Raw genomic sequence first — 72,089 nt, 5'->3', positions numbered from 1 at the left:
TTGCCCTCGCACCAGGAGGAGCTTCAACTCCGACGAACTCTTCGTAAATATAGTGCTCTTTTCTCGGATCGGCCAGGACGCTGCAAGGTGTATAAGCATGACATTGAAATTGAAACCAAGGAAGCCATTGTGTCCAAAATTTATCCGGTAGCCTTAGCGCACAGAGAAGAAGTGCGAAAGCAACTGCAGCAGATGCTCGAATGGGACATAATCCGACCTTCGAAATCATGTCATCTGAATCCACTCCTAGTGGTACCGAAGAGTGATAAGACTCTGAGATTATGTGTAGACTTTAGATCTCTGAACAAGCACACTAAAGTGTTACAAACAAGACCAATGGATATACAAGAGATTCTGCAAAGATTCCATGGAGCAGAATACTTTGGACGCATTGATCTCAATAGCTCTTTCTGGCAACTGGAGTTGACGGATCGCTCGAAACCCTACACAGCTTTTCCTTTCGAGAATAAGCTGTACGAATTTCAAGTGATGCCTTTTGGTCTGTGTAACGGAACTCAATCCTTTACCAATGCCATGAATATCGTACTGGGAGACGTTGTACATGACTTCACCATCTGTTATGTCGATGACCTGCTAATATTTTCGAAATCCCTTCAGGAACATTTACAACATATTGACACGGTGCTATCCCTGATCAAAAAAGCTGGAATGACAGTGAAGTTAAGGAAATCGGAATTTTGCCTAAAACAAGTTCAATTCTTGGGGCATATCATTTCACCCACCGGCGTGGTAAAGGATAGAGCAAAAGTAGAGGCAATTATAGATTTACAGCCGCCTCGCACAATCAAACAAGTGAGAAGGTTTCTTGGAATATTGGGGTATCATAGATCCTACATTCGAAATTTCTCTCAGATGGCACAACCACTCTTTGAACTTTTACAGAAGAATCGGCGATGGAAGTGGACGACCACACATCAACAGAGTTTCGAGAACTTGAAGCAGGCGGTAGCGGAAGACGTTATGTTATACCATCCTAACTTCGAGGAGCCATTTTTCTTGCAATGCGACGCATCTCTATCCGGATTAGGGGGCTGTCTCTATCAGAAATATGGAGAAGAAAAACGAGTAATCCAGTACGCTAGCAGAAGCCTGCGAGGTGCTGAGAAGAACTATGCGATCAACGAGCTAGAATGCCTCGCAATCTTGTGGTGTGTTCAAAAATTTCGCATTTATCTTCTTGGTCGGCGCTTTACTGTGATTACTGACCACAAGAATCTGCAGTGGCTGCACCGTAGCAAGAATTGGAACAGCAGATTAACCCGCTGGAGTGTGCAACTACAAGATTATACCTTTGATGTGGAACATTGCAAGGGCAAGGATAATATCGTGGCTGATTCACTGTCACGCTATTATGAAGAAGGTCCTGCCAGCACACTCAGTGTGAACGCTGTTGAACAGCAAAGACTGATACTAGACGTCAACAAATCCGAACTAGCGAAAATGCAGAAAGAGGATCCCCAGTGGACATCCATCATAGAATTCCTCACAACGGGTAACGCTGAGGTAAACAATAGGACTCGGAATTGGAACCAAAGTTACCACCTTGTTGACCAAGTCTTGTGTCTCAGAAATTTCCATACTCCGGAAGTGTTGACAATCTGCCTTCCGCAGGCACTACGACAGAAAGCTTTACAGGATGTCCATGACAAGAACGGACACTTCGGATTTTACAAGTCCTGGAAGGCGCTCAGCAATCTATACTTTTGGAAGACCATGAGGCGGGACTTGAAGCAGTGGATAGCTGACTGCGAGGTTTGTGCCAGATCCAAAGTCGATCGTCATCCCCCACAACGAACACTAACCTCATACACCGCAGGGAGACCAAGAGATAGTTATTATGTGGACTTAGTCGGTCCCCTACCGAGAGCACCTACAGGAGAGAAGTACATTCTCACTGTGATGGATGGGTGTTCCAGATATCTAGTGGCAATTGCGTTAAGAAATAGTTCGACGAATTTAGTCCTCAGATACTTTAAACGATATATCTTTGCCATCATTGGAGAACCAAAGGCCATTCTCACTGATCAAGGACCACAATTTGCTTGCCAGAGATGGAAGGATGAAATGGAAGGTCACGGGATCAAGGTGTTGTACGCCCCACCTTACCATCCTAAGTCAAATCTAGTGGAACGAACTCATGCAGAGCTCCATCGACTTTTCAGAGTCTTCTGTGCTAAGAATCATACTACGTGGGCAATATATCTACCCACTATTGTGATTCTATTGAAACATACTGTGACCGAGTCACTGTCTTACTCGCCGGCAGAGTTATTCTTAGGCACATTACGAAGAAACCCGATTTTGGAGCATTTTGGCATCCCAAGAGAAGAGCGAGAAGCATGGCATGACAAATTGTTCTGTGCATCTCGCAAGAATATCATCCTGAAAAAGAGAAGAAATAACAGACTGGCTAGAAAAGGACCTGTTGTGCAGCCCGGGGATTTGGTGTTCCTGAAGGCGCACAAGTTAAGCACTGCAGCAGATCAAACCATTCGAAAATTTTTCGATCTTTACCAAGGTCCTTATTATGTAAAGGAAAGAAAAGGAGCAAATACCTTCTGTATTATAGAATGCAGCACGGGGAAAGAACTGGTTCCCCAACATATCGATAACTTGCGAGTATGGAAGTGTTCAGAGGAGAGGAAGGCACAGGGGATTAGCAACATTAAAGAGCATATTACGGCGGAAGTATCAAGTAGCCTACAGTAAAGCCAACATTTGAATTATTTGATTTGAACTTCGAAAATTTCTATTAGGGTTCGGATTTTTAGGAACTTACATTTTGATTTGGATTTTTTGTACCTTTAATGTAACATCGACTCTCTTAGGATGAAGCCGTGCAACAACTTCATTGCAGCACTTGCTCCATCTTAGGAGGGGGTATTTGTAACATTCGCTCCCATGAGCAATTATTCTTATTTATTTTTAATATATAACGTTCAAAATTATTTTATATTACAATACTTATTTTTGGCAGTCAAAGTTTCTTTTTTTAAAGTAAACATTCCTTTATCTAACCTCCGAGAACCGTTTGCCTTCCATCGATCACCCACTTTCACCGAAGAAGTGTCAGTAAGGTTCCCCCCTACTCTGGCTGAAGGAAGCACACCACCCAAGTTGAAAAACGTTTTTTTTAAAGAAAGCAGAAAACTGAACAATGGTCATCTACTCTACTACGCCATCCTTCACAACGGATTTTCTTTTAAAATAAACCAGCCACTATCACAGGGAGTTTCTAATTTTTAAATTTTCAAAGAAGAAAAAAAAGATTTGTGTTGGGAGTTAGTTGAAAAGCACTCAGGGAAGTTAGTTGGTGCAAGATCTTAGTGGTGCAAAGACCTACACAACTCAAGATTCCTACATTCCGTTCACATATTTTTTTTGTGTGTGTATAAAGAGAAATAATCAGAATGTGTGGCTAAGTGCATAATAGTGGTGCTTTGCTAGGATAACCCGCGTGACAAAATAAATGACAGTTACTCGCTCCAGAACCATTTATATGTATAAAATCTAGATTTACTTACGTACATAAAACTATATATATATATATCGTTCGCAATTTTTTTTAAAACATTTTTTTATTTGGTTAAACGACGTACTAAGCGGTAAAGTTACATTCCCGCTCCCATAGTGAGGATAAAATTCAAGATAAAAAAGAAAAGAAAAGAAAGCAAGACTAGATGACCAGTAGGAGATACCAGTATTGGGGAAAACCTTCCAAGAATCCTCATTTCGAGAGGAGGTAGCTTGAGGATCAGAAAAGACTCATCTGCCAGAAATGCAGCCGTTGGGTTATGAAGGAAGGACTTCCATGATTCACGGTGTAGTGTATAGCAGGAGCTACATCGCGTGCAGTGTAGTGTGGTGGCTTCGCAGCACTGAGGTGGACGATCCAATTACATTTATAGTGGACGATCCAAAGATGCAAGGCAACGGCGAAAAGGTAGGAGAAGTTTTAAACATTTTTCTCCCTTGTTACGATTCAAAGCCGGAGTACTTTGGCCGATCCCATCCTCTCATCTATAAACTCTGTGTAGCATCAGATCGGAATAATTATCAATATTCCAATTTTCTGTCGTTGGACGGAAGGAACGATTTATAAACTTTATATTTTTTTTAATTTACATACAATAGCCAGGATGAGTTTTCTACATTATTTTTATTTTATTATCATGACCATGCAAAATATAATTGGAATTTCTGCTGATTAATTAACGTTATGTAATATATTTAGAAATGGAATTATATCTTAGTGTAAAAAAAAAAAGTTAACAAACAACAAGGGTTTCAGATCTCAGTTCAGCATTTACAACATTTTTTTGTTGTTGTTGTTGTAACATAAATTTATCAATTATACTGGTATTCGTTTAATACTGGTAATGCAGTGTTGTAGAGATATCAATTTAAATCATTGAATAGGCATTATTTGCAAAGAGAAAAGTTCTTTTTTTTAAAGTATATGATTGTAAGCTTACTGTTCCTAAAATATGAGAAATGTGTCAACAATATATAGCCAGGTCATATAAACTATGAATACGAGTAGTGTTTAATGACAAGAACATGTAGTCAGAAGTTATGTCCAACCGTACGTAGTTCATATAGACCGAGTGATGGAGAGTAAATAAGAAAAATGAAATAAATATACGTATATATATTGCGGCATCAAACTATGAATTAACGTGACTCAAATTAGATTAGTTTAGATGAGGAATATTAGGCTTAGGCGTATCCCCGCAAAAGAAATATTTAGAAAGACAGATATTCCCCAGCCTAATTATCGTTACTAAGAAATATTTACAAGAAACGTATCTACAAATTCAAATGTCGACATTCCCTGGAGTACTTGGCCAAATACTCGTTTAACCTCCTTAATTACCACCATGAATATTTGTTTAAATATATATATATATTCTGTGTATATGTAAATGTGTATGAAAATACCGTATATTATTATTGTTATAGAAATAATTGATATCATTAAATGTCTTGACTTCAGGTGATTTATTTTTTTTAATGCTGAATATGTGTATAAATTTGCTTATATGATTATTATGTAAACCAATGCATAAACAATAAGGTTTCAGAAGTGCACGTCTGTCCTATCTTCCTTTCTATATTTTTTTCTGATTGTTCTAATCTTGCTAGCAAGTCAAAACCTATTTATTTTTCTAAATTCAAAATTACATAATTATCTCTCGTTAATTCACCCCTTTCTACTTTCATCAATTTCTTTTCATGGTTCTCCTTGATAAATATAATATGTGTTTCATGAGTACTTTTATATTCGCTAAAACGATTATTTTGCTATTGTGTTAAGTTAACAAATCATAAAAACAGAGAATTCATTTCAATTTTTCTATGTAACTGTTCTAAAGTGTCAAAATAATTTTGTTCTAGAAGTGCTCCGATTTTGTAGTATGTTATGAAGAGAATAACAAAAATAGTAAAACGATAAACAGGAGACCGAAATCCTTCAGATTTCGTGAATAGTACCCAATTTAGCATCAGTATAGAAGAATCTGGTTACTGAAATATCCTTATTTGAAGGAATTGAGAACATTTCTTTAATCCTTTTTTTTAAATCTATTATTATTTTTTTTAGAAATCCATGTCATTGTTATTTTGTTAACTAATTATGATTCTTTTAATTCATTTTTATACTCTTAAAAAAATAAATTTTATCACTGTTACCTAAATTTCATGTAACTGTTGTCATTTGATGCATTGCCCTTTTAACTTTCTACCCTCTCCAAACTTTGATAGATCATTTTTGTAATTGTTGCACTAACATAGTGAGAGACAAGCTGAGCTGACCGTTTTCAGGCTTAACAATCTAAATTATTATTCTTCATTTAATTTCTTTTTTTTCTAAATTTTATTCACTCAGCAATCGTTATTATTATTATTATTATTATTATTATTATTATTATTATTATTATTATTATTATTATTATTATTATTCACTTGCTGCATGTGGGATAGTCAGCACAGCCCGTCTCTTGAGTACCAAACTAGTATGTTATGTTTCTTTCAGCTTTGCAGTATGTGGATATTCTGCGAAATTAACCGGCGATTTCTATACCTAAACTTTCGTAATAACTACGCGCCTACTTTTTCCTAGCGCCCTGGTTACACCGTTTTGGGGAAAAAGTAGAGTAAATATTAGTTAATAGTATCACTTTTACTCTCTCTTTTATCTTTCGGTGAACAATAATCAATTTTAAACTTGGAGACCTGGAGTTCGAGTCCCGTGGCATTAACTTCAGCTCTCCATGAGCTACATGCATATCGGTATGATAACGCATCCATTCTCAGGAATCGAAAACAAATTTATCCCATCATAAATTTGATTCCCCTATAATAGTCTCCTTTTACAAGTTCTAAGTTCATTCTTCATCACAGAAGCCGCGCAGGTACATAAGGAAAACATCAAAAGAATTCCTATTCGCAAGAAACTTTGCAAAATGCTGTCGATGCAATACGGAACGATGGCATAAAAAAATTAGAGAAGTAGGAAGTTATTACAACATATCAGAATGAACATTAAGAAAATATTTGATACTAAACCCGTCATCAGTACCAACAGTAGACAAGCATTCAGTCCTTTCCAAAGAAGTAGTTAGAGGTAAGAGACTATGTGTTTACTCTGAGTAAAGTATTTTATGGCTTGACACCGAAAGAGCTTAGGCGTGTGGCATTTCGATATGCTGAAGAGATGAAAATAAAGAATAATTTTAACAAAGACGTAGGGTTAGCAGGAAAGGACTGGCTATATGAGTTCCTACGGTGACACCTTGATATTAGAGTGAGGCAGCCTGAGGGAACAAGTTTGGACAGGATTACCGGAAGTTAGGAAAAACGTTTGTTTAAAAAGACCTATTACATTAGTCAACAAGATTTTGGCACAGAAATGAAAATACGTAATTCTAATATAACTTTTCACGTAAAATTCGAATCCTCAATCAGTTTTTCTCCATCACCCTCAGTTTCCTCGTGAGAGAGGGATTTTAGGGGAATTTACCCTCAAATTTTCTTTTTTTCTTTTTCTTTTTTTTTTTTTTTTTTTTACAATTTTTGTACCTATAGCTCGGGTACCCTTAGGTATATAAACACACAAATTATATTGTATGTTAGCTTGATTTATTCTTAATACGCCCTCTAAGTTTCATAAGAATTGCATTATTCTTTCTAGAGAAATAAACATATTTATATAAAAATATGCTATGTGTACTGTTCATTTTACCATATTCATTAGTGGAAATAATATCACATATAGCTTCCACGAAAATTACAATATAAGCACGGTTTATACCTCATTGGACTTCCAATAAAACATATTTTCAATGATGTGTACACCATGTCGCCATTTTTGTGTGAGGGAATTTCTAGAGGGATTTTGTTGGAAATTCCCTCCGAAAGTAGTTTATAAGATTTTTTGTCTCAACTTGCTATTTGTATATAGTGATACAGAAACAGGAACTGCACTAAAACATAGTTTTATGTCTATTTAATAAAGAGATATAAACTATTGTGTCTATTTGTAGGTAATAAAGAATATAATATGCAAGACTTTTACCAAACACAAAAACCTAACTTTGACGTATTATTGTCGGCACATAGATGGATACTCGAATACAAGCACAAATACACGCATGCTTTCTGTGGAAAATAAGTCACCTTTTAATATTTTGATCTGAAAACAATGCATAAAAAAACTGATGACTCGCGTAGCCTGATGACTGTTAGTAGCGTTGAGTGACGTTCCAAGCTGGACGTGTTTTAAATGTGGTCGCGTGTAAGTTGATGTGTTTGTGTATGTGGAGTTCGAATAGATTGTGTTGTGTGGTGATGCACTGAGTTAGATTACGTTTGTGCTGCTTCATGATTGATGGAGTGTAGATTCGTGTGTGTATGTGTGTGTGATACCTTACAGGATACAAGGTGCCGACAAAGTGTGTAAATCACCCGAACAATTTCTGTTATGTGTGTGGGGAGCTGACATTTAAATCGCAACGTCGATGTTTTACTCCACTTGTGAGGAAGTGTTGTCAGTTATATTTTGGTTGCTTTGTAGGATACCGAGATAAGAATTGAGCTCCTCACTACATTTGTTGTACTTGCGTGAAACGTCTAATTGGGTGGGCAAATGGTGAACGAAACATGAACTTCGCAGTACCGATGATCTGGAGGGAACCAAAAGATCATTCTTCAGACTTTTATATGACACAGATAAAAGGAATAACCAGTAAATCTAAGCGCACAGTACAGTACCCTAATTTGCCATCAGCAATTAGGCCAGTTCCACACAGTTCAGAATTACCTGTACCAGTACCTCCTGCTCATCTTACGGTAAATGAGGATTACATACTTGAGGCTACTACTGAAGTTCCAAACGAAGATGATCCTACATATGTAGGAAGCACATCTACATTGAATCCCCATCTGATAACTCAGAGTGAACTAAATGACCTCGTACGGGATTTAAAACTCTCCAAGATACAGGCAGAACTTCTTGCTTCTAGACTTAAAGGCTAGAATCTGCTTCATCGTGACACTAAAGTGAGTATTTTTCGAAACCGTCATACAGAGTTTCAAAACTACTATTCTCAAGAAAATGATTTAGTGTATTGTAATAATGTTTGTGCTGTGATGGATACACTCGGACATGCACATATAAGTACAGAGTGGAGATTGTTTATTGACTCTTCCAAAACTAGTTTGAAGGCTGTCCTTTTGCACAATTGCAACAAATTTCTTTCAGTGCCTTTGGCTTATGCAACTAATATGAAGTAAAACTATGAAAACATCAAAATAGTGTTAGAAAGAATTCAGTATGAGAAATACAAGTGGGCTGTTGGCTGTGATTTAAAAGTTATTTCTTTGTTAATGGGTTACAGCTTGGTTATACGAAATATTGTTGTTTCCTCTGCAAATGGGACAGCAGAAACAAAGCGGAACATTACATCAAGAAGGAATGGTCAAAGCGTATTTTACCTCCTGGACAGAAGAATGTTGTTTATTCCTCACTGGTAAGCCCTGATAAAATAATTCTACCTCCTCTTCATATAAAGTTGAGGCTCTTCAAAAACGTTGTTAAGGCAATGGCCAAAAGCAATGCAGGATTTTGTTATCTCAAGGAAAAAATTCCTCGGGTTAATGACGCCTACAAAAATCAAGGAAGGGATTTTTGTAGGCCCCCAAATAAGATGTTTGATTCGTGACCAAAAATTTGAGGATCTCTTAATTCCGGTTGAGAAGGCAGCTTGGTGTTTATTTAAAGGTTTAAGAGACAATTTTTTAGGAAACCAGTGCAGCCCCCTCTTTGGGAGCTGCTATCTATAATTGTATATATTACCTTTGTTTAATTATTCTTGTGTATTGCTTTATCAGTTAATATAGTTTTAGAGAGAAATCCCGGCCGGGTAAAATTATTATTACATTTCATTTAATCAATATTTTTATTTTTGTCTTGTGTGATTTTGTTTCTATATCTTGTTAACTAACATGCAGTTTCTTCTTTCCAAACAGGATTTCTTTTTTTTTTAAACAGCTCACTTAGGGGAGAGCCAGAAACCAACGCTATCTTGCCCGTTGATATTTTTTGTTTGTTAATTTTAAAATTTTTAAACCAAGCGTCTGTCTGGTGACCGTTGGTTGTATCGTCTATATAAGAGCAGGAGAATCATAGGTGGAGGAGGGATTCCAGCTCGACCGTCTAAAGAGGTAGATGGTTAGGGTTCTTGTCCAAAGAGGGGACGGAATCTCTTTTCTGGAATTCTCAAATTCTCTGCCAAAGAGGTGGCTAGAGATTTACATGGTACAGCAAGAGGGCTGTATCGCCGCGATGCTAAAAGTTTAGTTTTTGACATAATTTCAGACCACAACTCTCTTAAGAGGAAGAGAGTCTGGGGGGCTACGGAAATTGTTGGTCTTAAACTGTACCACACAGCAAGAGGGTTGTGTGAAGGGGGAAGCGAATTAAGTCGCTGAACCGTTTTTTTTTTAGCTGGCTTCGGGGGCCACGCCACTCCTTTAGTGGGAGGAGAGGCTAAGGGTTCAAGTCCCGTTTGACACCTCACGTAGGAGGCGAAGTTAGACTTACCCAATTTTTTCGTTGAAATAGTTTGTTTAGCATCCTTCGGCCAATTTTGGGGAGATATGCGCGTGCAATGGTTCTCTTCTATAAAGGGCTGGATTCTTTCTTCGAAATGAACGACGAGAATTTTTTTTATTTATTAGTATGAATAAAGTTTTATTATAAGTTAATCCTTGGGCGTAATCCTTTCATATTATTAACTTCCTCATTAAGGTTTTTTTGATCTACCTATTATATTGCTGTTTTGGTGTAATTGAAGTTTTTTGTTTGAATCTGGTGCATCTAAAACGGATTCGGTACATTGCTTGGAGAGAGATTTTTGGGGGCTCGTTTTTATTTGATTTTTCTGTTTTATTCAATTATGCTAATCCTCCAGGGTTCACACAGATGTTAATGAGCCGCTTTTAATCTGTGGACACAAGTTCGGTTCCCGGGGTGATTCTTTTATATGAGGAATGGTGAATTAGTAACTGGGGACGAACAATTGGAGGTCGCATAAAGTGGGGGCTCGTCCGGGATTGGATTTGTTTTGTTGTTTTTTGGTTCTCTCTTGTTTAGAGTTTTTGTTTAGTTTCCTTTGGACTCTTACGTTTATGTTTTTGAGATCAGGAAGGTTCACTTTTTCGAAGATGGACTCTCATATTGAGGTAGATAGTCTTAGAGAGGTCCTAGGGTTTTCTGAGGAACAGGATTTGAATCGGGAGACTATTTTGGCTGAAATCACGAGATTGAAGCATGCTGCTTCAATGGTCAGACAGAACACCATCGCAATTGAAGAGGAAACAGTACGTAACCTCTTGGATATAGAAAGGAACGTCGAACTTAATTCTGATGTAGCAGTAGACGCTATTAGAAAACTAAAAAATCGAACTGAAAATAGGTCGTCTCATACAGGGTGTTGCTCTCAGAAATCTGGTCTTGAGGAAGTTAGGTTAGAACCTCCGGTTTTTAGTGGTGAAGGAGATAATTGTCCGTTTCAATTTTTAGAGGCGCTTAAGTCTTACGCTAGTCAGAAGGGTATTGGCGAGAGTGATCAACTGAACATTCTCATACCTAGGCTACTTCTTGGCCCAGCTCGCAGGTGGTGGGAGTTTAAAAGGCCATTTGAGTCATTTGGGACCTTCAGAGACTCATTTTTAAAAGAGTTTTTCAGTTTTAACTATGCCGAGGAAGTTGAGAATATGATTGCCAATAGACTTCAATATACAGACGAAAGTCTGTCTGTTTTTATTAGAAAGATGAGCGAACTTTTTCAGAGGTTAGAATCCGTACCATCTCAAAAGGATCAGGTTAGAAAGATAATTTCGAAGACGCACCCTCGTTTTAGGCAATTCCTGTATGGAAAAGAATTTGAAGATGTTAAGGAATTGGAAAAGGAGTCCCTGCATATTCAGTCCATTCTATTGGGTGAATTGTCTTACATGGAGCTATCCAGTGGTCGGACAGGAGGTCAGGGATATTCGGCTCCGGAATTTAAGAGGCAAGACGCAACAGCAGTTTCGAAAGATTCGATACCGCCGTTAAGCGCTCTCGATCCAGCACGGTCTCGAAGAGGAGACCAAAAGGATATGAAGCCTGGTGGGGGGCAAAGTCAGTCAAAAAGGGCAATAAGATGTTACAATTGCAAAGAACTGAATCACCGAGCAGCGGATTGTGTTTTAAAGAAAAAGGATTCAGGTTCGAAGCCCGTCTCGGCCGTAGTGCGGAACAGAGAGGAGAAAAAAGAAAGGAGAAGAAGGGGGAACAAGAACCCTTTTATTTATGACTTTATACATCGTGAACGCTATTATTTTTACCTCGATTCTGGATCTGAAATTAGCATCGTCCACAAGAGAATAGCCGATCAGTGGAGGCGGAGAGGGGCCAGGTTCGAATCTTGTTCGTTGCCCCTAAGCCTAGCAACGGGGGAAGTAAAGACTGTGGGAAAGATATTTGTAGATTTTTGTATCAAGAGAAGAAAATTCTCTCACTTCTTTTACGTTCTGGACCACCTCGTAACTCCCATTATCGTTGGCCAAGATATCCTAAGAAAAACAAAAATAAGTTTGAATATGGCAAGCAGATCATGGATGTTTAGCGACGAAAAAGAAAGAACACACTTTGTTTATCCTACAGACCAAAGTGAGGAACTTTTAGCTGAAAACCACATGTTGTCCACCATCCCCGCCCCTACCGCGGTCATTGGTAATAAAACACGGCGGAGAAGGGGTAGGGGTAAGAAGAGCGGACAGGGAGGAGAAAAGGACAGACAGCCCACCCAAGAGTGTCCGCGGCGTGAATTTCGACCTGCGAACAGAAAAATATTTTGGAGAGGAAAACAAGAAGAAGAAAGAAAAGATTTTCCAGACCACAGCGTAAATGATGCTTTAAATAAGAAACCCAAAGCTAGTCGAGTTAAGAAGACCACTTCAAAAAACGTGAATGGCGCTGCCGAGGGGGGGACAAAGGGTCCATACCCCCGAGGCCGCTCTTAATAAATTGTTCGATTTTAAATGATAAGTATCAATTGTATATTGATACAGGGAGCTCGCTGTCGGCTATAAATGAGAAAATTGCGGAAAAATGGTCAAAGTTAGGAATAACGTTGCATGATCATTCTGTAAATGTGAGGTTTGCCAGAGGAGGGGCAAAGACAATTGGTTTTATGGTTGTTCCTCTGGACTTTTTTGGACTCCAGTTAGAGCAGAAATTCCATGTAATTAGTAATTTCTCGAGGTGTATTATCATGGGCCGAGACTTTCTTCTTTCAACAAAGATGATAATAAAATTCAGTCCTTTCGGATGGGAAATTCCGAGTAGGGGAATTTCTTTTAGGGAATTTGATTACCCTGAGACGCGAGAAACTGGAGAAATTAATTGCTCGGATGAAGATAATGTCATTGAAAATATGTTGAAGGGCGTCAAGCTTTCCGAAGGTCTACATGAAAAACTGAAGGAACTTCTCTATAAATACGAAAAGGTTTTTTCTGAGGATCCTGGGGAAACCAATGTTTTAGAACACAAAATTGAGCTGAGTGATCCTCGGCCTTTCTCAACTCGACTAAGGCCAACGTCGGAAGATAAGAGAAGAATTCTGGGACAGTTGCTGCAGGAAATGTTAGATAAAAACTTGATCGAAAGGAGCTCTACGAAGTATCTTAGTAATCCCATTTTACATAGAAAGAGCTCTGGTAAGTGGAAGCTAGTCCTTGATTGTAGATATTTAAATTCAGTCACGAAACATGAGAAAGGGGGGATCCCGAACATTAACGAGGCGCTATCCTACTTGGGGAAAGGGAAGATATTCTGTAGTTTTGACATGTCGTACAGTTATGCCCAGGTCAAGTTGGAGGAGCGTAGTAAAAAATATACCGGATTTCTTACCCCGTTTGGGATCTTCCAATGTATACGCGCCCCCTATGGATTGAAATCGATGCCTTATACTCTCTGCAAATTGATGCAGATTGTCTTGGGCGACCTGTATTATTCCAAAGTAATAGTCTATTATGATGATCTCACAGTTATTGGTGAATCACCGGAGGATTTATTGGATACAATGGAGCAACTTTTGAAAAGAATGGCGGATACGAATATAAGTCTCAGCCCATCAAAGGCGGTGCTATTCTCTGATACGATAGATTTCCTCGGTTTCCGTGTGACACCTGGCAAAGTGTCATGTACACCTGAGAAGCTTAAAATGGTGAGACAACTGCAACCCCCCAAGAATGTCAAGCAATTACAGAGGACCCTCGGTTTCACTCAGTATTTTCGAAACCACGTTAGAGATATGGCGAAGATCTGTGCTCCGATGACGTCACTATTGAAAAAAGGAGTCAGGTGGTCGTGGGGGCCACAACAGGACCAGGCTCTGCAAGAGCTAAAGGATGCGATTGTTGAGAACCGTGAATTGATGCTACCAAGGATGGGAGAACCCATGCATATCTTTGTCGACGCCTCTGAAATAGCCGCTGGCTATCTTCTCGGGCAGAAGGACGAAAAAGGCGATTTCTATGTTGTATCGTTCGGATCGAAACGCTTGACGGAATCCCAAAGTAGGTATAGCACCACCATGCGGGAACTCCTCTCAGTAGTGCTCGCATTAGAGAGATTTGAACTGTACTTAATACATTCCCCTTGTGTGTATGTATACACTGATCACGCTTCATTGATCCCTCTCTTCAAAGCCAGCAAGGTTCCAGCTATGGTGAGCAGGTGGTTGGCTAGGATCTCCAGATTTCCAGTGGTTCTCAAATATAGAAAAGGCAAGACCCACCGGGTGGATTTTTTGTCGAGAATCGAGACAGGTTACACTGAGGATCAAAATTTCGAGGGGACTGAGCATGCCAATGAAGAATTCCCTCTGAACTGTGCTAGTGATACGGGATATATTAAAATAATGGACCAAGAAGGAAGAATCACGGATGTGAGTGATATTCCTAAGGAGGAAATTAATCTGATTTCGTTTTATGACAGTAGAGATCTGAAGGATTTCAAGAGAGGTTATAAAGAGAAAAAATCAGATCAGAACGTGTCCAGCGTTGAGACTCTCCCGAGCACGATGAGAGAGAAGCGAGATCTATTTAAAAATCTCCCATTTGAAATATTAATGGAAGAAGAAGAAGAGGAGCAGGAGCAGGAAAAAACCGAGCAGTATGAGAAACTTATAGTACCAATAAAAATAAGAGAAGCCCAGGAAACTGACTCATTCCTGAGAAAGGTAATTCTATTTCTTACAACCAAGAAGTTAGCCGGCACCAAAGCAGAAAAGAGAAAAATTAGAAATTTTGCTTCCACTGCCCGATTATCTATGGATGGGGTATTAGAAAAAGAAATCGATCTAAATGGTGAGAAAAGGCGGGTTGTGTGTGTTCCCAGAGATTTGAGGGGTTTAGTACTTGAGATGACTCATAATTTAGAGTTCTCGGGACATCCAGGCATCGAAGAAACCATCCATAGGACAAAAGGACAATTCTTTTGGACAAAGATGGGAAAGGATATTACAAGATTTTGTCAATCCTGTGTTCCCTGCGCTATTTATAAGGACTCGTCAAATAGTAAGTTAGGTTTTATGACCAGCAGTCTAGTGAATAAGCCAGGGTCTACTGCTTATTTAGATCTTATGGGGCCCTTAATTAGGTCGAAGGGGGGAGGTTATCAATTCTGCTTGATAATCATTGATGCTTTCAGTCGTTTTGTTTCTTTGTTTCCCCTTCGAAAGGTCACAGCTCGGTCTGTAGCTAATTGTTTGTTAACTTTCTTTTCGAGAAATGGATGGTATGACCGCATTGTAAACGACAACCAGAGTGTGTTTACGGGAAAGATCTGGAAAAACCTGCTCGCAATTTTAAGGACAAGAGTTACGTTCATTTCTGCTTACAGGCCAAAAGCGAATCGGGCCGAGAGAGGGGTGAAGGAAGTTAAAAAACTGGTGTCCATGTACTGTAGAAAACACTCGGAATGGTCAAAGAACCTTGATTTTCTTTCCTTTGCCATTAACAGTAGAGTCTCAAAAGCCACAAACAATACACCTTTTTTCTTACATATGGGTAGACATGTGAAATTGCCATTTGAAACCCAGAAGAGAGAAGAAGTAGTGGGGGAAGGTGGGAATCCGGTCCCTGACTTCGTAAAGGAAAGAATCCAGAGCATAAAAAAGGCCATGGAAGTAGCCAACAGAACTCAGGAAAAAAGACACGAAAAAATGTGTCGAGAATATAACAAGAACAGGAGACCTCATACTTTCAGAGAGGGGGATTCTGTCTGGCTCCGTGCAGTTAGATTTTCTGATGCTAGCAAGGGGATAACCGCAAAAATGCTCCCCAAATTTCGTGGACCATACGTCATTTGTAAGAAATTAGCAGAGAACACGTTTATGTTACGACACTCTCTTAGTAACCGAGAGATTAAAGCGAATGTGGATTCCTTTAAGAGGGTTATTCCACCCCCTGCTTTTGCTAGGAATGTAAAACAACAACAGATCTCCTGTGTTAGAGAGATTCCCGAAGATATAGCTTAGGCTGCGAAAGATTCTTTTCTTCTTTTTTTTTAGCTCTTGTTTCAGGCTATTCCGCAGAGATCTGGAACTCCGCCTTTTGTGGCTAATTTAACATCAGAGCAAGGCATGGACCCATGGTGACAGATTGGCCTAACCACGCTGGTAGAGGGAAGGAGAGAGAGAGAGAGTTAAAAAAAAATAAATAAATAAAATGGGAATGAACAAGGAAAGGATACTGGACTTCGTCAGTTAAAATTCAGCTTCGTGAAGAAGAACGTCTTTTTTAGAGATTTTTCCTTGTTTTTGCACGTTCCCGATGGATTTCAAGTTTAAGAAACCAAAGGCCCCCACTAGAAGTGTTTATTGCGGGGCCAGACCAAAGGCGTGGAATCCCACCGAACTCCAGTTGATGTTCAACATCGACGATGAGAAAAGCAACAAGAAGCGAGACCAGTACCGGGCCGCGAGACAGAAGTCGGGCCCGAACCCAGAACGTATTCTGCAAGGTGACCCGAGCAACTTTTCTCTCAAAGATTTGAGAGAATATCAAACACTGCAAAAGAGGCCTGCATCGGTAGCGGAGGCTCCGGGTTCGAGTTCCGAACCATCGACGAGTTGCCAGGAGGATGATCCGGTGGATTACATTGAAATCTTTACCAATGGCGTGGGACTTCCACTCACTCCGGGGACCACTGGGAAGCCTGCCCGGCGAAGAAGAGGCTGAAGTTTTAAAATAAAAAGGACTATCTCTGGACGGACCTCAACATTGTGATGTGTTCAATGATTGGATATAACAGTGATTTTTTTTATTTGTTTGTTTTTTAATTTTGTGAATATATATATATATATATATATATATATATATATATATATATATATATATATATATATATATATATATATATACATATATATATATATATATATATATATATATATATATATATATATATATATATATATATATATATATATATATATATATAAAATACATATTCAAAAAGGACCGCCGAGAGTGCACGCTTGCGGACAATGGGCTCTCGTAATTGTGTTTTGTGTGTGTGTTTAGAAAAAAAGGAGTGTCTTTTCGATATTTCAGAGAACTAAAAGAGTCTGAACAAGAGATTTGGACTAATGGCTCTTTTCTTTTTTTTTAAGTGCAAAGTTAAGTGTTTTTTTTTTCCTCATTTTTTTTGGAACGTAAGTAACATGCAGCCCCCTCTTTGGGAGCTGCTATCTATAATTGTATGAGCTGCTATCTATAATTGTATATATTACCTTTGTTTAATTATTCTTGTGTATTGCTTTATCAGTTAATATAGTTTTAGAGAGAAATCCCGGCCGGGTAAAATTATTATTACATTTCATTTAATCAATATTTTTATTTTTGTCTTGTGTGATTTTGTTTCTATATCTTGTTAACTAACATGCAGTTTCTTCTTTCCAAACAGGATTTCTTTTTTTTTTTAAACAGCTCACTTAGGGGAGAGCCAGAAACCAACGCTATCTTGCCCGTTGATATTTTTTGTTTGTTAATTTTAAAATTTTTAAACCAAGCGTCTGTCTGGTGACCGTTGGTTGTATCGTCTATATAAGAGCAGGAGAATCATAGGTGGAGGAGGGATTCCAGCTCGACCGTCTAAAGAGGTAGATGGTTAGGGTTCTTGTCCAAAGAGGGGACGGAATCTCTTTTCTGGAATTCTCAAATTCTCTGCCAAAGAGGTGGCTAGAGATTTACATGGTACAGCAAGAGGGCTGTATCGCCGCGATGCTAAAAGTTTAGTTTTTGACATAATTTCAGACCACAACTCTCTTAAGAGGAAGAGAGTCTGGGGGGCTACGGAAATTGTTGGTCTTAAACTGTACCACACAGCAAGAGGGTTGTGTGAAGGGGGAAGCGAATTAAGTCGCTGAACCGTTTTTTTTTAGCTGGCTTCGGGGGCCACGCCACTCCTTTAGTGGGAGGAGAGGCTAAGGGTTCAAGTCCCGTTTGACACCTCACGTAGGAGGCGAAGTTAGACTTACCCAATTTTTTCGTTGAAATAGTTTGTTTAGCATCCTTCGGCCAATTTTGGGGAGATATGCGCGTGCAATGGTTCTCTTCTATAAAGGGCTGGATTCTTTCTTCGAAATGAACGACGAGAATTTTTTTTATTTATTAGTATGAATAAAGTTTTATTATAAGTTAATCCTTGGGCGTAATCCTTTCATATTATTAACTTCCTCATTAAGGTTTTTTTGATCTACCTATTATATTGCTGTTTTGGTGTAATTGAAGTTTTTTGTTTGAATCTGGTGCATCTAAAACGGATTCGGTACATTGCTTGGAGAGAGATTTTTGGGGGCTCGTTTTTATTTGATTTTTCTGTTTTATTCAATTATGCTAATCCTCCAGGGTTCACACAGATGTTAATGAGCCGCTTTTAATCTGTGGACACAAGTTCGGTTCCCGGGGTGATTCTTTTATATGAGGAATGGTGAATTAGTAACTGGGGACGAACAATTGGAGGTCGCACCAGAAAGCCCCAAATTACCGTGAAAGTGTGAGTAATTTCCTGCAACCATTCAAAGAAATGGATCGCAACATGTCCCTTAAAGTTCACTTTCTAGACTCCCACCTGGATTTCTTTCCTGAAAACCTTGGTGCTGTCAGTGATGAACATGGGGAACGTTTTCATCAGGACGTTTCCTCCATGGAGAAGAGATACCAGGGACAGTGGAGTTCACAAATGCTAGCTGATTACTGTTGGGCACTCAAAAGAGATGTTCCAGAAGCCAAACACAGAAGAAAGTCGACAACTAAAACATTTTAGTTTAGGTAAATAAGTGTCCATTTATTAAGAAGATACCACTCACTTCTTTTGTATTATTTATTAAGTAGATATAAAATTATGTTCTAGTGCAGTTCCTGTTTCTGTATCACTATATACAAATAGCATCTTAAAACAAAAAATCTTATAAACTACTTCTTGGAGGGAATTTCCCACAAAATCCCTCTAGAAATTCCCTCATACAAAAAATATGGTTTATTTCAAATCCAATGAGGTATAAACCGTGCTTATATTGTAATTTTCGTGGAAGTTATATGTGATTTTATCTGCACTAATGAATATGGTAAAATGAACAGTACACATAGCATATTTTTATATAAATATGCTTATTTCTCTAGAAAAAATAATGCGATTCTTATGAAACTTAGAGGGCTTACTAAGTATAAATCAAGCTAACATACAATATAATTTGTGTGTTTATATACCTAATGGTGCCCGAGCTACAGGTATGAAAATGGTTTTTAAAAAGTGGGGAATTTGAAGGGAAATTTCCTGAAAATCCCTCTGTCACGGGAAAACTGAGGTTGATGGAGAAAAACTGATTGCAGATTCGAATTCTACGTGAAAAGTTCTATTAGAATCAGGAATTTTCTTCCGTGTGTCAGAGAAAAAGTATTTTTTGTCGATTAGTGTTATCAAGATATTTCTTAGCTTTTACTCGACTACGATTTTAGACTAATGTTAATAAAGTGTAAATTACAACTGCATTCGTGTTTCCATGAACCTTCGAATCTCCAGATTTGCTGCGCACCATTACCCAGCCTTTGCGCACAATTACCCCATTGCGTAGAACCTTGCGAGCACATACATACACTATGTGATCAAAAGTTTCCGGACACCCCCCAAAACATACGTTTTTCATATTAGGTACATTGTGCTGCCACCTACTGCCAGGTACTCATTATTAGCGACCTCAGTAGTCATTAGACATCGTGAGAAAGCAGAATGGGGCGCTCCGCGGAACTCACGGAGTTCGAACGTGGCCAGGTGATTGGGTGTCACTTGTGTCAGAAGTCTGTACGCGAGATTTCCACACTCTTAAACATCCCTAGGTCCACAGTGTCTGATGTGATAGTGAAGTGGAAACGTGAAGGGACACTACAGCACAAAAGCATACAGGCCGACCTCGTCTGTTGACTGACAGAGACCACCAACTGTCGAAGAGGGTCGCAAAGTGTAATAGGCAGGCATCTATCCAGACCATCACACAGGAATTCCAAACTGCATCAGGATCCACTCCAAGTACTATGGCAGTTAGGCGTGAGCTGAGAAAACTTGGATTTCATGGTTGAGCGGTTGCTCATAAGCCACATATCACGCAGGTAAATGCAAAACGACGCCTCGCTTGTTATAAGGAGCGTAAACATTGGACGATTGAACAGTGGAAAAACGTTGTGTGGAGTGACGAATCACGATACACAATGTGGCGATCCGATGGCAGGGTGTGGGTATGGCGAATGCCCGGTGAACGTCATCTGTCAGCGTGTGTAGTGATTCAGATATGGTGGTGTTATAATATGGTCTTGTTTTTATTGGAGGGGGCTTGCACCCCTTGTTGTTTTGAGTGGCACTCTCACAGTGCAAACCTACATCGATGTTTTAAGCACCTTCTTGCTTCCCATTGTTTGAGAGCAATTCGGGGATGGCGATTGCATCTTTCAACACGATCAAGCACCTGTTCATCCTGCACGGCCTGTGGCGGAGTGGTTATACCACCATAACATCCCTGTAATGGACTGGCCTGCAAAGAGTCCTGCCTTGAATCCTATAGAACACCTTCGGGATGTTTTGGAACGCTGACTTCGTGCCAGACCTCACGACCCACATTGATACCTCTTCTCAGTTCAACATTCCGTGAAGAATGGGCTGCCTTTCCCCAAGAAACCTTCCAGCACCTGATTGAAAGTATGCCTGCGAGAGTGGAAGCTGTCATCAAGGCTAAGGGTGGACCAACACCATATTGAATTCCAGCAGTACTGATGGAGGGCGCCACGAACTTGTAAGTCATTTTCAGCCAGGTGTCCGGATACTTTTGATCACATAGTGTATCTTGTTTTATTGCAGTATAATTTTCCTATGTTTAATTATAGACCTAACTAATATTACTGTATGACGGTACAGTAGGGAAAAATCTATTCAGATAATTATTATTTCTTTGTCTTCATTCTCAACACCACACGAACTTATTTGACTTAGATGCGCACAATTCCCCCACTTTCCCCTATACAGTGTAGTTGAGTGGCATCTGTTCATAGAGTCTAGTAAATTAAGTCTCAAAGCAGTTCTTCTCTACAACGGGAACAAATTTCCTTCTGTTCCGATTGCTCAGGCAGTTAACCTTAAGGAGACTTGTGAGACTTTTAAACTGCTTTTCACTCTTATTCAATATGACAAATATAAATGAAATATCTGTGGAGATCTAAAGGTAATTGCTATTCTGGTTGGCATACAGTCGGGATACACAAAATACTGCTGCTTTCTATGCGAGTGGGACAGCAGGGACAGAAAAAATCACTATTGTGTGTGTGTGGGGGGGGGTATGGCCTGCTCGCAATGAACTGCTACCTGAACATAAAAATATTTCAAACACTCCTCTAGTTGACCCTAAAAATGTGTATTACCTCTACCGAACATTCAGTTGGGACTTATCAAAAACTTTGTGAACAGTATGGACCAAACATCACGTGCATTCATGTACTTGCGACAGAAGTTCATAAAAATCAGTGATGCTACAATAAAGGAAGGAATATTTGTAGGACCGCACATTAGGGAATTAATGAACGATGAGAATTTTTTGTTGACTTGTTGAGTGATGTTGAGAAAATGGCATGGGTGTCCTTTGTAAGTGTGTGCAAGAACTTTTTAGGCAACCATAAGGCAGAGAATGATGGTGATACTCTCATGAACTAGTGAGACTGTATCATTGTATGGGATGTAACATGTCACTTAAATTGCATTTCCTGAACGACCATTTGGACTTCTTCCCGGATAGTTGATGTCGTTACTGACGAAGGTGGTGAACGCTTTCACCAGGATATATCTCAAATGGAAAAGTGTTAACAAGGGAAGTGGAGTGCAGCAATGCTGTCTGACTACTGTTCGAGCTTCGACGGGACTTCCCTGAGGGAAAGTTTCGCAGGAAATCGGGTAGAAACCATTTTAGGTAAGTTTCTTAATTTTTACTTACTTCTATCCTGCTCATTTATTGATTCCTTTGTGTCCTAATACCGATTTGTATGCCTTTATGGCAAATACGTATAATACGTAAGTTGCCATTTTCATGCACAGAAACCACTTTCACATCAAAAGCGAGGCCGATGGAGAAATTGAAGACTTTGGGGCAAAAACAGGTTAAGTCCAACAAATGAAAATGTAAAGGAGGTAGCTTCACAACGGTTTCCACTCATCCGATTTTCTTCAAAAGTGGCACATATATAGTAAACCAAAAATAAATTGACACGTATTTTTTGTTTCTTTCGGAAAAGAGGATACTGGGGGCAAAGGTCACATTTTCAAAAAAGAGCCCTCTTGATTAAAAGGGCCACATTAAAGAAACGAAACTCTGCCGATGCAAAGATGACTTCAAAGTAGGAAATACGGGTTTTGTGGTTTATGCGAGAAAAGGGTTGCAGGGGCTATGGCTCCCTTCGAAATGACAAAGGACCCCGTACAATCCTTATGGAAATTGGATTTCGGTGGAATTGCTTAAAACCTTTATCGGTTTTAGATATCGTGTTCCTGAGGAAAAGTCTGAATGAGCACAACCACATATCACTGACCGTTTGGCCACTATAGGGCCACTTTTTTGAAAACAGCCAAAGATAACGGTATTCTGGATTCGTTATCGTCTAAAATGACTAAAACTGTTATATGTTGTAGATATTGTGATGATGAGAAAAAGTCTTAATGGGAATAACCACCAATCACTGACCGTTTGGCTACTACAGGGCCAATGTTTTTAAAACAGCCGAAGATAACGACGTTCTGGATTTCGGTAAAAATGACTGAAACAGTTATATGTTGTAGATATTGTGATCCTGAGAAAAAGTCTTATTGGGAATAACCACCTATCACTGACCGTTTGGCCACTAGGATCAACTTCTATGAAAGTAACAGAAGATACTGATGTTCTGGATTTCGGTGAAAATGACTGAAACCGTGATATGTTGTAGATATTGCCATCCTGAGAAAAAGACTCAATGGACATAACAACAAATCACTAATAGTTTGGTCACTACAGGGCCACTTTCTTGATAACAGCGGAGTATAACGCTGTTCTGAATTTCGGTAAGATTGAGTAAAACTAAGATATGTTGAAGATCTCATCATGAGAAAAAGTCTTAATAGACACAACCATCGAATTATGATTGTTTGGTCACTATAGGTCCAGGTTTTTTTTTTAAACAGCCTGTTATAACGATATTTTTGATTTCGGTGTAAATGAATGAAACTGTGATATGTTGAAGATGTCGAGACCCTGAGAAAAATTGTCTAGGGCTTTCCAAGGTTTTCCTTTGTCCTGCAAGATGAACATCTGAATGTTGTCTGTGCTTAAATGATGTTGGTCGCTACTCTTCCCATCCATTTTTCCGGTTGTGGGATCGGACTTTTCAGGGTTTCATACAATTTTACCAAAATTCCGGAGTATTCTTACCTTCTGCTGTTTTAAAAAATGTGGCCCCGTAGTTGCCAAATGGTCACAGATTGGTGGTTGTGTCCGTTGAGATTTTTTCTCAGAATCACATCATCTACAACACATCACAGTTTCAAGCAATTTCACCGAAGTCCAGAAAAACGTTACCTCTTGTTCGGTTTAAAAGAGTGGCCAAACGCTCAGTGATGGATGGTTGTGATTCTTCAGACTTTTTCTCAGGATCAGAATATCTACAACATATAACGGTTTTAAGCAATTCCACCGAAATCCAGAATAACGTTATTTTCTGCTGTTTTCAAAACTGTGGCCCTGTGGTGGCCAAAGGGTCACTGATTGGTGGTTGTGCCAGTTGAGACTTTTTCTCGGATCAGAGAACATCTATAGCATATTACAGTTTCAGTCATTTTCATCAAAATCCAGAATATCACTATCTTCGGCTGTTTTCAAATAAGTGCCCCTGTAGTGGCCAAATGATCAGTGATTGGTGGTTATCCTCATTAAGACTTCTTATCAGGATCACAATATCTACAACATATAACAGTTTTAGTCATTTTCACAAAAATCCATAATATTATCTTCGGCCGTTTTCAAAAAAAAAAAAAAAAAAAAAAAAAAGTAGCCCTGTAGTGGCCAAACGGTCAGTGATTGGTGGTTATTCCCATTAAGACTTTTTCTCAGGATCGGAACATCTACAACATATCACAGTCTCAGTCATTTTCATCGAAATCCAGAATATCGTTATCTTCGCCTTTTTCAAAAAAAGTGGCCCTGTAGTGGCTAAACGGTCAGTGATTTTTGGCTGTGCTTATTGAGACTTTTTCTCAAGAACACCATATCTATAACATAACATGGTTTTAAGCAATTCCACCGAAATCCAATTTCCATAAGGATTGTACGGGGTCCTTTGTCATTTCGAAGGGGGCCATAGCCCCTGCAACCCTTTTCTCGCATAAACCACAAAACCCGTATTTCCTACTTTGAAGTCATCTTTGCATCGGCAGAGTTTCGTTTCTTTAAATTGGCCCTTTTAATCAAGGGGGCCCTTTTTTGAAAGTGGAGCCTTTGCCCCCCTTAACCTAATTTCCGAAAGAAACAAACAAAAAAAAAACGAGTCGATTTATTTTCGGTCTACTATATATGTGCCAAGTTTGAAGAAAATCGGATGAGTGGAAACCGTTGTGAAGCTACCTCCTTTACATTTTCATTTTTTGGACTTAACCTGTTTTTGCCCCAAAGTCTTCAATTCTGCAATTTGATCTGGATTCAGAGCCAAATTATCTTTTAGAAACAATCTGTTCTGTTCTTGTGACAGAAACTTCATTTACTTAGGCCTATTACTTTTTTTTTTTATGTCAGTATTATTAAATAACCGTTACAGATGACTGGAACGTACGTCTGCACCGGAAGATATAAAACCCCAATTGAAGTTGTGAAAGAAAAGGAAATTTATGGTTTCCAGAGAACAAGAAGAAGAATCGGAAGAATGAAACGCCTTCTTTCGCATTATTTCCTTCAATAATAGTATTCAAAGATAAAATTGAAGTGAAGTATCCATACATTTACATGAGCGTTTACTGCAATATTTTAAATCTAGGCTACTCCAAATGTATTCAGATCTGTAGTGATATTTAAAAGGTAATATGTTTCATATGAAAAATGATTGTTTCATGAGTTTATGACAATTACCTCAATATTAAAGGGGGCAGACTACTAAATATTTATGAAAAGCTAACAAATTTTCTTTTGCCCGTTTCTCGTAAGTGAAAAGAGATAATGAAAAGCAACTTACCACAATAATAGATAATGGTATTCTACATCCGAAAATACGAATCGGAAGAATTATCAGTGTTGCCATCCATAGAAATTACAGTGTGTCCACGAGTGTGAACTTAGCAGGACCACTTTTGAAAATTATAAATGTTTGCACACCATACGTTTGTACTGCGTTTGTACCGGTTTGTACCGTAAAAATTTTCGTTTGTACCGGTCTCAAATTCGAAAAAATCGAAAAATAAAGTGGTCCTGCTAAGTTCACGTGAACTTAGCAGGACCACTTATAAATTTCTACAAATTTAATGATTTTTCTGTACGATTCGTTTGTACTGCGTTTGTACCGGATTGTACCGTAAAAATTTTCGTTTGTACCGGCCTCAAATTCGAAAAAATCGAAAAATAAAGTGGTCCTGCTAAGTTCACGTGAACTTAGCAGGACCAGAATACAAATTTCTGCAATTCTTAAGATTTCTCTGTTTGAATCGTTTGTTCTACGTTTGTACCGGATTGTACCGTAAAAATTTTCGTTTGTACCGGTCCCAAATTCAAAAAAATCGAAAAATAAAGTGGTCCTGCTAAGTTCACGTGAACTTAGCAGGACCACTGATAAATTTCTACAAATTTGATGATTTTTCTGTACTACGTTTGTACCGGATTGTACTGTAAAAATTTTCGTTTGTACCGGTCTCAAATTCGAAAAAATCGAAAAATAAAGTGGTCCTGCTAAGTTCACGTGAACATAGCTGGACCAGAATACAAATTTCTGCAATTCTTAAGATTTCTCTGTTTGAATCGTTTGTTCTAGGTTTGTACCGGATTGTACCGTAAAAATTTTCGTTTGTACCGGTCCCAAATTCGAAAAAATCGAAAAATAAAGTGGTCCTGCTAAGTTCACGTGAACTTAGCAGGACCACTGATAAATTTCTACAAATTTGATGATTTTTCTGTACGATTCGTTTGTACTGCGTTTGTACCGGATTGTACCATAAAAATTTTCGTTTGTACCGGTCTCAAATTCGACAAAATCGAAAAATTAATGATCCTTCTAAATTCACGTGAACACTGATAAATTTCTACGAATTTGAAGATTTTCCTTAACAAATCGTTGGTACTGAGTTTGTACCGGATTGTACCTTAAAAATTTTCATTTGTTCCGGTCTGAAATTCGAAAAAATCGAAAAACAATGTGGTCCTGCTACGTTCACGTGAACGTATCAGGACAAGAATACAAATTTCTAGAAATCTGAGGATTTTTTCTTCACAAATCGTTTGTAGTGCGTTTGTACCGAATTGTACCGTAAAAAGTTTCGTTTGTATCGGCGTGAAATTCAAAAACTCGGAAAGGAAAATGTTCTGCTAAAACAAAATGAGACATTCGTGTAATAGTTTTGGAAACAATTTTCATTATATTCTATTGCATTATCTGCTGCTAAAACGCTAGGTGTCAAACTATGGTACGAATTTAAAGATTAATTAATAATGTGTCGCTCGCGATTGAGCCGAATCTTTTGACTACTTTTTTGGATGAGTGAGTTTGTCGTCTCTGACTAGGAATGATCGACTGTACTTTATGAGTCGTGTTTCTTCGTGATTCGTGTATTTTCAGGAGTCGTAGTTTCTAAGGAGACGTGGTTCTTCTAGGGTTATGGTCTTTGGCAGTTAGGTTTCTTTAGGAGTACGGGTTTTGAGGAAGACACTGTAGTTTGGGATTGACAATATTTGTAGCATATAAATCTTGTACAGTCAGTAACAATATTAAGTATAGATTGGAGCTTTTTTTCTTTATACTGGTCCCTCCAACCTATACCTTAAATTTTTCTAACTGAATGTTGCTAATTCGCGAATCGCCTCTTGCTTCTCGATCTTCGTGGTCCAATCAGTTGCTTTATTTGGAAAGGTGGTTTCAATGATTCGTGCGCCTTCTCAGCAGTGTAGGCAGATTGGGCTACAAGAAGCGGATTGGGCAATTTTTGATCCAAAAGTTCCTACCAAAATTTCAAATTGGGCGACCCATTACGTTCTCGGCTACTTGCAATTATCTGCCAGTTTAACTCAAAAAAATACTCTACTTTCTTATTTTTATATTTGGAATCACAAATTTATATTATACAATAAAAATTTTGTTTGTTTAGTATCCTATTCACAATGAACAATACTTTTACTGAAACTAAAACGTTTGATACTAGCTCAATTCTTGTTTTAGTAGATTTTAACCTCAAGATCTTACAAGACCAGTGTTTTGTTGACTTTGGGCTGTAGAAGTATCACTGACCGTGTTTCTGTCTCAGTTAATGCTCAACCTAATCCCCAACCTCACGTGAACTTAGCAGGATCACTTTATTTTTCGATTTCTTCGAATTTGAGACCAGTACAAACGAAAATTTTTACGGTACAATCCGGTACAAACGCAGTACAAACGAATCGTACAGAAAAATCATCAAATTTGTAGAAATTTATCAGTGGTCCTGCTAAGTTCACGTGAACTTAGCAAGACCACTTTATTTTTCGATTTTTTTGAATTTGGGACCGGTACAAACGAAAATTTTTACGGTACAATCCGGTACAAACGATTCAAACAGAGAAATCTTAAGAATTGCAGAAATTTGTATTCTGGTCCTGCTATGTTCGCGTGAACTTAGCAGGACCACTTTATTTTTCAATTTTTTCGAATTTGAGACCGGTACAAACGAAAATTTTTACGGTACAATCCGGTACAGACGCAGTACAAACGAATCGTACAGAAAAATCATCAAATTTGTAGAAATTTATCAGTGGTCCTGCTAAGTTCACGTGAACTTAGCAGGACCACTTTATTTTTCGATTTTTTCGAATTTGGGACCGGTACAAACGAAAATTTTTACGGTACAATCCGGTACAAACGTAGAACAAACGATTCAAATAGAGAAATCTTAAGAATTGCAGAAATTTTTATTATGGTCCTGCTATGTTCACGTGAACTTAGCAGGACCACTTTATTTTTCGATTTTTTCGAATTTGAGACCGGTACAAACGAAAATTTTTACGGTACAATCCGGTACAAACGCAGTACAAACGAATCGTACAGAAAAATCATCAAATTTGTAGAAATTTATCAGTGGTCCTGCTAAGTTCACTTGAACTTAGCAGGACCACTTTATTTTTCGATTTTTTCGAATTTGATGACCGGTACAAACGAAAATGTTTACGGTACAATCCGGTACAAACGTAGAACAAACGATTCAAACAGAGAAATCTTAAGAATTGCAGAAATTTTTATTCTGGTCCTGCTAAGTTCACGTGAACTTAGCAGGACCACTTTATTTTTCAATTTTTTCGAATTTGAGGCCGGTATAAACGAAAATTTTTACGGTACAATCCGGTACAAACGCAGTACAAACGTATGGTGTGCAAACATTTATAATTTTCAAAAGTGGTCCTGCTAAGTTCACACTCGTAGTGTGTCCAAAATTTGAATCACCCAAAAATCTAGGTTAAGGCAGCGACTAGAAAAATGAACTCAATGGTAGTTGATTACTTATCATGTTGTCTTGATTCCTTGTTTACTACTTTTTAAATAAAGTATGTATTTATTTTTTAATAACTTACAGAATTTATTACAAAATAAATAAGTTATTACAAAATATATAAATACAAACTTTATATATAAGATGTCAATTTTACAGATATTTTTGTCAATTTTGCAGATTAAGAATATGAGTGATATTATAGCTTACGTAAGTGCAGGTTACATAAGTGCAGGCAACCTTAGAATAACGACAAACACCATTCTGCGTTCTGATTGGCTCCCTGTCCGTGACGTCATGTGGGGGGAATTTTCCCCATCTTGAAACAGTGCAATTGCGTAATGCAGTATTTCACTTGTTCTCTTGAACAATACCTCGCGATACCCAAGGATGTTCTAAAACAGAGGATCTACGTATATCTATCTTCATTCTATTAACTGAATGAAGCCAGAAAACAGCCTAAATGGCACGTCTGATTGGCTACTCTCGTTTCCGCCATATACGACACATTGTCATATACGTGGGAGTAGTGTAACTATGAGGGTACTAATGTAATTCTAGCATATTATCTTCTCTCTCTTCTCACTGAATAGACACTTATTGTCTCTTGTATGTTATATATCTATGTGGAACCGTGGTTTGAAAGGTATTAACAAGGTCTATCAAAGTATAAATGCGTGTGAATCACAGAAATGAAAACTGCATGTTTGTCTTATCAGGACTGATCAGAAATTAATCAAGCTTCCCTAAAACGCTTATTCTGAATAATGTAAGAGATACCGCTGAGTCCAAACAAAGTTATGTTAAATTTTGTTGTGTTATCTGTGTTCAAAACCACTGCATTACTTTCCAATATAAGAGATGAGAACGACTAAACATAGAATAAAATTTGGAATAATCATGACATAGTACCTTGATTAAGAAATGTTATATCGGGAATTAAACACATGCATATTCGAGCTCGAATAGTGGACATCATTAATCCACTACAAAATTCTGCAGCAATGCTGTGGGATTGATATTTCAGATCCTTCAGACTCATCGGATATGTGTGCGTCGCCTGGTAACTGGGTCTCTCCAAGTGAACGAAGCATGACCCAGACCTGGATGACACCCGTGCCATCACTAGCATCACCAGCTCCTCACTTTGTAATTAAAGTTGCACAAGAATATTTATATAGTAACGGGGCAGCGGTGGCTCAGTGGTAGAGTGTCCACCTCTGGTGCGTGGTTCTTGGTTCAATCTCAGCTCGCACCAAGTGAGCTTTGCGGTGGGCAAACACCGTCTGCGTGGGTTTTCTCGGTGTTCTACCGTTTCCTTCCACTTTCTTCATTCCACCATTTAATTCATTTCTCCATCATCACCGTCTCCTTTAGCCTAGCCGGCATAACCGTGGGATGTAAAACTTTAAAAAATTATTTCCTAACATAGGAGGCAATGTGGGAATCAAAGCGAGTTATAAGTGGAAACAAGCGAGTAGCACATTGGGTTAGGACGCAGCAAATGTTTCTGTAACAGTTGTAACAAAATACGATTCGATTTTAGAAATGGAAGCGAGAACCTTTAGTGCAGCGTTTCCCAACCTTTTTCAACTTGCGGCACACTACAGGTGTAACTTGAATTCTCGCGGCACACCCATATATATATATAATTACCGTGGTATTTTAATGTGATTACTAATTTCCTTCTTACAGAGAAGAAAGCTCGATCACTGATTTTCCCCCGTGCTAAATCATTATACTTATTTTTCATTCTAATTTTAAAATAGAAAACAATAGCAATGAAATATAGGACTCGGGTTTTTAAAAATCCACTTTCTCTTTCGAAAACTGTATCTAACCTCTAACTAAAAGGGAAGATCACTAAATAACGAACAAATAAACAAACCTCCTATACTTTTAAAACACAAATGTAGGTAATTTGTATGCATGCTTGCTTTGTTGAATTTATTGAATGATATGTTAAAATTTCAAGTTACGAAATAGTCTGCAACAATAAAGAAGTAATAATGGTCATGACAATGATAAATACGTTTTTCAACATTAAAAATGTACAGAAAAGTAACACAATATGAAATTTAAAATTGTAGATTTATAGTAGAGGTTCATAGTAATGTGAAATATAAATATAAATTTTCCCCTGTCTTGCAATTTGGTTCGTATAGAATTAATAATTTGTTTCGATTTTTTCGCGGCACACCAGCGGCCCATCGGTTGGGAAACGCTGCTTTAGTGCAATAAACGTACCTTTTACTTATAAAGTGACTCTGCAAGAGACATACGAGGGGAGGGAAGACAAACTTCTTACCCTCACTATGAAGTAAATAAGCCAGAGATCTTCAATTTGATTCACAGACGCGTCCTTCTCTATATATTCCCCTTGTATTATTTTTCGTTTTTCATATGTATGGGCGAAATGAAATGAAATCTTTAAGTTTTACGTCCCACGTTTATGCCGGTTAGCCTAAAGGAGACGGTGATTGTGAGAAATGAATGAAATGCTGGAATGAAGAAAGCAGGAGGAAACGGGAGAACCCCGAGAAAACCCATGAGCACGGTGTTTGTTCACCACAAAGTCCACACGGCGCGAGCTGGGATCGAAGCAGGGACCCCAAGCACCGGAGGTGAACGCTCTACCACTGAGCTCCCGCGCCTCCTCACTTCTATGGACGAATCCGTTAACACCTTCCGCATAAAAGACTACAGATTTGAAAATCTGTAATCTTTTATTTTCAACAGATTTTCAAGACTACAGGTTTGAAACGGCAAATAAGGTTTTCACATCATTAATGGCCTCGTCATCATCCGCAAAGGATAATTTCGCACTAATGATCCTTTATGTTTCAGGAAAGGAAGTAATCGGTTGGAGCCAGATCTGATGAAAATAGTGGATGGGGAAAAGATTCGTAGCCAGATTGGTGCATAAAAGTGAGTGTTTATCTGCTGGGTGTACCCATGCATTGTCCACTAGCAACAACATACATTTCGAGTGCAAACCTCATCTCTTTTTTTCTTTGACAGCATTCCGTTTTTTTTTTTTTTTTTCCAGCAGGTTCTTGTAATATTTTTTTATGATTGTTGCCTCTTTTTCTAGGCTCCAAAACACGAATGGCATGACCTTGCTGGACAAATGCTGCAATTTAGTCTTTTTAGGTTGGAAGACGAGGTATATTTTCATGTTTTACACAACTTGCTGAAACTTTTCTCATGTGTAGAATGTCATAACATAATGTGAACAGACCTTTTACTAATGTTCACTTTCCTTTTCTAAACAATTAATAATAGTCAGAAGTCTACCTTCAAGTACTAGCTGGTTCAACTTCTGCTACCACACTGGAGTGTACAGCCATTGAGGAACGACCTTCTCTTCGGTCATTCTGTAGGTTTATGTGATGACGTTTGAATCCTGTATGCTAGCGTGTCACTGTCATAATATGGGGATTCCTCACCATACACAGCTATCATCTCTTCTTCTATCATTTGTGCCGATTTTCCACGAAGATTGAGAAATCTGGTCATAGGTCGGTATACGATTTAGTCCAATATGCTGCCGGTGCAGTTTTCTGACTGTAATATCAATTCAAGAGAACCTTGTAAAAGATACATATTAGTCAGATGCCTATCATAGTTCAACTTTTCGTATTACTAGCACATCATCTCTATCATAGTGAGGATAAGGACTTTCTGGCCCTTCTTCGTGTGTACTACTTGGCAGTATTTCGATATTTGTAATATTTTTTTTTTCAATAATAGCATTGATACATCCACCATAATTGGATATTAGAACTCAAATTTCCTACACTCACCTTAATACGTTGAATAGTTCAAAAATTCAGAGCCTCTCTCTTTGTCCTTTAATAAAGGTCATTTATATCTGTATGTTGCTTTAGTAGCTTGTTGACAGCATGAAATATGTTTTATTATGGTTACAATAGAGAAAACCTATGAGCTTAAATTGTACTTTTTATGTAGAAACAAAAAAAGGAGAAAAAGAAAAAGAAAACTAACCATACATTTAAATTTCTCTAATTCATTATCAAAAATCTGGGAGGTCTTTTTGGATTCCCAATGCCAATTGCATAATTCCTCTCAAAAATATTGTCAGAGATAAAGTTTCCTTGTTGAAACAAGTTCCGCATATGGTGATTCCAAGAGAAAATTTGAGTGAACGAGAACATCAATTTGATAACAGCAAATCAAGAATCTTTGTTTTCTAAATTAATTGACGAAGAGGCTATGTAGTTAAAAAAAGGATATTTTAATTGTATATGTGACTTACACAGCATTTCTAAATTATGAAGTCTTGTAGTTGATGGTGCGTAGGCTGTTTCCATGAAGAATATTAATTTTGCTTTCATTTCGTATAAAGCGTGTGTTAATATAGCACGTTACTAATCCAGTAGAACCCATCTAATCCATCACCTGTTGGACTGGAGGTATGGTCGAAACGCAAAAAAGGTAGGATTATCAGAAAATTCAAAAAATAATAATAATAATAATAATAATACGGATTTACATTAAAAACAAACAAGCTCTGAACTCAAAAATGACTGTATAGCAAAATTACATTAAAAACAAACCAACAGTAAGCACTAAAAACTGTATAGTACAATACAGAAAACACGCACAACGAAAAAGAAAAACGATATAACAGATGACGGAGCACTAAGTGGATATGCGGTAACACCAAGCAAAGAACAATGTCGCGACGGTACTAAACGACAATGAGCCTCATGAGTCACTGGTGAGTCGGAGACAAGTTCGGTTCGAGCACGGCCGGATCAACCGGAATGCCTGACCAGCCAATGGCGGACGAGAGAGGTTCTACTGTAACTTTAAAACAAATAATAATCAGTAAAAAACTGTTTTATGAAGTGATGCTAAAGTTCTTAATTCAAGAGGAGCATGTGGTTGGTATCATTTAAAAAAAAGTTAAAAATGAGATATAGGTATAGCTACTAAAGCAATATACAGATATTAATGACCTTTATTAAAGGTAAAAGAGAGAGGCTTTGAATTTTTGTCCTATTGAACGTATTAAGGTGAGTATAGGATTTTTTTTAAGTTAAAAAGCCAATTATAAAATCATGAGAATGCAGACGCTTTAAAAATTATACTAATTATGAAATTGTCTTATTAGAAAGGTGTATTGATTTCACAACGTCTATTTCTTGGATCATTTACTATATATTCATCAGGTAAGGAAATTCATCCCATGAATTGAAATGTTCGAACAGTGTTATGGAAAGAGATTCTGCACTCTCTAGAAACAATTTAATTCAGTGTATTGTGAACATGACTACACGCAATTACATTCAGATGCAATATTTTACTTACAAATAAACTAAGGTTGAAATTAGATAACATGAAAATATTCCCCTTTTATTTTTTAAATATTGGAAGTCAGATTTAAGATTACCATATGACTACATTTATGCGGACATGTCCGCATTTTGAAAGTAAAAACTTCCGCCCTCTTACATTTTCCAAACTTTCCGATTTTCTAAGCTCAAGTATATTCTTAATTCAATTTCAGACATTTTAGATATATAAAAAGGTATGTTTAGTCAGGGATGCAAATAACCATTCGCCTACTCGCCCAGGGCGAGTGGTTCATCGGTGCGGGCGAGTATTTAATATCACATTGAAAGTAAGTAAATGATTTCTATTGTGGCAAGTTGGCTAGTAGCTTATTTTTTTCTTGGGCTAGTAAAATTTTGTTGCTTATTTGCATCCCTGGATCAAAAAATACCAGATCTACTGGGAAGTATGAAAGAAAAATTCAATATGATATTGTGTAAGTATTCTTGTCTAATTATTTTTAAAATATTTTTAAATGCAAACTTCAAAGTAAAAGATAAAACTATCATTCTTTTGTCTAGAGTGAATGTTTATAAAACGAGTTCGGTAAATGGAAGTGTGTCCTCACTTTTGCATTTGAAAACATGTAACCCTAGTCGAACTTGCAATAGAAGAAGGTTTAAGATATTCTTTATACGTATAAATGAGAAATTTAAACAAATAATCTTCTTTTATTTCCGTTTATCTAGTAGTTCCGTTTACTTTACTACTTCGAAATGGATCATCCTGTCACTGGTACTGTTGTCCATACAGTGCTTCTCTTCTCCTCGATTTTAGGATTGATTGCCCTCCGTGGAACTTACTATTCTTGGTGTTACGTGTGGTACGGAATATGTGTTGCACTGGCTGTCGTAGGACTTATCAAATACGGTAAGATTGGATATGTTATTATAAGGGATACAAGTTACAAATCTATCTTTGCAGAAGAACCGTTGAGAGCAGGGGTAAAAGTGGACCTGAAAAGATAGGGGGACGGTAGATAGCAGCATGACATCACGCCGTCCACCCTGTCTATCTTTGCCATTGTAATGTTTTAGGAACTGGGGGACGCCGTACATATTTTTGGAGATGGGAGGACGGAGTCCCCAGGCGTTCCCCCTCACTTTTACCCCTGGTTGAGAGAAGATTTATCTCCACCACTTTCAGCTTGGTGTGGAAATAAGAAGCGGTAGACCTGCTTCCAATTAGGGATGCGCACGAGACGAGTCGAGACAGGATTTTCCTGACAAAATTCGAGTCGAGACACAGCTTTTCCAATAGAGAAATATACATTTTTCGAGTCGAGACATCACTTTTACAGCACATTTTCGAGACGAGACAGCCAGAAATCTTGTCTCGTGCGCATCCCTACTTCCAATATTGCCAACTGTCAAACCACAATCTAACTAGTCTATGTAACATTTATTAAAAGCAAAATTGTAGTTTTTATGAGTGTCGGTCATGCTCTTTAAGTTAAAACAGGTGTGCTAAACAAAACTGATTGATGAAGAAATAATTGGTGAAATGATAAGTGTGGCCAAAGCGGACGCAAAACCTTAAGAAAACTCGTGCACGCAATGCTGTTCATTATAAAATTCATATAACACGATCAAAGGTTGAAGCAGGAATTTTAAATACTTTATTTTTTATGTGTTTTTACTCCACTTTTTAAAAAGTGTTTGTGCACTCCAAGCACAATTTCAAGAGTTCGTCCTGTGGGAAGTCCACCTCTTTTACTGTAGTTTTTAAAAGCCATTGTGGGCCCCCTATCACTCTTTTAACCTTATAGGATCGCGTTATCTCAGTGATAGAGCGCTCAGCCATGGTGTGTCGGATCTCTGATCATGCTAAGTAGGCTTTGTGCTGGAAAGAGCACCATGTGAGTGCTTTCTAGAGCATTCTCTCGTTTCCTCCCCCTTCATTCATTCCATCATTTAATTCATTATCAGCAGAGTTTCTGTTAGACTCGGAGTGAAACTTGCGCCCCTAAACTAAGAAATACTCATTGTTTCAGACTTGTAGTATTTCTTGAGACATTAAACTAAATAAGAGAATATTTTCCCCAACTATTAAAATAAACTTTTTAACTGCAAACTGCAGGAAACAGATTATGTCGCAGCATACACTGGAAGAATTCGTAGAAGTTTCACCGCAGACTTTTCTTCACAAATGAACATCGGATGCAGTAGCTTAGCTAGAATTTTTTAAGGGGGGCCAATGAAGGGCCCAAGAAAATTTTGAGGTGGCCATCTCAGTGAATGAAAATTATGTTCACATAAACACACACACACACACACACACACACACATATATATATATATATATATATATATATATATATAGGGTGTTTCAAAACAACACCGACAACGTTTGGGAGGTGATTCCTGACACCAAGATAAGACAAAAAGTATAGACCAACCTGGGCGCACAAATGCTTTTTCTCAGAGTTATAAGATGCCGAAAACATGAAAAAATGAACTTTAAAGGTCCATAGCTCCTAAACTATGGGACCTAGCGTGGTCGAGTCAAGACTTCACTTAGGAACTAATATGTGGGCTTTCCAAAAATAAATGTTTCAGAATCTTCAGGTACTCACGAATCAATTTTTATAGAGGGAGTTTGGCTACGGGCATATAATTTGAAGTGCTCTCCAACTACCTCCATAAAAATTGTTGCAGAAGTACCGCAGGATTGTGAAACTTCGATATTTGAATAGGGCAAATACTAGTTTCTAAGTGAAGTCTTGACCCGACTACGGTAGGTTCCATAGTTTCGGAGTTATGGAACTTCAATGTTCAAATTTTCATGTTTGTGGCAGCCTATAACTCCGAAAGGAAGTATTTCTCTTTGTACGGGTTCTGTATTCATCACAGATAATACCGCTCCGAAAGAAAGCATTTGTGCACTCAGGTTGGTCTATACATTTTGTCTTATCTTGGTGTCCGGAATCACCTCCCAAACGTTGTCGGTGGTGTTTTGAACCCCCCTCTCTCTCTGTATACATATAGGGCCGGATTTAGGGGGATGCACCCCCCCCCCCTTGTTTTAAATATACAGTATCTAAAATAGAAGCTAGCAGTGAAAATAGCAAGACTTTCCGAAACTTTCTGTCATCGTGTTTCGCTTGGGGCTTAAAAGAAAGCAGAGCTTTTGAAAAGCAATAGTTTAAGTCGATTTTCTGAAGGGTGAAATAAAAGGATTCACCAAGCGAAACAATATAACATTTGTCAAGTAGGGGAGGGGAGAACAGACACCAAGAGGAGAGAACATTTTTTCCCTGCATATCTTTGCGACCCTCTTTAAAATATTCCCTCCCTGTTATGTACCACTCTTATGTAGTCCAATGTACCACTGTTATCAGGGATAAAGAATATTGCCAGATGTCACTTTGAAGAGTTTCAGTGTGATTGGTAGTTATTGGAGCACATCTCAGAAAATCCTACCCTGTATATGTAAAATGTGTGTGTGTTCAATATGAATGTTTTTATCTTTGTTGTTCATGATTTTACGCTTTGACAGTGAAAATGTAAAAATTTTACTACCTCAAACAACTAGGATAACTAACTCTATGGTCTACGAAACCCGGAGGTTCAATGCCGCATTCACAAAAGCTCTGCACTGCCTTCTATCCTTAGTCAACTGGATCCAGTTTCTACTTTGTATTCCTATTTCTGCTAGATACACCTTAATATTATCCTCTCATCTGTGACTAGGTTTTCCTAATGGTCGTTTTCCGATTGGTCTTCCATTCAAGACTTTGAAAGCGTTCCTACTTTCTTCCATCCTAGCTACATAACCTGCCCACGAAAGCCTCCTACACTTGATAACCCTGACAATGTTTAGTAAACCGTATAAATTATGTAGTTCCTCGTTATGAAGTTTCCATCATTCCCCATTCCGTTTCTGTTGGGTCCGAATATTCGTCTGAGGATCTTGTTTTCAAATACTTTCAGTTTATGTTCTTCCCTCAAAGTAAGTGGCCATGTTTCGCAACCATACAGTACAACAGGCATGATTATCGTTTTATATATTTTAAGCTTCAAATTCCTGGATAGAATTCGCGACGACAACTGAATAATAACACGAATTCCCTGTTAATCGACATTTAATTTATTCGTGAATGTGATTTTTGTCTGTTAATATTTATCCTAGATATTTGAAACTATCCACTTTATCAAAAGTATTATTTAATATTTTAACACATCTATAATTTGCCGTACGGTTACGACGTACTTCCATATATTTAGTTTTCTTTGCATTTGCTTCTAAACCCAAGTCATTGCAAGCGCTTAATAGGACCTCTGCATTTCTTTCTATTGTTCTCCTATCACTCCCTATTAAATTAAGATCATCAACATACGCCATAACCTGGTGAACACCGTTCAACCCTATGCCCTGGTTGCTTTATTTGACTTTCCTTGTAACATATTCTAGGACAAAGTTGAATAATAATAGCGACAACGCATCTCCTTGTTTCAGGCCATTCTCGACTTGAAAGCTTGTGGACAAAAGTTTTCCTACTCAGACTCGTGGACAAACAACTAGGATACATTAATACAATTGATTTCTAATATAAGTAAGTAGTTAATTAATTGATGCGTTTAAAATATGTGTGGGTGGCTGATTTAAGTGGAACTAGAAGAATGCACTTTTACAGGTAAAGAAAATAACTTATAGGTTTATGCCTCTACCTAAGAGAATCTTTCTATTCTTGTGAGCAGCAGCAAACTTATCAACAACTTCTTCAAGATCTAATGATTTAGCAATTTTCTTCAATATAAAGTAATCCTAAGTTTTTCAACCTATCATCAGTCATTGAATTGCGTATCAGTTATTGAATAGTGTATATTTCTTTAATATTTTCAAACATGTGACTAGAAACTGATATAGTCACAGATGATATATAGCTTGGAGGTTTTCTCCTCGTCTTCATACAACTTAATTGTGTTTGGGAGGATTTTGAGTTAACATTTGAATGTTTCTAAATCAATTCCATAATACTGGGCCATAGGCTACACAATATTGTAATTTAGAAAATTTACACGTTTTGCATATAGAGTGGTGATTGACGTAATGATTTTGCTACATGATCCAAAGCATTTTTTCTTCTTAGTGACTGCCCTATCAATGGTAGGTAGAAAAATATCTCTTAGTCTATTATCTTTAGAAAAATATTTTTCTGCCTCCAATGAAGGGAGAGATTCCTCCAAAATGAATTTGTGATGTTTCCACGAGGAACCCGTATAGTCTATCTGTTTCCGGCTCTGGAATTTCAAGATCATTTTCTTTGCATATCTGCAAACATTATTGATAAATTTGTTTGAATGTTGTTCGTTGAGAGTCATATTCTCCGGACCTCATCTTCGACAGCGTTTGAACTAGTGAATCTACAATAATCAAACCTTCCGAAATGTCTGTATCTACTTGAGATAAGGCGAAGCTCAAAGTTATAGCACGGCAGCAGTCATCTCAAATTTTACCAGCCCGAAAACATTCCTGCTCTTACAGATCACACTAATTTGCCGGATAGAATGATGAAAGTAAATAAATATCACAAGTTCCATATTGATTTAATACTACATAATAATATAAATAGTTGCTTGGTAGATAAACTATATAAATACTAATAATAATAAAGTAAAAAGTGATGGACAAGGACAAAATGTTCTTAGAAGACAAACGTCGCACAGAAACAGGAGCTGAACTCTAACAGGACACTGATTTGCCGTCTCAGCCCACTTTAAATTTTAAGCCTTGTTCTTGAAGCTTAAGTTTCACTTTAATGTAAACTGTCAATAATTATCATGTATTCTTAATATTTCAGAAAAATGTCCCGATTTCACGCTCTAAAAATATGGTAGCCTAATCAGTGATGAAACTAGAAATTTGGTGTCCAGGCAAATTTTGCGATTAGCATCCTCTTCATCTACATCTACACTAATAAGCACATAGATTAGTTTGCTGGTGCCTGTCTGTCTTATTTTGATCTGGCCGCAGTTCAATTATTTTTGGTTACTTTTACCCTTGAGCTCTAAAACTGAGTAATGAATGTGTCTTGACTTTATTGAAATGTTGAAATGAACACTTTTTGAAGCAAAAAGAAGAAATGAGTTTTTCTTTCTTTAACCCCTTCAGTGTGGGTGGCGTATATATACGCTTTCTGAGCTCCTTCGTGGCTAAGCGGTTAGCATGCGCGCCTTTAGCGCGGGAGACCTGGGTTCGATTCCCGGTGGGAGCTCATGTGGTTCGGATTCCACGTTAATCAGTAGGTCCACGTCTCATATAGCCTCGCTGCTGAACGGGACGTAAAACTCAAAAATCAATCAATCAATCAATATACGCTTTCATTTTGCTTTGGCTATTTTGTATTGCGTATGCGAATATACTTGCCTATAATATGAGTAATGTTATCCCGACAATATTTAGCTAGTTTGCGCTCAGCTGGTTTCAATTGTTGCTTAATTAAAAGAAGAAGAGGAAAAGAAAGAAATTAAAATAGAGTTTGGGCTTCGTCAAATACAGTTTTCATTCTTTGTTTTGTTTGAGACCAGACATCACAGTAATGGCTTCAAAACCTTATTTCAACGATGCTGACATCGAGCAAGAATTATTAATTAGTGACTCTGATGTAAGTGATTTTGAAACAGATTTAGAATCAACATCCAAAGTTCTTCCCAAAAAACTACTCTTTTTACAGCGGTTCGCATCTGAAAATTACGCACTGAAGGGGTTAATATCAAACAGTGTTAGAACAGACATTTCAATGGGGACTCCTTACAGCAAAAGAAGTATACATGGCCTTACAGCAAAAGAAGTATACATGGCCTTTTTCTTTCTTTCGTTTGTCTTCACTAGTTTTTAGAATTTGACTTGAATTCAAATACACAAACACTTCACGCCCACATCGAATGGCCAAAGCTCAGCGGTAGAACATCAGCTTAAGATTCGGATAATCGTGTGATTGATCCCTCGTGAATAAACATTTCTACTGAAGAGATTACGAAGATTCTTCCTTGGTGTCACTAGGGAAATTTTATGGCCCTATTGACATATTTCCCTCATTTCTATCCTATGAGTCTCGGATGTTTCAAAGCCTTAAAATAAATTCAAATGTAGTCTTAACAACTTATCGCTACTATCCTGTAGTCGATACTAAATTAATATTGTTAGTTTTGAGATTAGATTCGAAGGGGCATTAATTAGTATATCGTGTTGAAAATTCATATCACCACTGATTTACTGTTCTGCATAAATCCTACAATGTAACTTGCTCAGAAATGCTTTTTTTTTTTTTTTTTTTTTTTTTTTTTTTTTAGAAAAGCGTATTTTGACGAAGAACAAATATAAATATGAGATAAAAATCGGTATTCACTGACTAAACATACTGAATGGAGTATCTGTGGACCAGTCCCACAAACTCCTGATATGTCTCTGATTACTAAACATCAGATAACGGGATGACATAACCTGTCACGGGAGTAACTACCACTTTTAAACAAAATAGAATTACTACCACGATCAAGTTGTATCATCTCAGTATTTTACCTGATGGTTAGTAATCAAAAGATTGTAGCACTGACTGTGTGATAAACTTCGGAATTTCTCTAGTAGCCGCAGTTTTGAGATTAAGCTACAGTTAAAATCGTTTAAAAGAAAATACTTCTGAACGATTTATTTATAAAGAATCACTGATTTTTGTTAGCCTCATTCCCCAGGCTTTAGTTAGTATAGGTCCACCAAGCGCGGACTCTGTTTTCCCTGGAGATCGCTAGTACCGCTTGTTAACATCGCAGCAGAAGATTTCTACTGAGTTGCCAACGGCCAAGAGTGTTAGGAAACTAGACGTACAAGAGACAAGACCAGAAGGTAGTCGAGAAAGAGAACCAGTATCAGTAGCAAATAGTAGGTGTTAGTAGTATTCAGTATCTTAATTTTCTCGAACGATTGGGATACGAATGACAGAAATAATAAAAGCTTCCGTTCTCTTCTTTTAGTGTATATTAAACAAGACGGTTCGAAATTATTTAATAATAATAATAATAATAATAATAATAATAATAATAATAATACCAAATTATTTAATAGGTGCTATGCATTTGTTCTGTGTCGTCATAATCAACGGAAATTAATTAATTAGTGTGAACATCGAAGCTAATGAGAATGCCTACTGATTATGCTTTTTTTCTGGTTCTTTGTCAAAAAAGAAGATAACCAGAGGTTAAAAGGAACGTTCAGATGGTGAGGTTAATGCATGCACCTTACAGATTTCGATGAATTAGATCTTGTGTACTACAAACAAAAGCGAGAATGGAGCTTTTTACTCGGAACGCAGACTATTGCAACATACGGTATTCTGCAGTTAGTAACTCTGTTGTTGAGAGATGTTTCGGTAGTAGTTTCACTTGTTGCCAAGAATTTGAGCTCCCAGGCTCTTCCTTGGCTCCGCCACTGATCGGATACTTTGTGGCGTGTCACTACAGAGAAGAAAACTTACATTGCAGATAATCGGTGGTCAGAATAAATCAGACATTTAAAAATTAGATTTATCACCTGACCGATATTTTACCAGCAGGGCAGGGAATAAAATTGCTATTCTGCATAAGACCGAAGATTAGTACAGACTTCTTATAGGTTTTATATATGGCCATGACCGGCCACAGCGGAAGGTAAGGGAGCAGATGCCGTATTTTCGAACGTTGTCCAAAATTTCGGGACCCTCTTCTGACCTCGGTGTACAAGCCCGATTTCGGACATTCCTGCTGTGCTCAGTGGATCCTGACCTTTCCAACGCTCTTGCCGCGTCCACCAACTCCATGTCTAAAATAATTTCTTTACCGTAGGAGTATTTTAATGGAATTTTCTCCATGCTTTTTGTGAAATTCTTTGATTTTAAGTTAAATATTAAATTTTAAAAAGTCGTAGTGGCCGTACAGAATCCATTGCGAACGCAATCTCATTCATTCGCAAATTCCAAAGTTTTGTCTTTACGCAAAGGAGTTTGGAACGAGATTGGAGAACCAGAGCTCACAAAAACTCAACTTTACCAGAAATATTCAGACGCAAATTCAATTCGCTATTTACACAAATCAGTAAGTATGATCAAATCACAAACTAAAAATGAACTTCGCCTGAAATGATACTCGTGTGTACAATCTGCTTTCCATATTAGTTAATATTATACTAGCGTTATTGATGTATTCCTCATTGTCAAAGAATAAATAATGAAACCAATTGCTGTCACATCCTTCGACGATAAGCTGAGTAAGAATGAAGACCATTTCAAAGTAATGATTGTTTCACAGAGTTTTTGTTCTTTACTTTGGTTTATGTGAAGTATAAAATCTCTTTCTGCACGAAGGCTATATGAGACTTGGATCTATAATTTAATGAGGAATCCGATCTACATAAACTCCCACCGAGATAGCGAACCGATGTCTTCCTCACTAAAGTTGTATGCTAACCATATAGCCACCTGTTTTAGTATATGGTCAATTTCACGTACTAGAAAAGGAGATGAATGTTCATATTGGGTTTGTGTGATTAGAATCTCCGACTGATGCGTGTCTCTTTTAAAGATTTAATCAAAAAAAAAAGGAAAAAGAAAAGAAAAGAAAAAGAAAAAAGAGAATTAAAACTAAAATTTCTGGTTACTCAAAGTAGTCTCCGGCTACAGCCACACTCCCTTGCCATTCACCTAACAATTTGACTCCATAACGAAAGGAGGCAGCAGTTTTTGATGCATCCGCACATTTCGCCGTCCAGTCATCAGGGGAGTTCTTCAATCCCAACTGATAAGAAGTGATAAGAGTCCGGGAAGGTAATAACAGTGAGAGAGGGACATAAAGAGAATACGATCAATGAAGAATTCCATGTTGCAAGTCATAGAAGTTTACGCCTCTTTTGAGCGATAAGTGGATTTGCACTGTCGTGCAACATAAGAGCATGATCTCTTTTAACTATTTCTGGGTTCTTGAGGTGCATTTCATGGAGTTCAGTACTGTAACGATCCGTAGCAATATTTTGCCTCGCCGGAAAAAGAGACCACATTACCAGCAACAACACTTTCTGCCCGACTCGAATTAGATTCCCGAAAAGAGCTCATGTGACTTGGATCGAGGTCCATGTCTCACATAGGCTTGCTGCTGAAAGAGACGCTAAACGCCAATTGAACCAACCAATCAACTAAAACCTTCTGCTGATGGAGGGGTGGTTTCGGAAACCGTCGTGGCAACCGTTATTCCCTATTCTCTCCTATTCGTTTACAATTGTTATAGCAGGTTCATTCTTTTACCAGAAGGGAGAATCCGATGCACGAAATCTTATCGTATATTCCGTACACAGAGAATAGCACGTCTCTAGAGAGCAATACTTATTGGCCGGCGACAACTCCTGTAACACCAATAGTTCAAAATATTTGCATTATCAATAGAGTAGAGTTGCCGGATTGTTGTGTATACGCATAACTAAATTGACACTGCAAGAGTACTTTTTTGACCATGGGCTTTTACGGTGTGCTTTAGAAGTTCATCAGAACATATTTGTTGGTGGGCTCATTTTTGAATGGTTTCTTCACCGACGAGAAATTTCACAAACCAACGATATATAGTGCGTTCTCACTATTTCTGGTACAATTGTTCTGTTGAGGTTTCTCTGCCTAGAAAAATGAAATCTTTGAGTTTTACGTCCCACGGTTATGCCGGTTAGGCTGAATGAATGAAATGGTGGAATGAAGAAATTGGGAGGAAACGGGAGAACCCCGAGGAAACCCACGCACACGGTGTTTGTCCACCACAAAGTTCAGTTGGCGGGGGCTGGGATCAAACCCGGGGCCCCAAGCACAAGAGGTGAACGCTCTACCACTGAGCCACCGCGGCCCCTTTCTCTGCCTAGATGAGCAGAAAATTCCAACTTGGAGTCGTATAGGAAAATGTTTTCCGTGACGCAATTTCATGCGACTCTGTTCAACACACAACAAACTGTCCGCTGACTGACAGTGCAACCCAGTCTGGTTTCAGAACATACACGGAGATTGTAACGTCGCGTCGTACGCGTGACTTTAGTCCAGGGATGCAAATAAGCAACACAACTTTACTCGCCCAAGAAAATAGAACCCCCACAATAGAAATGATTTACTTACCTTCAGTATGATACTAAATACTCGCCTGCACCGATGAACCACTCGCCCCGAGCGCGTGGGCGAGTGCTTATTTGCATCCCTGCAGGCACGTAGCCAGGATTTCGCAATAGGGAAGGTCCGTGACGAAATACTGTGGTGCTCACACCAGGTGCTCATCATTCTAAACTATTTTACTGGCAACATATCGTTTAGCCAGGGTTTCGTTATGGGGGGGGTCATGGAATACTGTGGTTACACACCAGGTGATCGATCAATTTAAACTATTTTACTGGCAACATATCGATATTAGTTTGTTAGGACATTCAGCCCCCCTCCCTCCGTTTCCTCCACACAAAACTCCTCAAGAGTAACCAAACGCTTGCTGTAGCTTTATACTTTTCACGTTGATTTATCTTTTTCTCGTTTCTTTTTGTTTGATCCTTCCTTAATATTTTTCATTTCTGGACCCGAAGGGGGGGGTTCGGACCCCCCGGACCCAGCCCTTGGCTACGTGCCTGATCCCTGCCTTAGTCCATCTATTGGATGCATTAAAGGGGATGTTTATTCCCACCAGACGTATTTGGATATTTCAATTGCACCAATCCAATATTATTCTTTGATTTCTGTAATAACTTGCAAAAGTGAAAAAAGGAAAAAAATAGCTGAGGGCTATTCCAAAATCTTTTCTTTTTCTTCTAACAAGTAGACCTCACCACTTCGCCGTTGCATTAGCAAAAGGAAACAACTACTGTCCTAGAGTAGGGTTGAATATAAGATATTGACAAAAATTTTAGCTGCTAATGAGCACTAGAAATATGGGAAAACGAAATAGAAACATGAATGTGGGAAAGCCATCTACAATATAATTTGATAGTCGCGAGACCGATATTTTTTCGAAATAGATAGAGGAACAATAGTTATGACTTCAACTATGTAAATCGAGTTAGGAGGGATGTTTTTATGGCATTCCAGATCATGACCGCCATCTTGAAATCCGCCATATTGGATCGACGTCAACTTTTTCAAATGGAAAGAGAGCCATGTGAGATATCAAACAACAATGATTTTTTCCACCCAATCTCATACACTAATTAGTTTGTCCATATCTAGAACGGTTTACAACTTACAGTTCTTTCAATGTTGAAAAATTCGTTGTTTGTAGCAGATAACAGATAACTATAGTGACAATGAATATAGCTCCAGAGATAGCATTCTTACTGGACAAAATTACGGCAATTCAAAAAATGCAAGTCCTCAGCATTCATAAAACGGTCAAAACAGAATTTTGCAGAGTACCATGAGCACCTAATAAAAAATGAAGCGTCACAAATATCACAAAAGTTGATGCCGGAAATATCGAAAGCGTGCTTCTTCGGCACTTCGAACCATTCGATGGCTCATCAATATATACTGATTTACGAAATGCTTATTGAATCATTCCTGTGAAGCGAGGAGACTGAAATTGATTGTTCACAAGGGAATGAAGAGTGACAATAGTATCTCTGTCATGCACTTTTGAATGGAAATGTTCGTCCTTTATTGCATAATCACATATAGTACGCCAATGTTTTGTATTGTCTAAAAAAAATATATTGAAAGGTTGAAATATGCCGGTGGTACCTTTTGGAATTTGTCACACTTCCACTGATTTCCCAGGTGAAGCTATTGTACTTCGCCCCTCTTCATTATTAAATAATTCTCAGGTATCCAGCATAAGTGAATTCCTGCTCCCTGTATTCGACCAATAGCAATTCACATATCATTCCGCTTCCACACTAGCTTCTTGATTGTTTATCTCATGATGTGCCTCCTCTAGAATATCCAGAGTGTATTCCATCTCGAATTCCAATTCTTCATCCGCTAGGAATCTAATTATGTCATCTGCGATTACTCTTTCCTGTTCTGATATATTTGTTTCATTGTGCTTGAACCGTAATGTCTGTAATTGCTGCAGGAGGTACATAGCAATGTTTGCCTTATTTAACGCAGTTTTTAGTCTAAAATTGTTACCTGCACACACTCTCCCTAACACACACACACGCACGCACCTCACAGAATTACAGGCTTAATGCAATAAAGGAAATAACTATTTCTCAAACACTTCCAAATTCACGGGTAGAACTCACAGTGATAATAATATATTTCCTGCACTTGTCTCCTTACAAAAGAGTTTGTCGCTGTAGAATGGTACACGATGCACGTAAGCTCCTACCTTATACCGTAGCTGCTACGACCAGGAATGCCATTGGCAACCAATATTGCTATTCTCTTCATTGTGCTGCCCCAACTGCTTATAGTTTCAGTTTGTATCTACAAACGCACACACGAAGTGGCGAGGTCAGAACCACTTTATGAATGCTGAGGACTTTCATTTATTGCATTGCCGTAATTTTGTTCTGTAAGAATGCTGTCTCTGGAGCTATGTTCATTGCCACTGTAGTTACCTGTTATCTGCTACAAACAACGAACTTTTCAACATTGAAAGAACTGTAAGTCGTAAACCGTTCTAGATATGGACAAACTAATTAGTGTATGAGATTGGGTGGAAAAAATCATTGTTCTTTGATATCTCACATGGCTCTCTTTCCATTTGAAAAAATTGACGTCGGTCCAATATGGCGGATTTAAAGATGGCGGCCATGATCTGGAATACCATAAAAATATCCCTCCTAACTCGATTTACATAGTTGAAGTCATAACTATTGTTCCTCTATCTATTTCGAAAAAATATCGGTCTTGCAACTATCAAATTATATTATAGATGGCTTTCCCACATTCATGTTTCTATTTCGTTTTCCCATATTTCTAGTGCTCATTAGCAGCTAAAATTTTTGTCAATATCTTATATTCAACCCTACTCTAGGACAGTAGTTGTTTCCTTTTGCTAACGCAACGGCGAAGTGGTGAGGTCTACTTGTAAGACAGAACTATTAACACTCATCGAAATTTCTTGAAGTTCTGCAAAAGAAGAAAACATAGGCCTATCTCGTTAAATTTTATCAACAGATAAGAGCGAGACTAAGAAAATAATATGTTATCCCCTCAATGTATAAGAAATTAAGTTGTTTATTTTCCTTTTTAGGAATCCAGTATATGCGTGGGGAAATTTCAAGTATTCAAGATTTCCTGTTTTGGCTTTCAGCTGTTGTGGGAACTCCATGTATCGTTGCTGATGCCTATGTTGACGTCGAAATGAAGTTCATCGGCAAAATAATTGCTAGCAGTGTTACTATTCCAATCGGCTATTATGTAGCAAATGATGGTAAACCGTCTCAAAGGATAAATAACTATATTATCATTGGAAGTATAGCACTGCTGATAGTATTAAGCGCAATGGACGAAGGTTTTGATGCATTATCATCAGCTATTTGTATTTTTGTGAATAACTTTTGTATTGACATTATAAGAGAATTTGTCAAACTACCATACGACATCGTGCACGCTAAGGGACTGAGTGTTAGCAACTATTTTTTTCTAAGACTTCTGATGGGCAATTTAGTGGAAGTAAAAACCGCATCAAATTCAACTATTGCTATTTGATAATTATTGCTATTATTATTGTATTTGTATGTAATTCTTTGAAAATATTATATATTAAAACAGTTTTGCTTATGAGAATGTGTAACAAAATATTTTGATGCTGATAAAATACTCTGCATATTTTCATCGTTTGAAAATTTCTTAACTATGCTATGTGTAAATATTAGCGTTATAGAAGTCTTATAGAAGGTTATGTCTGTCTGTGAACAGGTATTACAGCAAAAATGGAAAGAGTTATCGATAAGCGGTTTTCCGGAATCGATTCAGTGCCTCAAGGAAAGATTTAATCTTTATTCGTATGTCTTTACTGAAAGCGGAAGTGGTTGAAATATATATAGGCCTACTACTACTTTCGGTTTCAATATTGATCTCCATAAAGCAAGAGCAGTAAGAGATATCCCATCAAAGGCATAAGAGCCAAGTTCTCATACGTTTATCACTTGGTTGAAAAAGGAAAAAGAATAAAGATCTGACAAAATGCCAAGTTCTATTGAAATTAGAGAATCGGAATATCAAATTCGTAACTTCAATGCTGAGGACAGCTTGCCAGGCCTAAATCTTTCGAGACTAGAACCGTATAGAATTTGTTTTCCGCACTAAAGTTGCAAATTTAACTTTACGATTATCACACTTCCATAGAACTTGACATTGTTTCAGAATCTTACTTAGACAGAAGCTTTCAATTGTCAAAGATGATATAAAGAATGGTTTGAACTACGGTAAACTTCAAACTGAATTTGTAAATATCATAGGGGAAAATTCTCATACGATGCCAAGTTCTATTGAAATTTAAAAATACGAAAATTAAATTTGCAACTTTAGTGCGAGGAAACCAGTATCGCCTCGAGAGGCTTTCGCCTGGCAAGTTGTTGTGTTTGTGATCTGTCTTGCACTGAAAGGATGTTTTGTATTCCTATATCATCCTTTTCAAAGAAGCTTTAACTGCCATTAAGAAACCATCCCCTTCCGAGTAGACAGATTCAGGTAAGCAAACTGTCAATAGATGGCATCAACTACTGCTGATCGTTCTGCTAAGTGGCGATGTCCACCTCAATCCAGGATCCAGTGAGGCTCATGCCCTTTCTATCTATTATCAAAACGTTCGCTCGGTTAAAAACAAACTAAGTGACTGCGAAATACATTTATCTGAATTTCTAGAATAAGAATGTTTAGTTTTTTTTTCTGAAACTTGGATGACTGATGATATGCTTGACTGTAAACTGCTTTTCTCCGGTAACTTTACTATATTAACGGTGACCATATTTCTGTTAGTGAAAATCGGGACATTTTTTTAAAGTCAGTCCTCTCAGCCACTGGCGTCGTTAGCTTTTTAATTCTGCGGGGCGGGGAGTCGGATGAATCAAAATCAAAATTCTCTTTCCGCCAAAAGTTATATCTATAGGAACGCGGTTTGGGCTCTTTCCAGTCATATTTCTCTGATGAGGCCAAAGCTTTTAAAAGGTTCTCGTTTTTCTTCATGTTCTCATACATTTCTGTACACGTTTGTGAACAGTTCATCTGTTATTGCTGAAGTTGATTTTACACAATTAATGGATATCACGCACTTTTCTGAACCCCAAAAGTTGTTTATCATTGAAAATGCCCGCTCGATCGAAGTATTTGTTCCCGGCAAGCAAAGAACAAACTCAACAAACATCTTCAGATTAGGAACATTTATATAATCTTTCTTCAAGTCCTGGAATATTGTTAACCAGCTTTGTTCTAATGAAAGCTTCTGGTTTGTCCACTGTGACAAAACAGTCTCTGTAAGATATGAGTTCGTTAAACAGAAAAAAATCGAACTTTCTTCTACTTCTTCCCATTTTAGTTGTCTCTTTAAATCTATCCAAGACAGTTGACTCAAGCTGTCTACATTTGAATTCCAAAGATCTAAATAGGTTGTGCAATGGTCATAAATAGAAGACACAGTCTCCTTCACCTGTTGTAAGTCACAGCCTTGTCTTGCAGCAAAATTCTTTCTTTGAAGGTCCTTAACTTTCGTCGGTAGAAATGAGGACTGTTTTCTGTCAATCAAGCTCTTATATAAAATCAAATATTCACGTGCTCCATCTGTTGCTGATACTTTATCCCCTTCCATCTTTTTTTTTTCAACATCGTTGAAAAGAGATGCACAATTGTGTAAAACCCAAAGCCGCAATTCTCCATTTGGATCTTCAAAAAACTATTTTAGAACCACAGAAGGATTTGCTTGGGCAGAAAAATAGTTTCTGAGTGGCTCCATAATTTGTAGAACACGTTCTAAAGCAGGTGAAAGTCTTAGCCATCGTGTGTTCGAATAAGACAGCAGTTTCTGGTACTCAGCATTAATGAATGCGTAGAACTCCTTCAGTTCAGTCACTCGAACTGTGTTTTCACTATTCACTAATCACTAATGAAGATCAATCAGTTGAAAAGGAAATGTATTTAAGCCAATCAAGCTATCTCAAAATAAAATAAGAGCTTAATACTTATCTGCTGATTTAATTGTCCTGATGATTTCAACACTGGAAGAACACAACATAATATTGACACTTAAAATAACAACATGCCAATAGCTTCACGTAGCTGACAGGCGTTTTCACGTCCTAACACACCGGAGTCTCACTCACTAATAATCGTTCACCAGCGCTCGTGTGTAGAATAAAACAATTGGCGGTGGTTTACAACACAAAACTGCTACGGAACAAACACACATCTTCTCCAAATTACAAATGAGGTTAAAAGAACTGTCACAACTATTTGGCGTCCGAACGTGGGACCGGATATGCTCACATTTGTAAAATTGAGTCATATTCGAGAACTCTGGCATGTGTGAAAGTTAAACGAATATGCTAGTAAATCAACTCTGGTAGACATTACATTATAAACTACAAGAAACAATATATTATGACCGTTACACATACAAACGACATATGAAATGAGTCAATAAACTTCTTATTAAAAGTAAAGAAAAAATGTAGCTATTTCAGTCACTTAGCATTAATTGCTTTATACGTAACGTTCCTTTAAGTTGAATATGATATAATTATTATCCACATAGTTTATGGTAAAATGTTTGTATGAATATATGATAACGTAATAATACTTGAATCAAGATAACACATCATAACGGCTATACTGAATATCTTATGAAACTAATATTGAACTCGATGATTCTGTATTATTTTAGCCCACACTTCATCATTCACATATCTTCGTACCAAATTCAGCCATTGGTGTCTGGTTTGTGTAGTTGGATTCCACCGTTTCAGGTTGTCAACATTACATAACCCAACATATCTTCCTGTCTTTGGATCTACCAGTTCCACTACTTTTTCGTTGATTTTCTTGATACAGAATAATGGTCCTTTATACAAAATACAAAACTTTGCAACCTTATTTTCAATTGCACTGCTCAAATTATGTTGTTTCTGGAAAACGAGATCATGTTCTTCAATCATGTGTCGTTGAACCTGTCTCTCATTATATCTTCTATTTCTTTTATGAGCTATCTGTACTTGTTTTAGGTGAGCCATGGTTAATTTATCATCCCAATCCGGAGTATTTGTTGCATCTTCAGAATCCATTTTTAGCTCTTTAGCAATGGGGTTAGATGGTTTCAAATTCAGAAACAGCTCTGCCGGAGTCATTCCCAGAGATTCTGAAATAGTGTGATTTAGGAAATCCTGAATTTTGTGAATATATATATTCCAGGTACGATGATCTTGGTGACAATATAAACGAATTAATCGTACAATTTCTGAATGCATCCGTTCCACAAGATTGCTTTGAGGATGGTACTTCGTTATATAACGCGCTTCGATACCTAGTTCGTTTAGCCTTCTTATGTATATCTTGCTCAGAAACTGTGGACCATTATCCGAGATGATCATTTCTGGTTTCCCAAGATGTTGGATATATAGTTCAATGCATTTCAAGACTGCTTGGGATGTTGATGTCTTTAAAGTATACACTTTCAAAAATCTAGTATACGCATCAAGGGTTGTAAAAACATATTTTTCTTTGTTTTTCCCTGGACAATATGGCCCCATCAGGTCGACAAATAACATTTGTCTAGGCTTGTCAGGTTCAATATTTAGAAGTAATTTCTGATGTGGATGCCTGTCTTCTTTCGTTGTAGCGCATAACTGACAGTCCCTGAGGAAGTTCTTCAAGTGTTTTTTTCATTCCTTTCCAGTGAAACGACTGTAAAATTATACCAAGTGTTTTCGTATAACCGAAATGACCAAAACCATTGTGGCACCGACGCAATATCAAGTCAATATATGAGGATGGCACACAAACTTTCCACCTATTATCAATATGAAAGTCTTGAATCATCAACATATCTTTTTCGATCTTGTAATATTTTTTCCATGATCTCCCAGACTCAAAGCAATCTTCCTGAGTTCCTTCCAGGTGTTTGATAATAGGAGCATATTCTGGATCATTACGTTGAGCCCGAATAAATTCTTCACGGTCGATACGCAATTCTTCTGGTGTTCCTGCGTCTTTCTCTCCGTTGATACTTTTAGTTAGGTTAACTCTAATCGTGTTATCCCCCATCGTGACGTAAGATCTCGATAAAGCATCTGCGGCATTGTTTTCGCGCCCTTTGCAATACTGGATTTCGAAATCATATGCTTGTAGTTCTATTGCCCAACGATGCAAACGTGCGTTCCAGCTTCTGACTTTCTTCAGCCATATCAAATTTTTATGGTCCACAACTACGACGAATTTCACTCCTGTTAAATATTGTTTCCATTTTCGTATAGACATTACTACAGCAAGGCATTCTCTCTCTGAGATAGAATAATTTTTCTCATGAGGTGCTAAAGTACGACTGTAGTATTCGATTATTCGGCGCTCACCATTCTCCATTTGATATAAGACACTTCCCAGACCAATTTTGCTTCCGTCGCATTGCACATAAAATGTTTGATCCAGACGAGGATGGAAAAGAATAGCATCTTTAGCCAAATCTTCTTTTAACTGCTGGAAGCTAACTTGGCACTCTGGTATCCAACATCACTTTTTTCCTTTTCAAAGTAAATCATATAGGGGTTTCGCTTTTACTGCAAAATTCTCCACATGCTTAGAATCCCAAGAATCTTTGTACCTCTTTTACGTTAGTAGGTGCAGGAAATTTTGATATGGCTTCTACTGCGCTTGGGTCTTTCTTGATCCCATCTGGTGTTATTAAGTTTCCTAAGAACTTAAAATTTTGTCGACAGAATTCACACTTGTCCACATTTAGAGTCATTCCGGCATCTCTTAGTTTCTCAAATATTTGTCTTAAAGTTTGTAGATGTTCGCTAAAAGTTGCTTCTATTACGCACAGGTCATCAACATAATTAATGATTTTCGCCTTTAGCTCAGGACCTAGTACGACCTGTAGGCAAGCGTTTAGTGCGGTTGAGCCATTTTTTATCCCATAGGGAACGACTGTAAATTGGAATAACTGTCCATTAAAAGAAAATGAAGTAAAGGGTTTTGAAGATTCTGTAATGGGAACTTGCCAGTAGGACTGAGTGAGATCGAGACCTGTCACATATTTCTTGCCACTGAATAAGGTTAGTAGATCTGTGATTCGTTCCGACTTTACTTGTTGTAGTTCAATGAACGAATTCAAGGACCTGTAGTCGACACAAATTCGTAACTTTCCGTTGCGCTTTGGCACTGCCAAGATTGGACTATGATGTTCGGAAGTTGAGTATTCAATAACTCCTTGTTTATACATTTCTTGTATCTGCTTATTAATTTCTTCACGGTATGCGAATGGTATTGGATATTATTTCCTTATTATTGGTTGGTTAGTTTTAACTTGTAGGTCATACTTAAATTTATTACACCTACCGGGCATTTGTAAAAATACATCTCTGTACTCTTTCAGTAGCCTCAAAAGTGACTGCTTCTCATCTGCGGAGAGTTTAGTTGCACCGTTTACCGCCTGTTGTAATTGGTCATCAGTGACCACATACTCCTTTGCCGTCGACATGGACTGAGTTGTACTACCCGTCATGGAATCAAGTCTAAATCTTGGATCTAGCATCAGATTTTTACAAGAATCTCTATTGTGCCTAGTTCTTGTATCCACTCTCTGCTTCTCTTGGGAATAGACGCATTCAATTTGATGAATCTTGGTGTGTTCATCACTTTCATCGATAGAATTGAGGGAATGTTTATTTAATAAATCTATCAATACTTTAACATTTTGGTTAGATAACTGTACAGTACCTTCACGTAGATTCAATGTGGCACTCATCTGCGTCAAGAAATCCATGCCCAGTAACAAGTCTTCATTGATTACCTCCAACACAATAACTGGTACCCATACTTCGATTGTTCCTATCTTCACTGGTATTTCTGTCCTTCCACGAATCTTCCTCTTCTTCGAACCAGTAAAATCCATCAGGTTAAGATGATTACACTGTTCCAAGCTTGCGGCATAAATACCCTTCGTTAGTTTCTTCCAAATTTTATAACTGAGCAACGATGTATCTGCACCTGTATCCAACATAGCTTTAAGGCGTAAATTATTTACATCTACATTGATAAATGAAGTAAGATGAGTCTTCAAAAACTTTATGGTGGTCGGGTCGTTTATTTCACAATTAATCGATGTATCTGATTCATCAGCGATAACCTCATTGATAAGACCACAATAATGTATGTTGAAACAATACTTTGGGTCATTTCTGTCTTCATCTGCGTGACACTGACCCTTGAGGACGCAGTCCTCTAGTTTCCCGAACGAGGGTTTGTCTGGTATGTCACTCTGTTTGGATTTGGTGAGGGTCTATTGCGTCTCTCTCTTGTGAGAGGTGGATCATCTCTAGTTTCGCTTGTCGCTTGTGTGAACTCTTGAGGGTCACGATAGGCATGTCGCACTTCCTCATCCTCGTTATTCCCTGCCCATTGATCAGCTTCAGGCTGTCGCTGATTCTCGTTGTGGTATGCGTTAAAGTTCCTCCACTGATTCTTACGTTTTCTATACCATCGTTCTCTTCTATTTCTCTGACGTCGGCCTCTTTGGGACGTAACTCCTCCTCGAAAGTAATCGTTTCGGGAGTCTTGGAAACGCCGTGAACTTTCTCCTGATGTGGGACCTGGATCTGTTTGTTGAGATATATTTACATTACGAACCCAATAATTTTGTCGTTGTCCATGGCTGGTATTTTCTTGCTGCCGACCTACTTCTTGTGTCATACGTGAGTCTCTGTTCCATCCTGTAGACTTAGGTGGATTAATATTGAAGCTTTCAATGTTACGAATTGCACAGACAAAGTCATTCATCGTGTGGAAAGGAATTCCGAGTATTGCTTTCTGATATTCATAGGGTAGGAGTCTTCGTAAATCTGCTAACAGAGATGGGTCACTTAAACCGGGTTGAAGTTCTTTCATTTGTTTAAATTTCTCTATACAGAAGTCAACAACCGACTTATCTAGCTTCGGGTTTAATCGTCTGTTGCGGATGGCTTCAAGTTGCTGTGCAGTTGCCGTCTCACTATGGAACTGACGCAAAAATGCAGAAACAAAATCGTAATAGGAGTAGAAATTACTTTGTTCCAATTCAAACCAATGAAGTGTACTTCCATCTAGCAACAACGGTATTATCTTCAAAAATTCTTCTTCCGGAATGCCCTGGATACGAGCTTGGGCTTCGAATCTTTGGATAAATCTTTGAGCGGTCATTGAGCCGACGTAGCCATCATAACGGACAAAATGTCTCAAATCTCCCAAATTATACGTTCTAATTGGGCGACGGTTATGCTTTCGCTGCCTGTGATGTGATCTTAAAAATAATTCTTCGTCACTCACCTTCCGCCGGTCAACATCACTATCATCTTCAGATGTACTGGTAACGGAATAATTCAGTTTTCTTTTTTCTCGTAACTTAGGCATGGAAGTTACTGGTAAGTCCAACGCTGGTTGTTTCATCTTCCTACAATCAAATCTTGCGAGTTGTTCCGGATGCTCTTCAATATGAGATCTTACTGTTCGAATATCAGTTCTCAGTTTCTGAATTTGCAATTCAGCTTCTGTTCGGATTTCCCGAGCATTTTCTTCAGAAGTTTCTTGCAATAGGCGAAGATCCTTTTCCATAGTGTTTTGTTTACTTTCTAGGTCCTGTAATCCTTTCTGCAATGCGGCCATACGTTGCTCCGCTTGTTCTTGATGATATGAAACTTGCTCCAATGTGTAACTATTCATCTGTTGACACTCTACTTGCAGTTCACGTTTCACATCTCCTACTTCTTCTTTAACCGCTAATATTTCTCCAGCCAACCTCAAATTAGTGTTATAGCATTGCGCTTTAACTGCACCTAATCCTTCGTGTAGCTGACCTTGCTTCTCTTGCACGTCTTCAATTTTATCGCTTAATTGCTTCATCTCATCCCTTATTACTTCAAATCGTTCATCGATTTCTTGTTTCATATCGTCACGCTGTCTATTCGCCTCTCTCTTTAACTCTTCTTGCAACTCATATATTCCATTTTGTACTTCTTCTCGTATTCTCTCTTGTTCCTTCATTTGTTCTCGTATCTTCTCTTGTTCTTCACTTATTTCTTCTTGTTGCTTTTTTATTTGTTCCTGTATCTTCTTTTGTTCTTCTTTAATTTCTTCTCGTGTCTTCTCTTGTTGCTCTTTCATTTGTTCTCGTATTTTCTCTTGTTCTTCTCTTATTTCTTCTTGTTGCTTTTTTTATTTGTTCTTGTATCTTCTTTTGTTCTTCTTTCATTTCTTCTCGTGTCTTCTCTTGTTGCTCTTTCATTTCAAGGAGTTCATGTTCTCCATTTGCTGTTTCAGTCCTGTCAATAACTTCTGAATGTTTTCTGCTTCCATTTTCTTTGATCTCGTGAGAACCGGCATACAAGATTTATGGCATATATAAATTTATTCTCTTTACACTATAGATATGTATATATATGCATAAAATATCATTAATAACACAGTAATGAGTCAATATACACTGAATGAAATAACATAGGCTAGTTGGCTAAGATTATTATAAATGCGTGTTAATAGACCTGACCTCGTATATGAAAAAACAAGGTTCGAAATGTAACGTGAGGTTAAGGTTTACTGTTTCTAATTAAAATGTTTTAGTTCTGACAATAAAATACAGTCAATTATTAAGCTCTAAAAGTTCCACTAGTAAGGACTGTATAAATATCTCAATGTTATAATCTATTTTGTTAACGAAAGCTTTAAGTAATGAAAATATTTAAAACTTGACTTGTATACTCTTTCCTGCTTCTTAAAATACAGTAGCAAAATCGGCTTTCTTTCTTTTCAACTGCGAGCTCAACAATAGAAGGTAATTGTTACAAGCAGTTCTTTTTTTCTATCTTTCTTTAATTGTGAAATGTCGTGCAGTCGATAGCAATACACAGTATATGACTTTAAAAATTAATATATGAATGTTTTTGAATGTTCCCTCGATTCTTCCTCCTTAAAGGTATGTTTTTCTAATCCAGAAATAACCTTCCCGGGTTTCGGCACCATTTTTCACTATTCACTAATCACTAATGAAGATCAATCAGTTGAAAAGGGAATGTATTTAAGCCAATCAAGCTATCTCAAAATAAAATAAGAGCTTAATACTTATCTGCTGATTTAATTGTCCTGATGATTTCAACACTGGAAGAACACAACATAATATTGACACTTAAAATAACAACATGCCAATAGCTTCACGTAGCTGACAGGCGTTTTCACGTCCTAACACACCGGAGTCTCACTCACTAATAATCGTTCACCAGCGCTCGTGTGTAGAATAAAACAATTGGCGGTGGTTTACAACACAAAACTGCTACGGAACAAACACATATCTTCTCCAAATTACAAATGAGGTTAAAAGAACTGTCACAGTGTAGATATGGAAAAATTTAAACAACTTCACAATTATTACCTCAGCATCAACAGGAAGTAAACCAGAAGCATTGTTAATGCAGTTATTGAGAACAGGAGCCATGTATCCTACGCCAACTAAGGATTTTTTAGTGTTTGCTGATAACTTTCGAGAGAGATTATTGCGACCCATCCTTTTTGCACCCACAAAATTTGTATTAGTATTGTCTGTAGACATTCCAACTAATTTCTCAACCAGATCGTTGCGGCTTAAAACTGAAAATACAAACTCATTAAGCTGATCACTCGTTTCACCAGGGAATGTTCCAAACTCTAATACTTTAACATTAATTCCACTAAGCACATGAAAATATCTCACAGCGATTGGTACTAATTTTTCAGCACCATGGTTTGAGCTGTTAACCATCACAGTAAAACAAGACGTTTCACTCAATTCCTGTAACTGCTTTTGACACTCTGGGACTAAAACATTTTATACTATTGTTTCACTTTTCGTTCTTGCAGAAGAGTATTTTGGCTCAAATAGTGTTCAAATAAGTTTAGATGTATATACAATCTAAGAATCTAAAAGGTATGATTATGCTTTATAGTGTGATACACAAAAACTGTCTCTTTTGCTAAAATCTCATTTTTGGCGGGATCATTCTTAGTGACAAATTTACTCATTGAAGTTGTCATCGCTACTGCATTAACTAAATCCAGGTGTTTTTTAGTCTCTATGTGAAGTTCGATGCCGGAGACGCTACCATGAGCAATATTAATCTCATTTGAACACTGAATACAAAATGCTACATGTGGATTACTGTCACGTTTTTTATAAGAAGAGATATTCCTTTCTTAACTCCTCATTAAACGAACACTTAAGTTTCTTGCCCTTACCACCACTCACATTTACGAGAAAAGAAACAGAACAACAAAACGTTGGATCAAAATTCACTAAAAGAATAAACAAAGCTCGAAGAACCACAGCGCACTGCTCAGATGAAGTGTCACACTGAATTGAACTGAAGATGATATGGAGGCAAGTAGTTTGTTGGACAGTTTTCGCCCGCATCAATATTCATGAGTGTTTACTTTTCTGACATGGAAGCAGTTGGTAATACATGGCCGGTTGACAGTTTGAATAATTGATGCTTTCTTGCTCCGCATATTAATGACACATAATGTATGCAAGTGCGGCCGGAGGTTGTATAGAGAACATGACACATAATAAATGTTTCTGAAAAGAAATGTTGATTGGACAAGCAGAATACAGAAAGACCTTTTCGGAAATAAAATATGCAGATCACACACGTAGAACAATTTAATATATTAATATGCATCACATGTAACGCGGCAGCTGTTGGAGAATATTCTGGAATTGTGATCGTTGGAATGAGTGAAAGAAAGCGCTAGAAACTTGGAGATCTTTTTTTTAAAATTTATTATTGTTGGAATAGGGGAAAGAACACACTCGAAACTTCTAGAAAGATTGAAGGGTATATAAATACTGAAGCATTTGCATGATGTGTACATTTACAAAGAAGAGTGCACCAAGAACAAGTGTTAAGTTTGCGAAGAAGATATTTTACTACTAGGAGAGACTGGAAGATTGGTAAGTACTAACGTTGTAGTTTTCTTGTATTATACTTGTTCATTTTTATATGGGAAAGGGACATATTGTAATTGTTGGGAGTATAAGGGGTACGAAACTTTGTTTTATCGGAAATTGATTGCGGATTTTCCGGCATTGAAAATCATATGACTCGATGTACTTTTATGGAATTATAACATGACTAAGATATAGTATAATGTAATATGGAGGGTAGAGGGAATCAACATTAATGATTGCACCGGGAATCGAATGGGTATTCTTCCAGGTGGAGAATCGTACACTAAATTTTATGCTTGAAGTGTGAACTTATTACTTATATATAGCTATGAATTGTGTAAGACATAACAGGAAGTCAACAGAATCCGCATCGGGAATCGAACCAGGACTCTTCCACGTGAAAACCGTACGATAAACCTTTTGCTTAGCAGGAGTTGTTACTTGTATGTAGCTATGAATTGTGTAAGACGTATAACTGGTATTTAGAAAGTATATGGTAAGAAGGAAATTTTATTGAGTAGGGAGCCATGACACTGCCGGAACTCGAACCAGGGTTGTCCCACGTGGAGAACCGCACCTTGCTTGCACTGTAGACTTTTCTCAGTTATAAATGGTATATTTTTACTGTGTATGAACAAACTTATATTGGATAGGTCGTTAACAAAATCTGCACCGCGAATCGAACCATGGCTCTCTTACATGCAAAGCCAATATGGTTGGGAACGTTAGTGCTACGTTGAATATCATATTTTGTAATTTGAAAAGTCGTAATACGGTAACTAATTACAGTTTTTTTCTTTTCTGTTTTAGGTGCTGAAGCAAATAATAAGTGATAGAAACGAGAAAAAGCAGAGAGCGACGTGGATTTCAATTGGATCATTACTTAAACAGGGATAAACTAACATTCGGTATTATTATTATTATTATTATTATTATTATTATTATTATTATTATTATTATTATTATTATTATTGTTGTTGTTGTAAACTTTTATGTTTTATTTCATAAACGCTAGTGTAACAATGAGGTTATGTGGCGACAGAATGTTTAACGTTAGCGCAGATTGAACTTAAGGATTTTTTATGGTGAAAGCTAATGCAATAAAAAGAGACCCTCGATTGTTTGAACATATTACCCAGGACGAAATGTAGTAGTGAAGTTGAAAGGAAAACTTTATACGTATATTTTGCAATAGGAAGTCGTAATACAGCAAATAACTAATTCTTAATTTCTTTTATTGTTTTTAGGTGGTGAAGAAAATAAAAAATCTTAATAGAACACTGGAGAACAAATCTTATTTTTCTGAATTGTTTGCTGTTGAAATATAGCGGTGTTTCTTAGTGAAAAGGAGTTATAGATTGGTTTTAAAACATGGATTCACTGAAACCGTTGGATCTTAGTACAAGAGGTGAAAGTGATTTTACAGAATTGTCATCTTTGCAGGGAACAGAGGTTTTATCCCAACCGGTGGTGATTTCGCACTTTCCACCACTGGAAACAGAAGTTACTCCGCTTGGATGTAGTACCGAAAACAGAATTATCATCCCAACCGATGGTGAGCCCGCAACCTCCGCCACTGGAAACAGAAGTTACCCCTGCCAACTTGGATGCATCGACGTCTTTATCGGGGACATCCCAACCGGTTGTGAGCCCGCAACTTCCGCCACTGGAAACAGAAGTTTTCCCGTTACTTGATGTTGAAAACGAAATAGAAGAATATCCCTCTACACCTTCACCAACAAGGAGTAATTCCCCGGTGCAGAATTGGGAGTTGGAAGAATATTTGAATTTACCATGTGAGTGTACTGTGGAACGTACATCATTGGATTGTATAAAAGAGTGTATAATATATTGGAAACCAGATGATATTTGTATTTGTATTGCATACGGTTTTTTGGAAGGTGAACAGTTAAAGCATGATTGTTTGATGTTGGATAAGGAATGTCTTGAACGGAAAGCTATAGAAACCATAACAAAAGTTGAGGTTCGTAAAGAATTATTATCAATTTCCAGAAAAAAGCATGGACATTTGTTTTTGATTACATGGAACTTTATTGAACGTTTCCGAGATCTTGTGTGTGACTTTGAATACAGGCCCACTCTATTAAAAATTTTACTAGAAAAAGATTTTGGGAAATATACTGATATGGTGTAAAAAATGTACAAGAAGAATGTACGAAAGTACGTTAAAAGTAACCTTAGTGTGAGTAAAAGATTTTTATATTGAATTAGAGTGTAGAATATATTGCCAATAACAATAAGACAAATATATATTTTGCATTTATGTATTTTATTATAATGGAATATAAGTTTATGGAGTATATTTGGAAAATAATAGAACATACATCGTGATGTTATATTAACGAATTGTTTCTTGGAAAAAAATTATTTTGTATTGCCTTGAAACATATTATTAAACAGAGAATTCGAATAAAATATTATTTGATTGTAATATAAGACGGAGAATGCATAGAACACTTTATTAAATGTAAAGGAAAAAATGAGTTTTACACATGCGCAGAAGCTTTTATTGTAGGTATATAAATAGATTATCACACTTGAAAACTTATTGTATTCGATTTGTTTTGCTGAAGAGCAGAAAAATGACTAGCATGGAGATTGTTTATGTTTCACGTAGAGAAAAAGAAATTCGGCGCGAAAACGAAAAACCTATACTGTTAATTCACCCGTCTGACCCCGATTTGCCAGATGAATTACGTGATAAAGTGAGAATCATATATCCATCACAAGAAATAGAAGAAGTGTATTATTTTAGACGCTATGATAAATATAATAATGAAATACTCCCGGAAAGTGATGATGACAGTGTTTCAAATATTAACTGTTTTGAAGTGGAAGCTAACGAGTGCGAGTGTACTAGTGAAACTATTAGTGATACATGTGTTATACAATTATTTAATGCGTACACAAAAAATTCAGTACTACTAAAAAAATTAAATAAAGTATTAAATATTTTCAGTTTCCTACCATATTCTTAGAAAACAATTATTTTTCTTCTAATGCACTGCTTCTTAAACACTAGTTTCTTCATATAGCATACAAAACAACTAAGATTGCTTTTTCTAATATCAGTTTATTTATTTCTTTTAAAGAAAACAATACATTACTCTCACTGACAATTCAGTTGCCAGTAATTCAGTATTTTAGCTTTTAACTATTATTTACATATATTAGTCCAATGTTTGTAATCTACTAAATTCTTAATATTACAATAGTACAAATTGATCCATTTATAAAATAATATAGATAACAGTTCAATTCTCTGTAATTCTTTGTAATTTCTCAACTTACATCAAAGTATTTAGCCCTTATATATATATATATATATATATATATATATATATATATATATATATATGAGGATAAATATATTCTTCTATTCATACACAATCAAATGCATATGCTACAGTGTCTCAGTGTTCATTTACAGAATTAAATAATTGTTTATCTTTCTCTAAAAACATTTCTACTATTTCTTTGATATAACAATCACACTCTGTAATGTATTCATATACCAGCTTAAATTTTTTCTCCAAAGTATAAGTGGTCTTAATATTACAACCTTTAAAATGCTTCTTTAAATAAAGTTTATAGATTTTCTCTCTCATTTCACGTTTAATTAACATCGTCCACACCTTTTGTAATAATTCGTAATTATACTACAGCAAACAGTTGTGATCTTTTTCATTTTCATTATGTTCAGAGCATGCTTCAAATAGTAGTACTGAATTTTTTGTGTACTCATTAAATAATTGTATAACACATGTATCACTAATAGTTTCACTAGTACACTCGCACTCGTCAGCTTCCACTTCAAAACAGTTAATATTTGAAACACTGTCATCATCACTTTCCGGGAGTATTTCATTATTATATTTATCATAGCGTCTAAAATAATACACTTCTTCTATTTCTTGTGATGGATATATGATTCTCACTTTATCACGTAATTCATCTGGCAAATCGGGGTCAGACGGGTGAATTAACAGTATGGGTTTTTCGTTTTCGCGCCGAATTTCTTTTTCTCTACGTGAAACATAAACAATCTCCATGCTAGTCATTTTTCTGCTCTTCAGCAAAACAAATCGAATACAATAAGTTTTCAAGTGTGATAATCTATTTATATACCTACAATAAAAGCTTCTGCGCATGTGTAAAACACATTTTTTCCTTTACATTTAATAAAGTGTTCTATGCATTCTCCGTCTTATATTACAATCAAATAATATTTTATTCGAATTCTCTGTTTAATAATATGTTTCAAGACAATACAAAATATTTTTTTCCAAGAAACAATTCGTTAATATAACATCACGATGTATGTTCTATTATTTTCCAAATATACTCCATAAACTTATATTCCATTATAATAAAATACATAAATGCAAAATATATATTTGTCTTATTGTTATTGGCAATATATTCTACACTCTAATTCAATATAAAAATCTTTTACTCACACTAAGGTTACTTTTAACGTACTTTCGTACATTCTTCTTGTACATTTTACACCATATCAGTATATTTCCCAAAATCTTTTTCTAGTAAAATTTTTAATAGAGTGGGCCTGTATTCACAGTCACACACAAGATCTCGGAAACGTTCAATAAAGTTCCATGTAATCAAAAACAAATGTCCATGCTTTTTTCTGAAAATTGATAATAATTCTTTACGAACCTCAACTTTTGTTATGGTTTCTATAGCTTTCCGTTCAAGACATTCCTTATCCAACATCAAACAATCATGCTTTAATTGTCCACCTTCCAAAAAACCGCATGCAATACAAATACAAATATCGTCCAGTTTCCAATATATTATACACTCTTTTATACAATCCAATGATGTACGTTCCACAGTACACTCACATGGTAAATTCAAAAATTCTTCCAACTCCCAATTCTGCACCGAGGAATTACTCACTGTTGGTGAAGGTGTAGAGGGATATTCTTCTATTTAGTTTTCAACATCAAGTAACGGGAAAACTTCTGTTTCCAGTGGCGGAAGTTGCGGGCTCACCACCGGTTGGGATGTCCCCGATAAAAACGTCGATGCATCCAAGTTGGTCGGGGTAACTTCTGTTTCCAGTGGCGGAGGTTACGGGCTCACCACCGGTTGGGATGATAATTCTGTTTTCGGTACTACATCCAAGCGGAGTAACTTCTGTTTCCAGTGGTGGAAAGTGCGAAATCACCACCGGTTGGGATAAAACCTCTGTTCCCTGCAAAGATGACAATTCTGTAAAATCACTTTCACCTCTTGTACTTAGATCTAACGGTTTCAGTGAATCCATGTTTTAAAACCAATCTACAACTCCTTTTCACTAAGAAACACCGCTATATTTCAACAGCAAACAATTCAGGGAAATAAGATTTGTTCTCCAGTATTCTATTAAGATTTTTTATTTTCTTCACCACCTAAAAACGATAAAAGAAATTAAGAATTAGTTATTTGCTGTATTACGACTTCCTATTGCAAAATATACGTATAAAGTTTCCCTTTCAACTTTACTACTACATTTCGTCCTGGGTAATATGTTCAAACAATCGAGGGTCTCTTTTTATTGCATTAGCTTTCACCATAAAAAATCCTTAAGTTCAATCTGCGCTAACGTTAAACATTCTGTCGCCACATAACCTCATTGTTACACTAGCGTTTATGAAATAAAACACAAAAGTTTACAACAACAACAATAATAATAATAATAATAATAATAATAATAATAATAATAATAATAATAATAATAATAATAATAATACTTACCGAATGTTAGTTTATCCCTGTTTAAGTAATGATCCAATTGAAATCCACGTCGCTCTCTGCTTTTTCTCGTTTCTATCACTTATTATTTGCTTCAGCACCTAAAACAGAAAAGAAAAAAACTGTAATTAGTTACCGTATTACGACTTTTCAAATTACAAAATATGATATTCAACGTAGCACTAACGTTCCCAACCATATTGGCTTTGCATGTAAGAGAGCCATGGTTCGATTCGCGGTGCAGATTTTGTTAACGACCTATCCAATATAAGTTTGTTCATACACAGTAAAAATATACCATTTATAACTGAGAAAAGTCTACAGTGCAAGCAAGGTGCGGTTCTCCACGTGGGACAACCCTGGTTCGAGTTCCGGCAGTGTCATGGCTCCCTACTCAATAAAATTTCCTTCTTACCATATACTTTCTAAATACCAGTTATACGTCTTACACAATTCATAGCTACATACAAGTAACAACTCCTGCTAAGCAAAAGGTTTATCGTACGGTTTTCACGTGGAAGAGTCCTGGTTCGATTCCCGATGCGGATTCTGTTGACTTCCTGTTATGTCTTACACAATTCATAGCTATATATAAGTAATAAGTTCACACTTCAAGCATAAAATTTAGTGTACGATTCTCCACCTGGAAGAATACCCATTCGATTCCCGGTGCAATCATTAATGTTGATTCCCTCTACCCTCCATATTACATTATACTATATCTTAGTCATGTTATAATTCCATAAAAGTACACCGAGTCATATGATTTTCAATGCCGGAAAATCCGCAATCAATTTCCGATAAAACAAACAGTTTCGTACCCCTTATACTCCCAACAATTACAATATGTCCCTTTCCCATATAAAAATGAACAAGTATAATACAAGAAAACTACAACGTTAGTACTTACCAATCTTCCAGTCTCTCCTAGTAGTAAAATATCTTCTTCGCAAACTTAACACGTGTTCTTGGTGCACTCTTCTTTGTAAATGTACACATCATGCAAATGCTTCAGTATTTATATACCCTTCAATCTTTCTAGAAGTTTCGAGTGTGTTCTTTCCCCTATTCCAACAATAATAAATTTTAAAAAAAGATCTCCAAGTTTCTAGCGCTTTCTTTCACTCATTCCAACGATCACAATTCCAGAATATTCTCCAACAGCTGCCGCGTTACATGTGATGCATATTAATATATTAAATTGTTCTACGTGTGTGATCTGCATATTTTATTTCCGAAAAGGTCTTTCTGTATTCTGCTTGTCCAATTAACATTTCTTTTCACCGGAGAACATTTATTATGTGTCATGTTCTCTATACAACCTCCGGCCGCACTTGCATACATTATGTGTCATTAATATGCGGAGCAAGAAAGCATCAATTATTCAAACTGTCAACCGGCCATGTATTACCAGCTGCTACCATGTCAGAAAAGTAAACACTCATAAATATTCATGTGGGCGAAAACTGTCCAACAAACTATTGAGGCAGTGTAGCCAACAATTTCGGAAGAAAATTGGTTAGATAGCCTTCAAAAATAAGCTTTCTTTCCGAAAAAAAATGCTAGATTTTTAACTCCTAACCTATAACCCACATTGTACATTTTAAACCCCATTTCTTGTATGTAGAATTATAAGTGAGTTATAGTAAAATTTGAAATGTTGTATTTTATTCGCTGAAGACTAACAAGCAACATACATGACTTTAAATTACAATAAAATCCATCAACAACTCATCTGATTTGTGAAGGTCAACAGCCATATTATCAGTTGAATTGAAATGTAATCATCGATGACGTCGCAGCTAGCCGAGGCGCCCGAACTGGATACCCCATTGTTGGATTGTCGATTGGTTATTTTTGTGTAGACTGATATTGTTCCAATTTTCAGTGGTAGTTCTTTTCGTAGGTCATAGCCCTTAAAAGCACTTGTTATTTCTCCGTACACCTACATGAATCATCATGATTGCAATATTTCAAGCTAATTAGATATCCTATAAGTTTCATTTAACCTCTTCACGGATATGGCATCACATGATACCACATATTTATTGGGAAAATAATCCGATTTTTTTTCTTTTTCACGAAGAAGAGTGCGAACTGAAGGTAAGTAAGAACAAATGACTCAGAATATTAAATATAATTACCTCCAGTTCGCACTCTTCTTCGTGAAACATTTCGGACTATTTTGCTGATAAATATGTGGTATCATTTGATGCCATATCCTTGAAGAGGTTAAGAAAAAATCAATCTCTCTGAGTTGAAGAACTGAACAGTTTACTAAAGGGTGCGGCCAAAAAAGCATTAGCCTTTTAACCTCAATTCCATCTCCCCATGAATTTGTTCGTACCTAAGTGTAAGCGATAGCGTCGATGCATAGAATACAACTCTGAAGGAACCAGAGTGGTCACATGCACCGTTTCAACGTTATCGCGTTCCAATGCAGAGATGGTCATCCTCCCTCATTTTACCCTCATGAGGGCCGCCCTCACCCTCATTTTAATAGTTGAGGGTGAGGGCGTTGGAGGGTGAGGGCGATAAAGTAATTGAAGGTGAGTGTGAGGGCGTCAATGGAGGGTGAGTGTGAGGGCGTCAATGGAGGGTGAGTGTGAGGGAAAGTGAGGGTGTCAGTTGAGGTTGAGTGTGAGGGAGGTGAGGGTGAGGGTAAGGGTTCATAAAATTAATTATCTTGCAATTCTTCATTTTTGGAAAATATGTTAGAAAATGTAATGTAGTTTTTTTCTTAGAATTAATCGTCGTTCACAGAAAATCGTCATATCAATATTCCATCAGTTTCATACGCTTTTCATGCGCGAAGACAAGATGTTTCTCATAGCTTTATTTCTTTTCTATATTTATATATTTTCACTTTATAGAAATAATAATTACGAAATACAGTATAACCTCGTTAACACGAACTCGCTTAAGCCGAACACTCGGTTAGGACGAACAAAATTTCGGTCCCGGCATCGCTGTACGTTATTTTATAGGAAGTTTTATCGGTTAACACGAATTTCGGTTAGCACGAATTACGAACTAATTTTTAGTCCCTTGAGTCAGTAAAGGTTTTGATTTAACACGAACTTTCAATCCTTTTTTTTTTCAGATCATTTTTCTTTTTTCAGATTTCACTCCAGATCAGTTTTTGTCATACGGTATTTATACAGACGAAAATTGCCTTGTAAATAAGAGAAAAACCAGAAACAGGTATCTTTCCTGTCTTATGAGGTGTTGATTCTGTCCTCCGTCAAGCGCTGAACATGCAGGTGCTTGGCAGACAAGCTGACGACAACTCGAGACAAAAAATCTTCTCTCCCCTGTAACTCCAAACTTGTGACAGCAATCATAAATACCTTTCCGTTACTAGCGGTACTCACCCTGCTAGCGGAGTTATCAATTTTATAACTTGACCTGGATTTTCTGCGTGGAAACTTTTTTTTTTAATCTTCGAAGATAGGATAATAAACTTACTGTAGTATTTTCACTTTTCAGAGGATGATACCAAGACCGAAACTAGTCTCGATTTCGATGTTAACTCGAATTTGAGACCGAGGAGTGCTTGTCGAAATCGAGACGAGACCGAAACTCTCAGTCTCATCTCGATACAATTCTATGGATGGTATCAAGACGGAGAATAGTCTTGGTCTCGTCTCGATACCATCTCTAGTGTTTACTATGACATACATAATATACTGTAGTGGTATGTATAGTCTGTATACTGTAGTGCGTATGTATGGAGAAAATGTATTCGAATAATAAAATTTGCGTCCCCGGTTAACACGAATTCTTTTAACACGAACTCCTGATTTTTCAGTCAATTGGAATTCGTGTTAACGAAGGTTTACTGTATATAAAAATATCTACTGCAAGTTTTTGGCTCCCGAAAATTTCAAAGTTTAACGAAAGTAACCCATTAAAAATACTAGAAGTTCTCAGGAAATAATGTTTATATATATATATATATATATATATTCGTTCAGAAGAGAAACTAATAAATATTCATATATTCATTCATTCTGAAATTGTAACTAAGAAAAAGCTTCATTTCTTCTTCTAAGTAAGAGAAAAATATATATAAGAAAAGTACAAAGCTGCAAGCCGCAATAAATAACTTTATATTTAATTATCAAATAGAAAGATATTTCCTACTTTTGGCTATATACGTACTTTTAGACTTCGAAACTATGCTATGCATACGAAAGGGAAGTCTTATAGAACGGCTGTGTCCGTCTGTGTGTCTGTCTGTCAACAGGTATCACATCAAAATCGGTAAGAGCTATTGACAAGCGGTTTTCGGGAATCGATCCAGCATCCCAATAATAGTTTGCATCTCCTTCAACAACCTCCTACTTAACAGGTACCCTCAAATCACCTTGGCAGTCAATGTGTTAAACTGGAAGTGGTAGAAATCGGAAATTTCCGGTTTCAAATTAAAGACCACGAGTAAAAAACGGTAATAGCGATCGGCAAACGGTTTTCGGAAATAGGTGGATATGAAAGGAACCACCTTAACTCCTGCATTTCTACTAAAACTGGAAGTGGTAGGATCCACTAGTACTTCAGGTTTCAATATTTATTTTCATAAACTTAAAAGGGTAAGAGCTATCAACAAACGTTTTTTCGGGAATCAATTCTGCATTGCCAGAATAGGTTCCATCTCTTTCAACAATCTTACTTAAACGGGAAGTGGTAGAAGTCGACCATATCTGGTTTCAACAAACATATTCATAACTCATAAACGAATAAAACTTAGCTAGCGATAAAGAGCTTTTAGAAATCGATTTAAGATCTTAAGGGAACAAACCGCCTGTACGCCTGTATTTCCACTAAAGTCGGAAGTGGTATAAATTCACTACTACTTCTGGTTTCAATATTGATTTTCCTAGACCTAAAACGGTAAGTGCTATCGACAAGCGGTTTTCGGGAATCGATTCAGCATCCCAAGAATAGGTTCCATCTCTTTCACCAATCTTCGTGTTAAACCAGAAGCTATGTTGAACCACTTCTGGTTTCAGCAATATTGGTCATAACTCAAAAACGGTAAGAGCTATTAAGAAACGGTTTTCGGGAAACGATTCGTCGTTCCAATAATAGGTCCCATCTCCTTCGAGAACCTAATATTTAAACCATAAGTGGTAGAAATCATCTACTTCCGGTTTTTACTATTTCCAGTTTTACTATTGAATTTGTATAGTTTGGAAGTTTACCGTAGTTTCATACTGTAAAACGATACTCGCTTGTTCTATCATATAATTCTTGTGTTATCAAATACTAGGTTTATTACCAGGTACTCAATAATATTTATATATTTTCCCATTATAGGACCTAGAAAGTTGGAAGATTATAATTTGCTGTAATGTCATATTTCTATTCATGGATTCAATCAATATCATGGCTTCATGTGAAGTTAATACTTGATAGTGAATATTTGTTTAGAATGGAAAATTTTCAGAAATGGGAAGTTTTAAGGGGAAAATTTTCCAATTCACATCACTAGTTGCAGGGATGGTTTCAGTAGAGTGATTGTTAATATGTACTACCATGAGCAAAATAAATGACGCGTCTCTTTATTTTGAAGTTTTTTGAAAATATCTCCGTTTTCTTTATATGTTCGAAATTTCGGAAGGTTTCCCCAGCAGGACAGGTTAATAACAAACCCGTTTTTAATATTTGTGTTAGATATTAGCTTAAAATAAAGAAATTAGAAGCAAAAAACATTAAATCGACAGAAATCTCGAGAATTACCAACTCTGCTAAAGTGGGAAATTTTCAAGAATACGAGGGAATTCTGCATTTCAACACGAAGCAGCGACATCTATGTCATTGAGAGAAATGTGGATTAAATCTACAAACTAAACTTTTAACGAATATTTCTAGTATGTCTTATTATATGCATTATCTGCAAACTCCAAATATATGAATATATGCTAAGTATTAACATAAAGATAGAGCAAATAGTGGAAATTATCTATGGAAAAGGACGAATTGGTAGGACGATCGTAATGAAATAACGTCTTTAC

General features: G+C 37.1%; 1 protein-coding gene across 3 annotated transcripts; it reads left to right on the top strand.

The window, feature by feature from the left end:
- Positions 1 to 25,017: 25,017 nt before the first annotated feature.
- LOC145681572 (uncharacterized) lies at positions 25,018 to 48,885 on the top strand. 3 transcript variants are annotated; one of them, XM_081753207.1, is made up of 4 exons: positions 25,018 to 25,211; positions 31,700 to 31,780; positions 34,903 to 35,083; positions 48,391 to 48,885. In XM_081753207.1, the coding sequence occupies exons 3-4, from the start codon at positions 34,930 to 34,932 to the stop codon at positions 48,846 to 48,848; spliced, it is 612 nt and encodes a 203-aa protein (XP_081609333.1). In that variant the 5' UTR covers positions 25,018 to 25,211; positions 31,700 to 31,780; positions 34,903 to 34,929; the 3' UTR covers positions 48,849 to 48,885. The 3 variants fall into 3 exon arrangements, with proteins under 3 accessions (XP_081609333.1, XP_081609332.1, XP_081609331.1); XM_081753206.1 differs by lacking the exon at positions 31,700 to 31,780 and having other exon boundaries at positions 34,906 to 35,083; XM_081753205.1 differs by lacking the exon at positions 31,700 to 31,780.
- Positions 48,886 to 72,089: the final 23,204 nt, after the last annotated feature.

The sequence above is a fragment of the Thermobia domestica genome, chromosome 3 (assembly GCF_964235325.1).
Source record: "Thermobia domestica chromosome 3, izTheDome1.hap1.1, whole genome shotgun sequence".
In the NCBI taxonomy this organism is placed as follows: Eukaryota; Metazoa; Arthropoda; class Insecta; order Zygentoma; family Lepismatidae; genus Thermobia; species Thermobia domestica.
This window is presented reverse-complemented; position numbering and strand designations above follow the sequence as displayed.

Coding starts and splice junctions, on each gene's coding strand:
- LOC145681572 (XM_081753206.1), top strand. CDS start 34,930: ATGGATCATCCTGTCACTGGTACTGTTGTCCATACAGTGCTTCTCTTC. Junction 35,084..48,390: donor CGTAGGACTTATCAAATACG/GTAAGATTGGAT, acceptor TTTCCTTTTTAG/GAATCCAGTATATGCGTGGG.